This window comes from Tenrec ecaudatus, chromosome 15 (assembly GCF_050624435.1).
Source record: "Tenrec ecaudatus isolate mTenEca1 chromosome 15, mTenEca1.hap1, whole genome shotgun sequence".
Classification (NCBI taxonomy): Eukaryota; Metazoa; Chordata; class Mammalia; order Afrosoricida; family Tenrecidae; genus Tenrec; species Tenrec ecaudatus.
This window is the reverse complement of record NC_134544.1, coordinates 45,155,174-45,227,262: the sequence shown is the minus strand read 5'-3', so window position 1 is coordinate 45,227,262 and position 72,089 is coordinate 45,155,174. Positions and strand designations below refer to the sequence as shown.

Below are 72,089 nucleotides of genomic sequence, written 5' to 3'. Positions count from 1 at the left end.
AAACTGTACAACTCCCTTTTTTTGTGAGCAAACCCGGTGACTAGATCTAGTGTCCTCCTCTCTTGATCAACCAAATTAAGCGTTTCCTGTCTACTTTCATCCAGTCTGTCTTTGTTTGAAAACTTTGCGAAGCAAGAATTAAATTGGTGATGTAGAATGGTATTGCAATCATTGTCAAAAAAGACATTTCAACATCTATCTCAAGTACCATGCTGTCTGGGATAGGATGATCACCAATTACCTTCAAGGAAATCCAAGCAATACAACCTTTATTCAAGTTTATGAACCAACCACAAAAGCCAGTGAGCAAAAAATTGAGGAATTCTACCAAAATTGTAAAAAAAAAAAAAAAATTACGTAACAGTGAGTACAAGGATTGTGGTAAGGATTGACATGATTCAACTATAAGGATTGTATAAAATGTAGATGAAGTGCTAATAAAGCTTTTTTAAAAAATAAGAATTCTACCAACATCTTCAGTCAGACATTGCTCAAACATGCAATCAAGAGGCATTGGCAATTATTGTTGATTGGAATGTAAACGTTGGGAAAAAGGAAAGAACAGTGGTTGAAAAAAAATGGACTTGGTAATAGAATTGAAACCGGAGATCAGATGACAGAATTTTGGAAGACAAATGACTTGTTCATAGCAAATACACTTTTCAACTTCTCCAGGTGGGACAAACATAAATCCAATTGACTATATCTGTGGGATGAGACAATGGAGAGGCTCAATATTAGCAACTAAAACCAGGCCATAAGCTGACTGTGGAATAGACTATCAATTACTCACATGTAAGTTCAAGTTGAAGCTGAAGAAAATTAAAACAATTCTAGGAGAGTCAAAATACAACCTTTAATCTATCCCACCTGAATTCTGAGAGCATCTTAACAACAGATTTGGTGCATTGAACTCTGTTTACAGAAAATCCGAAGAGCAGTGGGATGACATCAAGAAAATCATTGATGAACAAGCAAAAGGTCATTAAAAAGATAGGTAGTATGGCAGGGGTTTATCCAGGGATACATATGGCAGCCAACTAAAAAGGAAGGGGGGAAATACATGAGTTTCGGGGGAATAGGGCACTAACCCACCCAAGAGGAGGGTGTTTTTATATCTCCAGAGGGAAAGAGAGATCAGACTTCAACCCAGTTCTCCAAGCCATGAATGCAACATACTGGCATGAAGCAGGGAACCAATAGAGAGGTCTGAGAGGCCAGCCCCAATCCCAACTATGTGGACATCCCCTTCTCCCCGACAGAAGAATTCACTTCAGAGGGCAACACTGAAGCTACAGCTCAGAGAGAGGGACATGTCTGATCAGAGCACACAGGAACAAATGAAGGTGGAAGGAAGAGAGAGTGGAGTACATCCTGGCCCACCAAGCCCTGAGGACAATATTCCTGCTCAGAGGAGCCAATGCATAGAGAGGACCATAGGGAGAGCCCCACCAGGAGACACGGCATCCCTCACTGACCCATAGCACTGTGGAGGATAACACTGGAGACACAGTGTGGGGATTGTGCACGATCTGAACACACCAGACCAAGACGAAACACTAAGGGAGTGAAATAGAAAAGCAAGGGGAATAGAGCAACAAAGTCCCCAGGGAATACCAAGAACAGACTTTGGGCCCAAGGTGTGGCACCCATCAGACTCGACCTGAAACACTCCTAAAGGTCAACAGACTTTGAACTTTTTATAGGCTTTTCTTTTTTGTAGTTGTTTTTTGTTTCATTTTTTTAAATTTTGTTGCTTTGTTTTGCTCTGCCTTGTTTTTGTGCATATTATTATCTCTGCATCTCTATCTAGATATATAGGTGGGATAAACAATCTGGAGGAGAAAACAACAGACTAAAGTTTCAGGGGACATGAGAGAAGGAGAGGCGGGGGAAAGGAAGTGGGTGCTAACAAACCCAGGGACAAGCGAACAAGTGATCTAAAATCAATGGCAAGGAGAGTGTAGAAGGCCAGGTTTGCCTTGATCAGGGCTATGTAACCAAGAGGAATTACTGAAACCTGAATGGAGGCTGAGCATGATAGTGGAACAAGAGGAAAGTCAAAGAAACTAGAAGAAAGGACTAGGAGGCAAAGGGCATTTATAGAGGTCTAAATACCGGCATGTACATATATAAATAGATTTATATATGACAATGGGGAAATATATCTATGTACATGTATGTATAGGTTTAGTATTAAGGTAGCAGATGGACATTGGGTCTCCACTCAAGTATACTGCCTCAATGCAATAACACTTTGCTCTATTACACTGGCATTCTATGATGCTCACCTTCCCAACATGATCACTGAAGACAAAATGAGTGCATAAGCAAATGTGGTGAAGAAAGCTGATGGCGCCAAGCTAGCAAAAGATATAGCATCTGGGGTCTTAAAGGCTTGAAGATAAACAAGCAGCCACCTTTCAGAGAAGCAACAAAGCCCACATGGAAGTAGCACACCAGCCTGTGTGATCATGAGGTGTCAATGGGATTAGGTATCAGACATCAAAGAACAAAAAATCATATCATTGTGAATGAGGGGGGGGGTGTAGAGTAGAGACACAAAGCCCATCTGTAGGCAACAGGACATCCCCTTACAGAAGGGCTGCGGGGAGAAGACAAACTAGTCAGGGTTCAGTATAGCACCAACTTTCCTCTGGTTCTTTAATGTTAGCGTCCCCCCCCCACTATCATGACTCTAATTCTAATTTACAAGTCTGGCTAGACCAGAGCATGTACATGGGTACAGATAAGAACTGGAAACACAGGGAATCTAGAACAGATAAACCCCTCAGGACCAATAATGAGAGTAGTCATACTAGAAGGGGAAGGGGAAGGTGGGGGCAGATAGGGGGAACCAATCATAATGATCTACCCCCTCCTTGGGAATGGACAACAGAAAAGTGGATGAAGGGAGACACCAGCCAGTGTAAGACATGAAAAAATAATAATGTATAAATTATCAAGAGTTCCTGAGGGAGGGAGGAGGAAAAATGAGGAGCTGATGCCAAGGGCTCAAGTAGAAAGCAAATGTTTTGAGAATGATGATGGTAGCAATTGTACAAATGTGCTTGACACAATGGATGGGTGTACGGATTGTGACAAGAGTTGTATGAGCCCCCAATAAAATGACTCTTAAAAAAAGACAGGAAAGAAAGACAAGATTAAAGTGGATGTCAGACGAGACTCTGAAACTTGCTCTTAGTGATCGAGTAGCAAAGGGAAATGGAAGCAATGATGTAGTCAAAGAGCTGGACAGCTTCAGAGGGCAGCTCGAGAAGAGGAAGTAAGCTATTATAATGGCCCGTGCGAACACTCAGAATGGACACTCGGAGCACTGAGAAAACAGTGCTTGCACATTTCATTACAACAGTTTCCTTTCCCTTTTCTTGAAATCGATTGTTCCACAGTCAACCGATGGGCCTGCAAATTTCCTGGCCAAAGATGAGTGAGAGTTTCCAGTGCTTCATCCACTAACTGAAACGTTTCAGTGGGCATGCCATCAATTCCTGAAGCCTTGTTTTTTGGCGAATGTTTCAGTGTAACTTAAACTTTGTCCTTCAGTATCATTGATTCTTGCTCACCTGTCACCTCTCGAAAGGACTGCAGGTTGACAAGTGCTTGTTGCCACAGTGACTCTGTGTGTCCTTACCATCTTCTATGGATGCTTCCGGCCCCGTGCAGGATTTTGTCCACAGGATTTTTAAATAATGCGGCTTAAGGCTTGACTTTTTTTCTTGAGCTCTTTCAGATTGAGATCTGCTGAGCAAATTCTTAACTCTTGTTCCTCCCTCTAGATGAGGTTTTCACATTTCATTATAATATTTTACTTTCTCTTTTCTTGAAATTGATGGTCTCTTCCACAGTTCATCTATGGGCATGATTTTAGTTGCTACTATTGAGCGTCTCCATTGTCTATCCCACAGATATAGTCAACTGGGTGTGTGTTTATCCCCCTGGAGAAGTCCATGTGTATAGCTGTCTTTCGTGTTGTTGAAAAACAGGTATTTGCTGTGAACAAGTTCTTGGTCATGCAAAATTCTATTATGTGTGTGCAGCTTCGTTTCTATCAACTAGTCCATTATTTTTCAATTAGTGCTCCTTTCTCCCTCCTCGTTGTTTCCAACATTTGCCTTCTCATTTCTAATAATTATGAATGCATCTTGGTTACATGCTTGATCAATGTGAGACTGAAGACATTCACAAAGTGCTTCCATTTCTTCATCACTAGCTTCAGTGGTTGGTGCATAAGTTTGAGAAGTAGTATTGTTATCAACTGGATGTCCTTGTAGCTGATGAATATTATCTTATCGTGGACATGTTGTACTCCAAAACAGATCTAGAAAGGTCCTTTTGACAGTGAAGGTGATGCCGTTCCTCCAGGAATCTGCCATTCCTGGCATAGTCAGTAGGAGAATTTTCTGTTTCCAAATGGACAATACCAATCCACTTCAGTTCACGAATGCCTTGAATGTCCATCTTTATGTGCTCTGTGTAATTTTTACAACTACCAATTGTCCTAGGTTCCTAGTTCCTTTATCCAAGTTCCAATTATTAATTGATATTTACAGCTGTTCTCCTATTGAGTCAAACCCCATCAGCAAATGAAGTTCCCCAAGGCTTTACTCCTACAGGCTTCCTGCACCCACATCATTCTGGTCGCCTGGACTTGAGAAGGCAGCTCTTCTGCAGTCGTGTTTTGAGTGCCTCCTGACCTATGGGCTCATCTTCTGGCAGGGATTCTGACAACATTCTGCTGTTGTTTATGGCCTTCTCCGTATCTGACAATGATGTAAAGTTATCCGTCAGGTTTTCCATATATGGGAGGGTGGCAGAAAAAAGCCCTCAATGAGACAGATAGACCCCGTGGCTGCCCCAATGGGCTCAGGCACAGCAACCATTGTGAGGAGGGCATAGGACCGGGCAGTGTTTCGATCTGTTGTGCACAGGGTCACTGAGGGTCGGAGCTGACTCGATGGCACCTAGCACCAATGACACCATGCAGCTTTTATGTACTGATTCCTCAGGAGAGGACAGCTTATTCCTTCGTTGTAATCTGTTCTTAGACTGGAAGGTTTGCTCAAACCTGGTCACCTTGCGTGGCCCTGCGGGTATTTAGAATACCTGGGATACAGTACTCAACAGCACAGCAACACACAAGCCACCCAGAACGACAAACTGACAGACAAGTGTTTTGTTGTGGTTGTTGTTGTTTTAAATGTTATGTTCCTAACTGATGTAAATTACTCAGTTTCTTTACAGTATTGTGCTGTGTGTGTGTGTGTGTGTGTGTGTGTGTGTGTGTTAGTCTGAGTAAACTAGGGAAACAAATCCACAGAAACTTATACATGTATAAGAGAGAGTTTTATATAAAGGGTAGGTGTACATTCAGAAAGCATCCCAGCCCTGTCCAGTCAAGCTGATAAGTTCAACATTAGCCCATATGTCTGCCACTGATCTACAAAGTCATCTTCAAACTCACAAAACACACGCTATGATGCCGAATGCAGGAGGATCACAGCCCAGTGGGTAGAAAGTCTTTGGATCCAGTGGCGGTGTAAGCATCTCAGCGCTGGCAGGGGTCTCCCCACGGCTGCTCCAGCACCCAGGGCTGCATGAGGATAAGTCCATGTGGCTTCTCCTCAGGGAGGTCTCACAGGAAGTGAGCCTTGCTGGCTAAGGCAGCCGCATAGTCGTCTGACCATCAGAGAGCAAGAGACCAGTGAACCAGGAAGGTGAGACTCACCGAGCCATTTATCTCTCTGTCCTTCAATTAATCCCATATGTGTTTATCGGCCAGGTTGGCACAATACAACTTAACTATCTCAGTGTGTGTGTAAAAATTATACTTCCTACAACTATAGCTTTGGCCTAACAGTGAGTTATCAGAAATGTCAATACATATTGCCATCTAGTGGCCATTTCTTAAATCACAATTTACACTCAAATGGAGTGGCCATCTCCTGAAAAGTGTTAACAAGCAAGTACTAGCATGTAGAAAATAAAATTGCAGATGATAGCATTTCTAAAATCAGATTAATAATTTATTAAAATCCTACCACAGAAGGAATTCCAATGTAATGAGCCCCATCCTACGCCCTCAAGAAAAATCTATTTGATTTTTACTTTCACTTAGCCATTTCTTTAAATGTGCAAAGTACAACTAAATGCAAATTAACCGAAACCATGCCCAAGCCTATTGCTATGGGGTTTAGTCTAACTTAGACCAATTCTACAGAACAGATGACTCTTAGGTCACCACAAAGGGCTCCCAAGGCTGTGGGTCTTTGCAGAAGTCTAAGGCTACATCCTTCTTCCAAGGAGGTTTTGTGACAGGCAAACATTTTACCCACTCTGCCTCCAGAGACCTACTAAACCATAATTTCCATAGAGTTGAATGTCAAACAATTTTCATTTTCTACTCACTTAACTGCAATTGGCATAGTGGGCTATGTTTTGGTCTGCTAATCACAAGGTCGACAGTTTGTGACCAGCAGTTGCTCTGTGGGAAAAAGATAGCGCTTTCTAACTCCCATATGCTTTATACAATTGATGTATGTATATGTATGGATTGTGATAAGAGTTGTATGAGCCCCTAATAAAACGTATTAAAAAAAGTTAATTTTGAACACCTCCAGGGGCAGTTCTCTTCTGTCTGATAGTGTTACAGTGAGTGGTATTAGACTTAATGACTTAATTTTAGAATATACGGTTCACTTGAAAATGTTCTGATTGGGTCAGTAAGAGTTATATTGTTTTTTAAAAAGAAACAATACTTATATATACCAGCCAATGACAACTAAGTACAATTTAGCCTGTGACCAGTTTCTATAGTATTGGACAGTGGCCATTTAAGCCCTAGAATTAGTTACTATATCATTTATTTAACAAATACGTGCACTCCTTCCTCTCCCCTCCCCCACATTCACGTTGGGTATGATTTTGTCCTGGGTCTTAGATGCCTGATACCTGATCCCATTGACACCTCATGGTCACACAGGCTGATGTGCTCCTTTCATGTGGGCTTTGTTGCTTCTCAGTTAGATGGCTGTTTGTTTATCTTCAAGCCTTTAAGACCCCAGACACTGTATCTTTTGATAGCCCGGCACCATCAGCTTTCTTCACCACATTTGCTTATGCACCCATTTTGTCTTCCGCAATCATGTCAGGAAGGTGTGCATCACAGAATGCCGGATTATTAGAACATAGTGTTCTCGTGTTGAGGGAGTACTTGAATAAAGGCCCAATTTCCATCTGAAACCTAAAGTCTTAACATATAGATATGAGCATATAGTTGTATTGCCCCTTGTTATATATATTTACATATGTACATGCTTGTATTTAGATCTCTATAAATGTCCTTTGCCTCCTGGTTCTTTCCTCTATTTCATTTTATTTTCCTCTTTTTCCACCATCATGTTTGACCTCATTCGGGTTTAGTAATTCCTCGCTGCTACACTGCCCTTGATAAGCTCCACAAGACATCCTATGCCCTTCTATCCATTGATTTTAGTTCACTTGTTGTTCCCTTGTCCCTAGGTTGGTCCCCTCACCTTCCTTTCTCCCACCTCCCCTTCTCCCATATCCTCCCCAGAACCATTGGTCCCATTCTTTTCATCTCCAAGTTATTTATTCCGCCTATCTTATCTAGATAGACATTCAGATACATTAATAAGTGCAAAAAAACAGGCAAACAACAAAGAAAGTCAAGACCTACAAAACAATAAAACAACAACAAATAGAAAGCCACTGACAAAACTGGAAAATTCTATGAATAGTTCAAGGTCTGCTTGCTGTCCTTTAAGAGGGGGTGCCACACTCTGTCTCCTAAGCCTATTTGTGGTATTCCCCATGGATTTCATCACTTCGCTCCCCTTGCTGCTCTGTTGCAAGCCCTTAGTGTTTTGCCCCAGTGTGATGGGGACGGCTTGTGCACAATTCCCACACTGTGTCTCTAGTGTTGTCCCCGCAGTGCTATGGTTTAGTGAGGGACCTGTCTCATGGTGGGGCCAACCCTATGGCCCTCTTTGTGCATTGTCTGCTCTGAGCAGGATATCATCGTTGGGGCTTGGTGGGTCAGAATGTCCTCCTTTCCCCATCATTCCCTTTTTGTTTCTCCCATATGCTCTAATCAGATGCACCCTTCTCCCTAAGCTGTAGCCCCAGTGCTGTCCTCTGACGTGCATTCTTCTAAGGGAGGGGAGGGGTCCACATAGTTGGGATTGCAGATGGCCCTGCAGACCTCTCTGTTGGCTCCCTGGTACATGCCAGTATGTTGTGTTCATGTCTTGGCACATCAAGTTGAAACCTGATCTCTCTCCCTCTCCTGTAGAGATATAAACAATACTCTCCCCTTGGGTGGGTTAGTGCCATGCTACCCCTTTACAAATTTTTTTTCTCTCTTTCTTTCCCTTTCTTATGTAGTTGGCTGTCATATGTTTCCCTAGATTGGGTTTGGCCCCTGTCATAGTTGCTGGACCTCACCCCAGGGATGTGTGTATATAGTAACTTTTCCCCTATGCCCTGTTTTTTGTTTTTGTTTTTAAGCTTACCTCAGTGGACTCGTGTTGTACTTGTCCTTTTGTGCTTACCTCAGTGGACTCATGATGTGCTTCTCCTTTTGTGCTTGACTTACTTTGCTTAGCATGATTTCCTCCAGTTCTTCCCATGCAATAATGGATTTTTATGTGTTCATAACTGCGTTTTAGAGATGCATAGTACTCCATTGTATGTATGTACCAACGTTTTTTATCCATTCATCTGTTTATGGAAATTTGGGTTGTTTCCAACTCCTTGCAATTGTGAACTGTGCTGTGATGAACATTGGAGCTGTCTGGCCCTGGTTCCTTTCTTGCCTCTTCTGGATATATGCCCAGTAGAAGAATTGCTGGGTCGTATGGTAGCTCAATTTCCATCTGCTTTATATATCATCAAATTAATTTACCTAATGGCTGTACATACCTACAGGTCCACCAGCAGTGGACGAGAGTTCCTATCTCACCACAGCCCCCCCCCCAACACTTGTTACTTTCTGATTTTTTGAATTGGGCTATCTTTGGGGGTGTTAGGTGGTATCTCATAGTTGTTTTAATTTGCATTTCTCTTATGGCTAATGATCGGGAGCATTTTCTCATATGTTTATTGACCTTTCAGACTTCTGCCCCTGTGAAACTTCTGTTCAAGTCCTTTGTCCATCTCCTTAGTGGGCAGTTAGTTTTTTCCTAGTGTAAGCTTGCAAAGTATTGTAGATTTTAGTAATAGGGCCTTTGTCTGGTGTGCCATTGCTAAAGATGTTTTCCCAATCTGTGGGCTCTCTTATTACTCTCTTGGTGAATTCTTTGGATGTGCACAGGTGATTTATCTTCAGTATATCCCATTTGTCAGCTTGTGACTCCTCTGTATTTGTATCCTTCCCTATTTCTGATAGTCTATGTATCTTGGCACAGTGGTGCCAAGGTTCTCAGGTTTGTCCCCATTCCCTCATTAATGGCCCTAATAGTTTGGGGTTTTACCTCAAGGTCTGTGATCCACCTTGAGTTTATTCTTGTGCATGGAGTAAGGTAAGGGTCTTGCTCTTGACCCCTTCTTTCTTTTCCTTTCTTGCTGGGTCACCAGAGCCTATATAGCAAATATTAAGAAGTAAGAGTATAAAATGGAATTGCTGTCTCAGGAAGCTGAGCTGTATCTCTGCTTATATTCACAGTATAACTTCCGGAACTACTTTCCTTTCTACTAAGAGTTTTTAAAATATTTTAAAAGACTTTGCTTTGGGTTACTTTTGCTTCCAGAAAGCTTACAAAATGAAAAGCAAAACCCAAATGACCTGGAGTCGAAGTAATTGGTCAAGTGTAAAGAGTCGGAGCTTGCTTTTTAGCAGCTGAGAGAAGCATTGAACGTGAATTCACAGTCATCTAGTGTTATAAATTAGGCTGTAGTACCCTGAGTTATCAACTAGATTATATTTTTTCCAGTACTACTCAAGGTTTTAAAAGTGAACTTTATTGATTATTTTTAAATGAATGGATATATTGTTTCATAAAGAATGGGGTTGATTTAAAATTTGTCCAGACAAAATATTATTAATTCCATCAGAGAGAAGAATAACTTCAGAATTGAGAAGCCTAATGGAGAAAATTGCAATCATTTGCTCTTTCTTTTATTTTCCTTTTTTAGAAACAGTTTTATTAAGATATAAGTCACTTATCATACAATTCAATAGTTCAATCATGTCAAGAAGAGTTGTATACTCATCATCATAATCAATTTTAGAATTTTTTTCTTTCTTGTATTCATTGTTATTAACTCCCCATTTCCCCCAACCTCCCCTGTCGGGCCCCCAAGAATCCATGAATCCAGTTTCTGTCTCTATAGGTTCACTTCTCCTGGATTTCATATTCAGAAAAACAGACAAAACAAAAAGCACAGAAATAACAACAAAAGCTAACAACAGTAACAAAATAGAGAAAAACCTCAGCTGAAAAGAAAGCCAAAAATATTTTTTAAACCAACAAAATAACATTAAAAATTAGCAAGGATAAAGATTTCGTCCCCATACCAACATAAGTGTAGGAACAAGAATTACAGTTTCTATATTGATAAGCCACATTACAAGGTGGCACATTCATGTGGACACAGGAGTGCCTGAGTGGTGAAAAGAGTTAGCACACTTCGATACTCCTCAAACGGATGAAGATTCTCATCTGCCTACAAGGCCTTCTGAGCAAGGGACTGAGCCATTGAAAGCCCGATGGTGCACAATTCTTCTCTGACACACGCAGGACTACCGTTGGTCTGAATTGACAATGCCAACTGGTGATGTGTACACACCTATATACTCTATACAGTAGTGGTTTTCTACTCAAACCCAGTTCAATGCAACCAGTCAAGTTAAATGAACTGTGTGTATTCGAAATCAAACCTTAAAAAGCAGCAACAAAATGTTTTACAACTTCTGAACCACACCTGAGCTCTGGTGGCAATTATTTGGGCTGCTAATCGCAAGGTCATCAGTTCAAACTTACCAGCAGCTCCTCAGGAGCAGTTCACTCTGCCTCTGGAATTGCTGTGAGTCAGGAGGTACCTGATTACATTGGGCTTGATTTGGTTTTGGAGTTGAATCCCACCCATCTCAAAGAGTGAGCACAGAGGAAAGTGTGATTGTAAAAGTTACTGAGCATGCCCACTAATCGTCTGCAGTTCTGAGATAAGCTGACTGACTCAATGAGTAAGCAGACCTAGAAATGCCAAAGAAAAAATGCTGACAACAGAAAATTACCAAGAATGAAAAATGTCTCTGATTCACCTAAGACATCATTTATAGAAGTCTAAATACAGGCATGTACATATGTAAATATATTTATATATGATGATAGGAAAATAGATCCATGTACATATATTTACATGTTAAGTATTAAGGTAGCAGACAGACATTGGACCTCTACTCAAGTATTCCTTCAACGCAAGAACACTTTGTTCTGATAACCTGGCATTCCGTGATGCTTACCTTCCTGACAGGATCACTGAACACAAAATGGGTGCATAAGCAAATGTAGTGAAAAAAGCTGATGGTGCTGGTCTATCAAAAGATATAGCGCCTGTGGTCTTAAAGGCACCATCTTAGCTGAAAAGCAACAAGGTCCATATGGAAGAAGCAAACCAGGCTGTGTGATCATGAGGTGTCAATGGGATCAGGTATTAGGGATCAAAGATTCAGAACAAAAAAATCATATCAATGTGAATGGGAGGGAGTGTGGAGTGGAGACCCAATGCCCATCTGTAGATAATTTGACATCCCCTTACAGAAGGATTGTGGGGAGGAGATGAGCCAGTCAGGATACAGTATAGAAATGATGAAACATACAACGTTCCTCTAGTTCTTTAATGCTTACTCCCCACCCCCATTCCCACTATAAAGACCCCCAATTCTACCTTACAAATCTGGCTAGACCAGAGCATGGACACTGGTACAGATAAGAGCTGGAAACACAGGGAATCCAGGATAGATAAACACCTCAGGACCAATAATGAAAGTAGAGATACCAGGAAGTTAGGGAGAAGGTGGAGGGCGAAAGGGGGGACTGGTCACAATGATCTACATATAACCCCTACCCAGGGGGATGGACAACAGAAAAGTGGGTGAAGGGAGACAGCGGTCAACATAAAACATGAAATAATGCTAATTTATATATTATCAAGTGTCCATGAGGAAGGGAGGAGTGGAGAAGGAGGGGGAAAATGAGGAGCTGGTACCAAGACTCAAGTAAAAAGAAAATATTTTGAAAATGTTGATGGTGACAAATGCACAAATGTGCTTGATCCAGTGGATGTATTATGAATTGTGATAAGAGCTGTATGAGCCCCCAATAAAATGATTTTTTAAATACTAAAAATAACTAAATAGATAGATAGATAAGTGACAACAGAAATATTTCAGTTGTGGGTGGAAAAAACCACATCACTTTGGGTGGGAAGCGTGCACAATATTTCATTATTGGATTGAGAGGGAATTGAAACTTTGCTCCCCTAAGAACAGAAACAATCCTGGGATAGTTCAGATTGGTAAATTTTGAGATTTTCCAGAGGAAGTTAAAAAAAAAGGATTGGTATAAATTATAGAGACCTTTATTAAACAAAAATTACCAAAATGTGAGGCTATGTTTCTTGCCACATCCTCCATCTTGATTTATACATTTCTGAGGACAGTGTGTCCAGCTCCCTGACCCTTCCCTGAAGAACCTTGTGCTTCTCTAATTACACCACATCAAAACAGTAGTCTGGGCATCTTTAAAGGACACAGACCATGTTCCTTTGAAATGTCCTTTGATTTGGGGGCACTAAAAGATGTCTGAAGGGACAAGACCAGCGGCAGGATGGATGGGGTAAGGTTTCTCAAGAAAATTGTCCTAGGACAGTCTTTGCTGTCATGGAAGAATAATCAGCCTGGCTGTTGTTAATGGGAATCCATTCCTCAATGTAACTTCCCTGACTTTTTTCCTACAATGCAGTGTTCAATTTTCTGAAAACCAGTTCATAAAGAATGCTTGTGATTATCCTTGTCCTGTGAGATAATTTGTCAAGAGTAAACATCGTCTCCATAATCTCCCAAGCTTCCCTCTCTGCTTTGAATTTAACTGATCTGAAGTCTCCCTTAAGAAAACACTCTTTTGATGTTTTCATGAGACATGGTTTGAAGGCGCCTAATGAGATTTAGAGAAGTGTACAACAAGAATACTACTGAGAGAACTTGTTTGCAGCCATCCACTGCCTTCAGAAACCTTTTAAAAGATGCTTGTTCAAACAATACTTGGGGACATAACCTTGTATATGCACTTATTATGTATGGCTTTTCTTTCAATACTTATATCTTATAATAATGAGCATGCATTTTTTCAAAAGCATTTTATTGGGAGCTAATACAGATATCATATCATCCCAAAGTTCACTCACATCAAGCAGTCTTGTGCAATTGCTACTGCCTTCAGAGCATTCTCTGCCTTCTTTAGCTCACTGCTCTCATCTCCCCTACACCCAGCCACCCCCACTGCACCCCCAACAACCCTAATTCTACTTGCTATCTCTACAGGTTCATCAATCCTGGGCTTCATATATCAAAAAACAGGAAAACATGTAACAGAAATTCAAGAGGGCTACCAAAGCCTTGTTGTTGTTTCTATCATGGTAATATTTAGCTCTAAAACCAGAGGCATTGGGGATATGCGGGGGCAGAAATTTTCACAAATTATACGTGCAAGAATGTTTAAACACTTTTGAAATGAGACCCCTTTTGTCAGTTTTGAAAATGCAATAATCTAAAGGGATGGAAATAAACCAAATGGCAATGGAAGTTCTAGCCACCCGAATGGGTTGTAGTTGAGATGTATTTTCTTGTTTGCATGTTTTCTGTATCTTCCACATCTTCAATATGTATAGAACTATTTTATAATTTTAAAGTTAAAGTTGATCACACATGCCTTCCGGATGAACACCAGACCCCATCTCTATAATTTATTCTCAAACTAGATGCTTTGAAAATTAAATTCCTTTACCACCATAAATTCGAATAGAGACTAGATTAGCAATCTGTCTATCTATAGCACTGAGAAAATGTATCACTAATTAAGTGACCCAGGTAACATGGTGATTTAAAATAGCTCCCAGTTGATTGTATTTATTATGTGATACTGCCCATTACTATGCCCTTGGATGCTATTTCAATTAAGCTGCGAGAGTTTAAGGCAGTTTGGGCTTTGGCACTTTATTGCACTCTAACAAGCAGTCAAACCCATGGCGCTGCTGGTCTCTCATTTTTTTTACCCTTGTTTCATTATTAAAATTATCCTCTAAAAGCACTTGCTTGACATTCTCTCAAAAGGACCTGTTCCCCCACCCCCCGTCCTCAATGTCCTTATTTAGAGGCATTTTTATCTATAAAGCACTTCATAGTTAATTGAAAAGGTAATTGGAAGCAAAAATCAGCATCGAAGGTCATTTGTGGGGATATTTCATAATTGCAATGTTAACTGGGATAATTAAGTCAACACCAATTTGGAAAGCCATTACAAAGACAGGCCTGTGAGTACATGAGACAGTCTTTCAAAGGAAAAAGTGCATCCCTTAGAAAGAAAAATATATGACACAGAAAATAAGTGTTTTTTAACATGAAGGCAATGCCACTGAGTTTCTTTTCCTTGAGTTCCCTTTAAGAGAGAGCAGTAGATATTCCTTCTTCTAAATTGAAACTTATGATTTGAAAGAAAATGTAAATGAGATTTAAAGTGTATATTAGCATTTGAATTAGAAGCATACTTATGAGCTCTTTAGGCAAACCAAGTATAGCATCCTGAGGTTTGTTCACATAAATACTGCCCAAATCGTTTAAAAATAATTCTATGGGGGAATGCTATCATGGAGCCTGAGTCACTAGCATTGAGTAGCTCACATTAGTATAGGCATTAGAACCAATGTGACCTTAGTTTTTGTTTTTGTTTCTTGTCTCCATTCCCATGCATAGTATGTAAAGAAGTGAGGAGAAACAAGGGAAAAGCTATTAAAGTATTTTGTATATTTTTAAACTCTGTAAAATCTGGTTAAAAAAATGTCTCCTCTCCAAATTTGGATAGTGTACTTTATTTCATATCTTATTCTATTTACTATATCACCTTCCAGAAACACATTTCGCAGAACTAAAAAAGAAGACTTGCTTTTAAACTTGCTTTAAAATTAGTAGTTTCCATTGTAAGTATTAAATTATTGCTCATTATCAATGCATATTATATTCATGTTAATGATAAGTCTACCTATTTCTATTTTAAACTGCCTCTTTTTGTAAAGAATCTACTTTGCTCAAATATCTTTTAGCGTTATCAAAATATTGTTTCTTAAGATTTTGGTTAAGAAATTGAAATTTAGAACGGTTTCGTGTTGGGACGTGCTCATTTTAGTTATACAGATAGACTCTGGTTAGTCTCTAAGGATCTTGTGGCACCACACACTAGGGGTTAGGCTGTTAATTGCATAGTCAGTGGTTCAAACTGAACAACCTTTTGCTGGAAGGGAGGGAGGGAGAGGAGGTTATCTGTTCCTATAGAGTCTTGGGGACTGCTATAAATTGGATCCACTCAATGGTAGAGAGATTGATTGGGGTTATTTAATTTTTTAGTATCTCATATAGGAAATTTGATACTGAATGTTAGGAATACCATCTTCTGCTTATTTTCTCTATGAACATTCAAATTTCCTTTGTCTTTAAAAGAGAGAATTTAAGAAATAAGAATAATTTCCATTTTTCTACTTGTTCCAGGTCTACCAGCTGCAATGTCACAAGCTAATTGTCTATCACTAAAATTAAAGAAGACGTAAGAAATGTTTTCATCATTAAATAATTTAGGTACTACTATGTTTGGAACTCTGATGGTGTAGTGGTTACACTTTGGGCTGAGATACTCAAGATTAGCAGTTCGAGACCACCAATCTCTTTGCTTGAGAAAGATCAGCTTTGTGCTCCTGTAAAGAGGGGAAGTCTCAGAAACCCTTAGGGGCAGTTCTACCCTGTCCTATAAGGTCATTATGAGTTGGCATCAACTCAATGGCAGTGGGTTTGGTTTGGGGGGCAAAGTATAAGGTTTCAAACCTCTATAAGTTACTAAATTTCAAACTCTAGTCCACTAAAATTATTTGCTGAAATTATGGATAAAGGATTATATTTATGATTGCATGTGTTTGAATTAGGAGCCTTGGTGGCTAAGTGGCACTTCTGGGCAAGAATTGGACTACTGCGATAGGTTTATTGTGCCAACTAGTCCTCCATGGGAACATGTGGGTGGAGTTAATCAGGCCACAGCTTGATTGGAGAGTGACTGAGATTAATACTTTCTGAAGTGGCCTCCTCACTCTTCCTCCCTGGCAATCGGACCAACCTACTGCTACTTGCATTAGTCATTTGCCTCATCCCTGTGCCGCACTACCCATGGGATGAGTCAACCCATGGATTGTGTTGCTAGAGCTTGAGGCTCCTTTGAGACCTCCCCCAGCACACTTCATCATGGCCTAAGCTCAAGATCTAATCAGGGCCTGCTGGTCTAAGCTCCTGCACTACTGACTCTTGCTGCCCCACCTGCTGTATGCTGCCTGTTGGTGGACTCTGTCTGTCTTGCCTCATGGAAGACTCCCATGTTGCTTCCTTGACCTTGAACTGGCAGCCCATGTGAGTCGAAGGACCTTCAGTATATTAACTCTTTCAAAAAAGTGAGTTGAACTGAGCCCTCTGTACTTCTGTGTGGACCTATTAACTATTATATTGCTTCTTTTTGTATAAACCTGCATATATATAAAATCATAATAAAATGCTCTGGTTTTGTTTCTGTAGAGAACCCTGACTAACACAACTACTAACTGCAAGACTGGTCATTCAAACGCACCAGTTGTTGTGTGAAACTTGAGGTTATCTGCTCTGGCAAAGTCTTAGAAACCCAAAGGGGCAGTAATGCTCTATCTGATAGGTCACAAGGAGTCAAAATAGTTGCTATGACATTTGTCTTCATTGAAATCTGAGACAAAAGAATTAGTAAGATCAACATCCTGACGCTGTCTGAAAGAAATATGCACTCTAAAAGTGTATAATGATCCTAATGGATATCTATAAAATATGTCACCCACCAACATATTTTAAGTACACAAGAACAATTCTAAGGAGAGGTTATAAGCTAAAACATTAAAGAAAATGGTAACTATATAAATTTTAAAAGATTGAAATATATTCTGCAATCATGATAGTGTGAAACTAGAAGGAATAGAGAGAAAATTTAGGAACTCACAAATATGTTGAAATTGAACAATATCCTTAAAAACCAATAAACTAAAAACATCTCTAGGGGTATTATAAAATACTTTGAAGAAAATGAAAACAAAAATGTAGCATACCAAAACTTAAGAGATAGGAAGGAAATTTTCCAGCTATAAATCCTATATCAAAGGTTTAGAAATGCCACAAAATGATAACCTGGGAAAAGAAGAGAAACTAAACCTAAAACATGTGGAGGAAAAGACATAATATGGAGGAGCTTCCAAAAGTTTGTAGACACATTCCAATGTCTTTTAATTATACTTTTCCATGACAATTTTGAAGCTCCGTCAGAACTATCAAAGTAAAAAATAGGGGGGAAACACCCACAAAGATAATAGAAAAATAAACAAAAATGAATGTTGGTTCTGTATAAAGATCAAGAAAATTGGCCTTTAACTAGATTGACCAAGAAAAAAAAGAGTTCTTTAAAAATTAATTGTTTAACTGAGAAAAAGAAAGTCAACTGCTGTTGACATGGTCCATTTATCTACTGGACTAATTGCTATCATACTTCCGGAATTTTCTTCATGTTTCAGCCCCCTGAAGGTTGCTTCATGAGTTTCTAAGATCTCAGTGGCTCATCACCAGCATTCTCTTTTATGATGCCACTGGCTCATTCCTCCCAGGTGTCAAACTTTCATAAGGTTACCTCCTAGACTAAAAGATTTTAGTCTAATACCAAAAATTAACCAAGTCACTGTTAGATATAAATCATAGGGTCACTATGAGTTGGAATCTATTTCAGTGCAGTGAGTATGTGCTGAAGAATGTCTGGGGAGACCTGGGGAAGTAATACATTAACCACAAGCTTCAGCAGTTCAGACCACCAGCCTCTCTGTGAGAGAAAAACAAGGCTTCCTACTCTCTTTATGGTCTCAGACATTTATATTCTGACCTATTGAGTCACTGTGAGTCAGAATTGACTTAAAGGCATTTTTAAATTTCTGTGTGTGGAGAATATAAGATTAATGGGAAAAAAGCATCTTGAATGGTGTTCCAGGTGACTAATCATAAAATAGGCTTTTGCTTGTTTAGGATATGACACCACTACACTCAAGATAAGGTGTCAAAAAAGAATACAATTTGTTCTTAAAAATAGCTTGCTGTTTCATGACCATGAATATATTGTTCAGTCACATACTGTGGAGTCCCTATAGTACTATAAAGTATAGGGAAGCTAGGAATGTATGCATACTCTGACTCTGGAGCTGATAAGACTGAATAACAAAACAAATTCTGACATTTACCGACTGTTCACTCTAACTGTCAAGACAAAAATCTGAACACCTGACATGAGTTGACTTTAATCTTCAGAATAACCCACTAGAGAAAATATTCCTCATGTCTCATTTCTGACTTAAAACCCCCAGTAATCTCAGTAAATTCTCCAGAAAAAATGTTTTTAAATTATGGTGAAATGTGTATATCATCCTCCACCAAAAAAAGTTTGTGTTGCCATGAAACAAGTAAACAACAAATAATTTTGACAAAATACCAATGAGAAATTTCTCAGTCTAGTAGTTATGTCCACTCATTGTTTTATGTTGGTGTTTAAGAACAGAAAGAGCCTTGCCCAATTAGTTTTCTCAAACAAAATGATATATTTGGTACTCCTAATAACTATTCATTATTTGTGCTCTAAGAATCATTATGAAATCAAACTAATGCATACATCACATTTGAAGAACTTCCCCCAAGACCTTCCAAAATGCAGGGATTCCGAAACAGTTCAGACTCAGAGGGGCAGAAAGCCATAATGACAAGTCACCTCACTTCCAGAGATATGAAAGGAAGGTGGGTAACACCTGCAAGCTTGTTGTTAGGTTCTGACTGATAGAGACCTCTATGTGCAATGGAATGAAACACTGCCCACTATGCGACATCCTCATAATAGTTCTTATGTTTAAGTCCCTTCCTACGGCCACGGTGTCAATTCATCTTGTCCAGGGCCTTCTCTGGCCCTCGACTCTGACAAGCATGATGCTGTTCCCCAGGGACTGGACTTTCTTGACTATAGGTCCAAAGTCCGTGAGACCAAGTCTAGCCATCCTTGCTTCTAAGGAGCATTATGACTGTCCCTTTTCCAAGACAAACCTGTTGGTTCTTTTGGCAGTAGCAAGAATTATTTTTGATAGAATATAAATAACATTTAAAAAATAGATTGACCTCTATCGTGAAATTTTAATGTCATCAACTTTAAAAGAGCACACAAAAATAGATAGATAGCCAGACCGATAGATAGATTAAAAAGGTCATAGCTCCAAATAGGGATTTTTTATCTACTTCTGCCAAGATATGGAAAATAAACAAAGTTTCTCCTAGACATTTATTTGATTCATGGTTAGTATAACCATAGCAGGAAAAGGGTACTTAGGGTGTGCTGTATACCATACATAAATTGCACTGAGATATTTTGGCATGTGAAATAAAGCATTTGGTTTTAAATAGAGAAGAAAGGAAAATGAGAACAAAAACAGAATTAACTGTATGTTCAAATTTAATTTAGGTCATTAACAATAACCACTTTATCATACATTGGTCACATTAGATGACCTCCTAAAATTATCTTAAGAATGTTATTTTGACACACAAATTCAGGGGTTTCCATTTCAGATAGACAAACTTTCCTCGGTAATAAAACAATTTGACAAGTGTCTTCCACTTTCTTCAAAAGGAATATCAGGAGACACAATCAAGATGATATTTGATTTATAATACACTTATATAATATATTTTAATATAATATTTGTATTTTAATATATAAAAAATAAAATTTCCACTTATATCCTTGATATCATTGTTTTAATATGATATATCATCAATCAGGTTGCTCTGTTTATTTGCTAAACTCCTTGGATTATAAATATTTTAATCTTTTTTTCCCTTTTCTAATCAGTACAGTGATTTGACAATGTGAAATTGTAGTAATGGTGGTACAGAAATGACTAGAAGACCTACAGGATGGCATGTGGGAAACAAAATTTACTGATTTGCTATTCCATATCGTGCTTATCTTGAGAACTTAAAAATGATAATCATGTGTAGGCTCAGTTTTCAGGGAAATATTTTCCAAGCATAATAGCTTCAAGAGTGATTGACTTGGAACAGAGTAAATTCATCCAAAGGTAATATAAACTGGCTTAAGGACTATCAAATCCAAAATAAGATTAGCTTCATTAGCCTCATGCATATACATTTGTAAATGTAAATAAGGATAGGGGTATCAGTCTATGTACATATATTCATATGTTAAAGTATTAAGGTAGCAGATGAACTTTGGGCCTCTACTTGAGTCTTCTCTCAAAAAAATAACACATTGTTCTAATAACCTGGCCCCCATGATAGTCACCTTCCCGACATGATCACTGAAAACAAAATGGGTGCATAAGCAAATGTGGTGAAGAAAGTAGATGGTGTCCAGCTATTGAAAGATATAGCACCTGGGGTCTTAAAGGCTTGAAGTTAAACAAACAGCCATCTATCAGAGAAGCAAAAAAAACCCACATGAATGAAGCACACCAGGCTGTATGCTCATGAGGTATTGACAGGATCAGGTATCAGAAGATCAAAACAAATAATTATATCGATGTGAAAGAGAGGGGTCAGATTGGAGACCCAAAGTCCATCTGTAGACAATTGGACATCCTCTCGATTGGACCCTCACAGAAGGGTCACAAGGAAGGAATAATTCAGCCATTCAGCCAGAGTGCAGTTTAGCACAGACCAAACACACAAGAATTCCTCTGGTTCTTTCATTCTTCCTCCCCCGCCACTATGAGGGCCCCAGTTCTACCTGCTAGAACAGATATGTACATTGCTACAGATAAGAGCTTTAGACACACAGAAGCCAGTACAGATAAACCCCTCAGAGAAAGTAATGTGAATAGAGATACCATGAGAGTAGTCGGGTTGGTGGGGGATGAACCAACAGCAATGATGGATGTATAACAACAAACACACACACACACACACACGACTAACAAAACATGGGTGAAGGGATACAGCTGATGGTGTAACATATGAAAAAATAATATATAATTTTCAAGGGTTCATGTAAGTGGGAGGATAAGGGAGGGAGAGGGAAAGAGGAGCTGATAAGGGGGGCTCCAGTAGAAAGGTACTGTTTTGTAAAATGAGGATGGTAACATATGTACAAGTTTGCTTGAACATAACTGATTTATAGATTGTTACAACATCTGTAAGAGCCCCAATAAAATAAAAAACAACAACAACATGCTGACAGCAAAGTTCTCAAAAGTGCCTTTGGCTTATGCCCTTTGACGTACTCCCACTGACTCCAAAATCACTGGCATGAGGAAGCGCTCCCTGAAAACCCAGCCATGGCCATCAGATCCAGCTCCTAGCAACCCTGGATGGCAGTGTGGTGCCCTGAAGCGGCCCTTTGTTTCTTAGTCCTTAAAGCTTCAGGAGAGCCTGCAGCCTCACCATTCTCCCTGGAAGCTGCTGGTGAGTGCAGACTACTGATCTTGTGGGTAGCAGCTCAGAGTGGTCCACTGGACCACCTAGCTTCCTGTTTTTCTTCTGCTGAACCCCCGCCAGTGGATCTTGACCTTACTTAAAGTAAAATTCAAAAAAAAAAAAAAGAAGTAAAATCCAAAGCTATAATCATGGCCACAAACACTCCATCATTTGGCTTTTCCCTGTGAACCCAATCCCTTTGCATTGGTTAGGTCTCTCTCCACCGTTTTCTCTCCTCTTCCCTGCCCTCTGGGCTCATGTCCACAGGACTTGCTCCTTGAGTGCCTTTAATTTTCTACTAAAAGGCCACCTTATCCTAAATACCTCTTTGACCACTCTTTCTAAAACAACAAAAACAAACCTCATCATCCTTTACACATTTTCTCTCGCTTTATTTTTCTTCCTATGACTTATTTTAATGATTTCTTACATATATTACCTATTCATTTAAATTCACCGCCATCCTCTTTGTGTAATATAATTGCTATGACAACAAAGACTTTTACTTTTTTATTCACTGGTATGACTTTAGGAACCATAGTGGCTTCGTGGTTACGCATTGGGCTTCGTTGGAAAGGTCAGCAGTTCGAAACCACCAGCTGTTCTGCGGATGAAAGGTGGAGCTTTTGGCTTTCGATTTCTGTAAACACTAACAGTCTCAGAAACTCACAAGGATGGTTCTACCCTGCCCGATAGGGTCATTGTGAGTCCGCAAGGACCCTGCCGCAGTGAGTGTGTTTGGTATGGGTAGTCTTTCCTGTCTAGGACTACACATGAACTCCCCAGCAGTGCGTGTGTTTGGTGTGGGTATGTCTTTCCTGTCTAGGACTATATATGGCTTGTTGTAGTTGTTTAAGAAGTATTTGTCACTGAGTGACTGGATGATTCATTGTTTTAGGCAGTGAAGTACAGAAAAATTAAGAATCTCTCACTGGTTTTTGACAAGTTAGTAAAATACTTTGCATGTGCTGGACTAAAGTTTTTAATTATTTTACTTTGCAGAACTTAAAATGATTCATGTTTCATGCTCATGTGGTAAGTATGTGTTTTGCATTAGTTTTGAAAATCATTATTCTAATATGGCTCGTTCTCATGTATCAAAATAATAATCCTATTTTATTATTACTACATGTTTGGCAAACATGTTAGGATGTTTAATTTTATGTCATTGTTTGATTGAGGTAATAATTTGGTTGGCAATATTGACTAGATCTCATAACTTTTTAAAGGTTATAAAAATTGTTGAAAGCAAAAAGCAAAGGAGAGTCCTCAATTACATGAAGGTACGTACATAAGCTTCCTAAAACTCAGATATAATCCATGAAAAGAGAGTGAGCACAAACATCATTTTAAATTAGACTGATAAGATTGATTTTTAATTTTATTTTGTACAGCAAACTCAGTGCAGGGAAGTAGGTTCAGATAAAGATAAATTATGAAAAAAACAGAAGTATTTTTCCACATTTGAATTTTGGATCAGAGTAACCATATGCAAGTGGTTTCACAAAGTTCATGTAACATTCTTCTATCTTTTAATTATAGTTTTCCATGAATTTTTTGAAGTCCCCTCATATATTTCATAGAATTCCCTCTGAAGGAGAAATGATGTCTCTGGATCAGGAGGGTGCGGTAAGCGTGGAGCCTTTTTGAAAAATGCAGCATTGTGACAATTGGAGAGAGGAAGGCTTTCATGCTTGTCTGCAATGTCACCTTCTTCGTGACTTCCCCAAGTTAGAATCACAGAACAGAAATATGACAAATCCAGCGAAATTCATATCTCTGTTTTCCCTCCCTGCTTATTTTCTTGGCTTCTATGCTTAATCTACTGTCATGCATTTATCCAAGAAATCTTAATAAATGTCTTTCTTAACTTGCCTGTGAGGGTACAGATTAAGGATAAAAACAAAAGTCACTGTAGCATTTCAATGAGGACTTTCTGTGAATCTGTCTTTTAGCTTGGGGCTCACCACATCGTGTCAGAGAAAGGTGCATTGTCTATGAATTATAATTTTCATGTCTTAGCACAACTATATAGCCAGTAAAGCAATTTAACTCCATAGACTCAGAATACATATGTACGTATGTACAATGAAACTACTGAAGTTGAAAATGCATCTGAATTTTGGGAAAATAAAGGAATGCATAAATATTGAATCTATCTTTAATTGTGTTTTCATATATACGGATATATATACATGGATTTCAAAAAATTCATAACTGGAACTAAAAGATACTATAATTTCACCATGAAAATTTTCAAGCTTCTGCATGTATTTATTTGTACATATTTAAACATTTATAGCACACAGCCTAGATTTTCATTAATGACTGTTGGGATAAAAAACAATACAAAACACAATGATCAGGTTCTGTCTGGATTCAAATGCCATCTCTTCACTTGGCCAAGGAAAACACTTTCCTCGCTGTCTAAAGTTCTTTTCCTCTCCCTGTGGTGAGATATTATCCAGTAGGCAGTTCCCAGGCGTTTCTGCCAATTTCCAGCTTCTTTTAAATTGACTTCTGAAGATGCTTCCACATTTGAAAGCATGTGTATAAACAACATGTTTGTGCAACCTCCTGAGTCTAATGCGGTTTTCAGTGAAGCACAGGTGAGGTCTGAGTCACTGAAAGGTGTGCCTCAGCTTTCCTGTAGATACTTGAAAAGAAGCCACTGACTGACCTAGGGAGCCAAAGACAGACAGAAACATCAAGCCTCTCCCATCTCAAAGACCTACATGGAATTAACTTAACCACAACAGTCATGGAAACCAATTCACCAGGAAGGAAAATAGATTTCTTACTTCTCTTAATCAATTGTCAATTATTTGTTTGAATAGTAAGTAAGAATCTCAGTTCACTACTCAAATGTTCCAGAAATACAGCTTCTTTTATGTTTTCTCCCATTCGATCTTTATTATAAATCCTCATTCAGTAAAGGGTAGAAAAAAAATCCCACACGTTTGGGCTTTTATCTCCACCTCCATTTACTGGAGTTGAGGAGAAGGTTCACCTGCCCTTAGGGGCATGGAGATGGGCCAGGAGGTGAGCAACTCTGGAGTTGGGTCATTGACTCACACAGCTAGTCACTGAACCAGTGTCTGCTCGGGTCCACTGTCACTTGAGCACCTGAAGCCCGGAATCAGAATAGGCTATTCTTCGGTACCCACGTAGAATGTATCGTAAACATAGTAGGATATGGATGCTTAAATGGGATGGGGTCTAGAGACTAAGAAGAGCTGAAATGACCATAAAGAAAGAAAGGCATATTACAGAATTTCTTGTGCATTGCTAACACATGGTTCAGGTATTAAAAGCACATCCCTTTTACCGCCACCCACACCTGAATCCTTTGAGTCTTTGTTTCTCTGCTGGCATGATTCTGTGCAGCCAGGAGACATGGGCAAGAGCTCCAGGGGTCTCTTAAAACTCAGTAAGACCCAGATTGGGGCAGTGCCCCGGATCTTGGTTTCTCAGTGGATATGATGCTTCCATTTTGTTATGTAATTTTTGAGCATGAGCTGATAGTTGCGTGGTGTCCCCTCCAGTCATGACTACATAATGCCTAGAATGCGACCGGCTGCATATGTTCATTGCTCTCACACAGAAAGTATTGTGATGTGGCATTGTAGCAGTTGTTTCCAGCAGAGACTACGCTCAAGAGTAGACTCAATTTTACACAGTGTGCTGACGGGCATACAAGTCAGATAGGTCGATATTTGGGAGACCTGATGGCATAGAGGGTTGCCTGTTGGGCTGTGAATCACCAGGTCAGAAGTTCAAAGCCACCATCAGCTCCGTGGGAGAAAGACGATGTTGTCTGCTCCTGTGAACATCAAAAGTCTCAGAAACCCACAGAGCCAGTTCTGCTCTGTCCTGTGGGTCACTGTGAGTTGGAATCAACTTGAAGGTAGTAAGTTAGGGTTTTGGTATCAATAGTGAGTGAGAAAGATAGCTTAATTTAGAGATTCAGAAGGCACAGAGAGACTGAAACAAGTTTTTAATCCATAGGCCAACTCTAAAAGATTTTAATCTATGTTTTTAGTATAAATGCTACAATTAGAATTCTACATTGATACATTTGTGTCCAAAAGATATTTCCTAGTTCAAATATAAAAAAGTGATTCTGTTTTACCAGCACCGTTTATTAAAAAGGGCATCTGCTTCCCATTTGATATTTGAAGATCAGTTGTCTGTTTGGTGCTGGTTTTATTTCTGGATTTTCTGTTCTTATCCACTGGTCTGAATCTCTATCATTATACCAGAACCATTGTGTTTTGACAACAGTGGCTGTATAATATGTTTTAAAGTCAGGTAATGTAAAACTTCTCACTTTATTCTTCTTCTGGAGGAGTTATTTGCCAATTCTGGGCTTCTTCCCTTTCCATATGAAGTTGGTAGTCAATTGGGCCTCTACTTAAATCTTACCTAAGTACGAGAATGGTTTGTTCTAATAATGTGGCACTCTATGATACTCACCTTCCTGAAATTATCACTGAAGACCAAATGGGTGCATAAGCAAAGATGCTGAAGAAAGCGGATGGTGCCCAGATGTTAAAAGATATAGTGTCTGGGATTTTAAGGGCTTGAAGTTTAACTAAGCAGCCATCTAGCAGGTAAGCAACAAAGCCTACATGGAAGAAGCACACCAGCCTGTGTAATCATGAGGTGTCAATGGGAATAAGTATCAGAAATTCAAAAACAAGTAACCAAATTGATATGAAGGAACATGAATGTAGTAGAGACCCAAAGCCTACCTGTAAGCTAATTGGACAGTCCTCTCAGAAGGGCCACATTGAAGGGATGATAAATCCAGGAATGTAGTATGGCACTGATGAGCCCTGATGAAGCCTTGAGTTCATTCATATTTCCTTCACTTACTATGATGGTTTTTATTTGTTTTACCTCATTAATCATGCTAAACTTCATTTGTATGTTCACTTGTATAATTAAAATTGCTCGATACATAAAAACCAAGATAGATGACCCTTCAGAAACAGTAAGAGGAGTAATGGTTCCCTGAGGGGACAGGAAAGGGGAGGAGGGGGAGAGAGAAGGGGAAGCTGATAGTAAGAGGACTGTATAACCCCACTGAAGGGGTGTGAACAACAGAACTGTATGTGAATGGACATATTGGATGGTGTAAGAGATGGCAAAAAATAATTAAGGTTCCTGGGGGGTAGGGTGAGGGAGGGGATAAAGAGAAGTTGATATCAAGGAGTTCAAGAAGAAAGAAAATGTTTTGAAAGAGAGTGTGGTAGCAATTGTACAACACTGCTTGATGTGATTGAATGATGGAATGCAGTGATATCTGTAAGAGCTCCCAATAAAATGACCGGGAGAAAAAAAAAACCAAAAATGGAAGAAAGTGATTCTGACTTCATAAATTTGAATATAGCAAAGTTAAATTCTTCCCAGTTTTTTATGTTTCAATCATTGAAATTATTTTATAAGTATTTTTGTTCAGGTCTTGCAATACAAGATTGATTCATTTGCCTAATTGTTTATGTTAAGTTTTACTCATTATAGCATCTGTATTATAGCATCCTTCTTTAGGATCAATTTTTGTGTCTCTCAATCTTGCCAAGAAAATGTGGTTCTTGTATAAATATGAATAGTAACATGCACTGTTATACTTACCATCAGATCTATTTTTGCTTTATCTTATATTTTAATATATTCATTTTGAATATGATTAAAGACTGAAAGTGGTATTTGTTTTTTTATAAGCTTCTGAACAAGTCTTTTCAGATCCTCTATATTTTCTTTTCAAAATAAAATGGAAATTTTTACAAAAGTTTTACATTTTGATGAAAGGAACCATGTACCCAAAGGCACATATTATTCTATTTATATGGAATTTCCATATAAATATTTCCATATGAAATTTCCCCATGAAACAGGCAAATTCCTAGAGACAGAAGATGCACTTGCCCAAGACTAGGGACAAAGAGCCCTGGTGATGCTTAAGGTTAGGCATATGGCTGCTAACCTCAAGGTCAGAGGTTCAGAATCACCAGCTCATGGTTCAGACTCACCACCCAGGTTGTGAGATAAAAAATGAGGCTTTCTAGTCCTGTAAAGATTTTTGCTCAGTAATCCAAATAGGATCACTCTGAGTTGGAATCATGTGGCAGTGGGTTCAGGAGAAAATGGAAAACGACTGGGAGGTTCACTTGTGGATGAACCAACTGTTCTAGAGCTCAACACTAGTGATGGTTCAATAGCATTGGGAATGCACGACATGTCACGGAGCTACACCTTAAAAAGAATTAAAGTGGTGACATGTATGTAACATAAGGTTTTATTAAAAATATTTTTAAAGCCTGAAAACATGCTCTGGACCCTATTTGTTGCTGAAGCAATTCACATGTGAATTTTTTTCTCCTGTATCTACAAAAACTCACTACCACTGGCTGGATTCTGACTCAGAGCCATGGCTAGGACAAAGAACTGCCCCTCTGTGTTGTTGAGGCTGTAAATCTTGACTCCCGTGGAGCTGCTGGGGGTTCCAACCTTCATTCAAAGAGCCCCAAAGAAGCTGTCTAGGAGCCTTGGTGGCTTAGCGGGTACAAGTTGGGGCTGCTCACTTCAAGGTCAGTGGTTCTAAACCACCAGCCTCTCCAAAAGAAAAAGACTGGGTTTTGTGCTCTTGTGCTCCCACGAACAGTATATACCAGAGACTCACAGGAACAATCCTCCCTGTCTGATGGGCTCTCAGAGTCGGCATTGACCCAGTGACAGTCAGAGTTGGAGAGTTGGGTTTTAGCAGTGGTTCTCAACCTGTGGGTCACGACCCCTTTGGGAGTCGAACAACCCTTTTACAGGGGTCTCCGGATTCATAACAGTAGCAAAATTACAGTTATAAAGTAGCAATGAAAATCATTTTAAGGTCAAGGGGGTCAACACAACATGAGGAACTATATTAAAGGGTCATGGCATTAGGAAGTTTGAGAACCACTGGTTTAGTGTGTTTCTGAAATAAAAAATGTCATTGGTGCTCAAGCATAGAAAACACAATCAACCATAATTTCATTGTCTTTCCCCCACCAAACAAAGAAAAACATTTATTTCCTTAAAAAATATATTGGATAGTGTATTGTAGTGCATGTGTGTACCTGACTTGAATGTTTATTCAACTGTGACTTAGAAGGCTTTCACTACATGAGAGTGGTGTTCTATATGGTCTCCATTCAATCACTACAAGAAGCTCATTAGGTCGCCATTATTATCCCTTTTAAAAGAATCTCCTCAAGGTCACACAACTAGGAAGGGGCTGATTCAAACCCAGTGGTCTGTCTACCTCTAGAGTTCATGTGCACTCACCAACTTTGACCCAGTGCTGAACCTAGTCAACCCTCTATAATTTGACTTTTATCCAGTGTGATGCTGTTACATTTGAAATGTCCCTGAGCAACCTTGAAGCTAAAGATTTACACAGGAGAATTATGGTCATATGAAAGTTCCAAGAATTGTGGTTCCAATTATGTCAAAATGTTAGACTTTTGATAGAACTCATACAATTCTGAAACAGCCGGCTGTACTTTGGTAGGTAGGCCCTCAGACGCCCAAGAAAAACATCAGCTTAGCAACACACTACAATTTCCACAATTGAATCCTCTCAGGATTAAATCTTGAAGGTCAGATATTTATGAGTGGGTGGTAGGCCAAGATTGAAATAGCACTTTTTTCTTTCTTTTTTTTAAATCCATAATGTCTCCCTGACTGCAGTGCCCCATACAATAAGAAGTGTGTGTCAATTTATTTCTGAAACACTCTGAAATGACAACTACCACATAGTTGTATCTATATAGATCCGTCTATATAGCTATTATCTATCTAGCTAGTCCCTCTTATACCTATCTGGTTTTTTTTTAAAATTGTAGCCATAAATAATTATTTTCCCCTAAATATCATTATGTTTGTGATAATTTGATGGCCCATTCCATAAAATAGTCATGCAGGCACGATGTCTTTGAAGATCTCTGTTTGTGTGGCAGAAGTAAGCTCATTTTGCAATATGATTGTCTTGGAATCATTTAATCTATAAGTATATAAAAGGCAAGTAACCAGGTTAAAAATGTTTTATTGAATTCAACATCTGAAAACATTGCTTTCCACATCCCATTTTTGCTTATTTTAACCAGGGAAGATCCTTTAAAAGCAAGTAACTCATTTTAATAGAAAAAGTCTGTTAAAAATATTACAAAGCAAACCCGACTACATTTTAGATAAAAAGTTAGCTGTTTTCTTTATAAAAATAAGGGGAGAGAAATAAAACAATATATACATAAGAAATTCAAGATCATTCACTGCCAGAAAAAGTGATCTTTGGAAAGCTATTTAATTGCATGCTACAACAGCACAATGTTCACCTCCACATGTAAGTACAGAAGAACACTTTATCTTAAAAGATTACACTAAAAATAAAAAGCCTTTTAAAAGAAAAGCATGCTTACAACAACCCATATCTAAAATCTCTTCTATTCCAGGGATGAATTAGAAAAAGGGGAGATGTGAAATCCAGTAAGAATGTGAGCTACACGGCCGTTGAAGACCTTGGAGCGTGCCCAGGAGGTTACAGAAGGAATACAGGATGCCTCGTGACGGTCTTCTTGGTTGTTCGCACAACCAGTTCAGGCCCATCCTGGAAATGCCTTCTGCCTGATGCTCTCAGCTCTCCTCCTCCAGGTTCCCCATTCCAAACAAGGTGAGGCGTGAAGGGTTCACGAATCACCCACAAAAATGAAAAGGCCTAAGAAACGAAGGCAAGGGCAGGGTCGGCCCTAGAAAAACCATGAAGGGGCCAGTACTGCCTTTACTTCCGACTTCTCCGTCTCCTGGCTGGCATCTCTTCTCACCTCCTGAAGGCCAGGGTTTCGTGTCTCTCTCGGAGCCCCCCTTTCCTGCCACGTGGGTTTAGGCCTCTCCAGCATGCCCTTGGTGCCAAAATTGCCTCCCCCCAATTTTATTTCATGTAATCACAATTTATCCTTTCTCTATGATTTTTAAAATCCTCTTTAGATGGCAGTTGGATGTTATTATTGAGTTCACATGGAAAAGTGACTGACAACTTGGACCTGGGGTGCTGCTGGAAGATCCTGGACAAGGTGGGAGAAAAGTCAAAAGGTATCTCATGGGAGTGCTGACTCTCTCCGAATGATAACAATGGCGCTTTTAAAAAGAGCAGTGAGTCACGAAATAAAACATCTGTAAACCCGCGGCTCTCACTAGAACCCAGTGCAAATTGTGCTGTGTTTGGGGGTTGGAGACGTAGGATAGCCAATCCTCACTGTCTCCCTTCAGCAAGATTTACAGTCCAAAAACTGAATGAGAGGATATGATTATGTGGCTCTAAATAAAAAGCAAGGTTGGTAAATAATAGGAAAGTGAAATAAACTGGTACTGTAGGGTTTGTTTTCACCAGAGACCAGTCAAACGTTTTGAGCATGCACTCCCAAGAAAAATACCTCATCTCGGGCATCTTGCCACCAGAAAACAGGGAGCAGTAGTTGTGACAAGCCCCACCTTGCTTTAGGCAGACTGCAAAGCAAATGTACTGCCCCACCTGGTTCCCGCTTTATGTTTCAATGAAACCAAGAAAGTTTCACTTAAAAATAACAACAACCCTCCACTGCCATGAAGTGGCTTCTAACTCACAGCACATCACCCTACAGGATGGACCCCATAGAGTCTGCAGGGCTGTAATCTTTAAGGGAGCAAATGACCACATGTTTCTCCCACAGAGTAGCAGGTGGAACTGCTAATCTTTCAGTTGGCAGCTTTTCTTTGTTCTTGAGGGTGGTGGTGCTTAGACGTCTATTCCGTCTGAGCGGCTCGAGTTCAAAATTCAGAATCCCAGCTCAGGTGAAAGGCTGTCATTGTAACTGACCTTTAGCCCCTGCTCCAGCCGAGCTCCCGCAGCTTCTCTTAGCTGTACACAACCTGAGACAAACTGTACTGATGCGCATCGACTCTTTCCTGCTAAGTGGCTATCCTATAGCAACTAGGAATCACGGGCCCTCTCGGTTTGAAACCCAGATTTCTATTGGAAGACAAACCAAATGGTAGCCTCATTTTGACCTGCCTTTTATTTCTCCTGTTTTCATTTTAGTTTAAATACTACTTTAATTGATATTTTATAGTAGTTAAGCTGTTCCTATAGAAAAATGATCATTTTGTAGGCTTTCAAAAACAAGAGAAAGGGAGAGTTGGTCCCAATTCTTCAGAGCAGGAAATGTATTGCTTTAGTTTAACCTTCATTGCTTCGCTCCTCAAATTTCCATCAAAGGTGACATTTATGGTTTATTTTTGAACTGTCCTTAAAAATCAGTATACAATAATGTCACGTATAAACAATTCATGAAACAGCACATTCATTATTTTAACATTAAATATCTCTGCTCAGGAGGACCCCCCCGCAAAGGGCTTTCAGAATGAACACATCAGAAAATCACTACATTTAAGTAACATTTATGGATTTATGAACTTGTACTTAGCCATTCATTTTCTCTGGATTCTTTTGAGTCTTTATAAAATTTCATAATCTTTTCCTACTTCTACAGTGCTAATATATTCTATTTAAAAATTATAGCAAAGGGAAATGCATGTGCATCATTCATTGCCACCCATGACTCTGAATGGGTTATGATTGTACTCACAATTCTCTGTAGACTGTGTTCATCATCACAGGTCATCCACAGATAGTCTGTTCTGACTACGACTAGTATTGAGAGAAGGTAGAGAGAAATGTGCTGAACTTGCAGATGAAAATATGAAATTGTAACACTCAAAAGGAGACCAGCATTTTCCCCACAAAATTTATCTTCATAACCAGCAAGTTATCAAGAGTAGTTCTGAATCTCAGCACACAAAAAAAGTGAAAACTTGCAATTCCAAGGTCAATAGAAAAACTGATATCCTTTTGTCATTAAGGTCCTGGTGATAACATTGTGCATCATGAATATAGATCTGTTTCTTAAGCTTAGGAAATGGACTTGCCTTCCTTATGGTGATTCTTTTGTAAACTAAACTGCACATGAACAACACAACTTGTATCGGCATTTTCCTGATGTTGTTTGAATCTGTGGCTCTGTATTTTTTTTAAGTTTAACAAAATTCTAGGAATTTTAATCTAGAGTTACAGACTAGACACTACTGATTTTCAGAGCATTACTGAAGAAAATATCCAGCATGATTTACCACAGTGTTGAGATACTTCTATTCCACTGACACCTAAATCTGAAACAAGACCAAAAATTTGAGCCCTGATACAGATATCAGCTGTATTAAAATTTTGTATTAAATTATTGTTGGACTTAACCCAGAATATTCTTTTTAGAAAAATATCTGTTAAAAAGAGCAGATCCTTCATAGACCTCAATTCCAACATTACAAATGATGGGATTTGCTCATTGTCTATGTAGGCAGCAGTAAAGAAGCCGAAATATACTTTAATATTTTGTGCATCTTGAAAAATATAAGCAACAAATTGCTTTAAAGATACAAATTGATAAACAGCATCATTCAAAAATTTTTTAAATGCATACGCTATGTAAAATGAATGTGTGTGTGTGTACAAAATGCATTTTAAAACACCTCCATATGAAAAGCCTCTAAAATTTCTAAGGAATACATGTGTAATCGCAGCGTGGTCACATTATCTTTTCATGCACGCTTCTGCTAGAGCAGTAAATTTGGGTTCCAAATTATTTAAAAAGTCAAGTCCCTCCTCTTCCTGCTTTTCACTGCAGCAACCGACAGATCCTGCTGGAGACCCCCTCCCTTCGTAGTTGTAAGGAAGCACATAATCTGCAGACCGAATGTTGTCTTCATTCTGATTATATAGATGTAATTTCTGTGAAATAAAAAATGGATTGTATTATTGTTTTAACTACACATAAATGTATGAACATAAAATTTATTTTTATTTACCTTTTAGGTTTAATTTTTAATCAGTGTGTCCTCTAATGGATTCCTACACACAAAAAATGCACAGAATTGGTCTATGTCACAACCATACCATAAAGTCAGTGTATTTTATGCCTTTAGTAATACATACAAATAAAAATTATATACATAAAGTTTATTTTTCAGTATCTTTTAGTGGTCACTAAATGCTTATGCCTAAATTCTATATCTAGGGAGTAGGTTAGTCAGCAAAATGGATACAATGTATACATCTGCTGAATATGAATTAGGGGTGGGATGTCAGTCAGGGTGTTGGGTCATAGCTTTGGCTCTACCAATTATACATCTTTGGGAAAGTTATTAAATGTTTTTCAGTTTTGTTTTCCTCACCTATAAAATGGAAATACAAAGAATAACCAATTTACAGGGTTAATCTGGAAATTAAATGTTGTAATGACAATGGACGAAAATATTCTTCTTATGCCTTCACTCACTGCCATCAAGTCAATTCTAACTCACAGCTGTTACACAGGGTCAATAGGAGGCTCAATACGTCAAACACATAGTAAATGTACAATGAATGGAAATCAATATTATTATCATGTTTTGTTTTTTCTACTGGTAGTAGAATGCAGTTATAAAGTGGGGAGGAATTACTAAATTGGTTTTAGAATTAAGTTTCTAAGATAATCAAAACATTAGAAAGTATGGAGACACACACACACACACACACACACAGAAATCAGTGACATTAAAACCCCTCCAAAAAAAAAACCCCTGAGCCGCATTGTAAACTTTGGGATTTATAATGGAGAAACCAAACATTCAGCTCCATATCCCTTCATTGGTTGTCAACCCTGGGCCTCGTTGTAACCTGGCCAATCCTTGTGCCTCCTCGCTTCCCTCACACCCGTGCTCACTCTTCATTGGCTTGGCTTACATGATCAGATCTATTTCTCCAGGATTTCTTATACCTCATATCTCAATACTTGATGTGAATTAAAAGCACTCATGTGAATGTTTCTTTAGCTTCTCTCCTTCACAACCTGATGAAAATTGACTGTCTAGAACCAAGAAAAGGTAACCATATAAATTTGACAAAAATGTGCATTAGGGACATTGGATACACTACAGCGGTATCAGAGAATATTGCCCATCTATAGTCCTATCAATTCCTGAGTAGCACCAACAGGCAACAGACTCACCGCTAATGGAAAGATTAAAAGTTCAAATCCAGGTAGAGAGAAGTTGAATGAGGATCTGCAGATCCATGTCTACACCTTCAGCCGTCGTAAACCCTCCCCAAGGGGCAGCATTCTCTGCTGACACACATGGGAGCACCATCAGTCAGAAGTGACTGGACAGCTGGTGGTGAGCCAGTGTTCCACGAGAAGACTCAGAACTTCTGGTCCAGTGTTTGTGCTCCCAGGTCATTGGTATCCTCTGATAAAAGAGGTGGAAAGTGGCGACACAGGGAGGGAAGGGGTGTAGAAAGGGAGAACCGATCTTGGGGATCTATGTGTAATCTCCTCTCTGGGTGATGGGCAATGGGAAGGTGGGTGAGGGGAGACGCAGGGCAGTGTAAAATAATATAAAACAATTATTTATAAACTATTAAGGGTGCAGCGGGTAGGGGGCAACAGGGAGGGAGGGGGAGGGAAAAAAAGGAAACCGAGCTGATTCCAGGAACCCAAGTGGAAGGCGAATTTTGACTATGATGAGGGCAATGAATGTATAAGGGTGCTTTACTCAATTGATGTATGTATGGATTGTGATAAGAGTTGCATGAGCCCCAATAAAAAGATTTATTAATTTAAAAAAAAGAGGTGGAAAGTTTACGCCCACAAGGTATTTCATCCAGCTGTTGTCTATCTTAATGACACACTGAAATGACTTGACAAGGTGTTAATTGGCTAATAGAATCCGAATTTATCCAGGATGTGACAAAGGCACGTTTTCCTTTAAAAGTGTCCCAAGGAATTTTAACATGTTCCCAGGATGGACAGTTCATCACGGAATTCCTCCTTCATTCACATTCTCGCTCTCCTGGGAATCAAAACACTTTGTATTTGCATGGTGCTTTAGCCATTAAGATAAATCATAGGGACCATATTACTTCATCTGCACCCTACATTGTTTATCAATGCTTGTGTTCTCCCATAGAAATGCAGATTTGGTCTGGGAAATGTTATGATTGTGAGAAATGAAAAAAGTCTTCCTGTTTTTTCTTCTATCTGCAGAATTACAAGGTAAGCACACACCTGGAAAAAAAATTGTGGCTTTAATGAGGGATATTAGAAGCAGCTGATTTTGTGGGATTTTCGAAATTAAGTGAAATAGCACAGCTGGTATAAAATCTTGTTTAAATTAAAGCAGGTAACAAAGTACACTGCGGGGGTTGGGCGGGGTGGGGTGGGGGTGGGGGGCAGGCACACGGAGAGAAAGGTAAAGACCCAGCATGAGAGAGCACTTTGAAGGCGAGCGAGCAAGGGGGTGTCTGAAAACCTCCGCACGCTTCCATTTCCTACGGTTCTCACTTCAACATCGACATCTGGGACCCAGGACACTTAGGGACACTCACGTCACCGAGCCGGGGCTGTGTGAAGTTATGCCAGTCCGAGTAAACGTATCTGCAGTTGTCCACCTCCAAGTGGCCGCCCCTGCAGGAACCCAGCGTGTGGTGGTGTCCTCCCCCGCGGCAGGAGTCCAGCGTCTGGTGTCCTCCTTTGGTCATCTCAAAGGTTTCCTGCCCGCCAGGTTTGACTCCCGATCCCAGGGTGCCACAAAAGCCCTGGCTAGAGTTGTTCACACTCTGGGTCATAAATCCGTTGGCAGAACACTGGAAGAATACAAGACCGCATGGGATGGGAGAACGCAGATTGCAGGTAAAGTCACAAGAAGGTAAGAGAGAGAGTGTTGCCTTTTTTTGTGCTCATTTGCTCACTCAGCAGGCATTTATCAGTTGCCAGTTAGGTGCCTAGTCTAGGGGTGCAAGAATATGTTAGCTTGTGGCCTCTCCGTGGTGGCTTCAAGAAGCTCCTGGTACAATATGGCAGAAAAAGAAATAATCATTTTTAAAAAGTATAATTCTCTGCTATAGCTATCAACCCCCTGACATCAAGTTGACTCTAACTCATAGTGGCTCCATAGGGCAGGACAGAATTGCCCTGGTGGGTTTCTGAGACTGGATCTGTATAAAAGTAGAAAGTCTTCTTTCTTATGCCAAGCAGCCGTGGTCTCAAACTGCCGAACCTGTGATTTGCAGTCCAATATGTCACCCACTAGACCACCAGGACTACTCCTCTGATACACAAGTATGCCTAAATATGTTAGAGACGCTCAGAGGAAGAGAGTATTACAATTAAAACCCAGAGAGATCAAGTGGAGCGGACAAGGACATCTCTGAATTGAGGGATGAAAGCCCCCGAGCCAGAGGAGAAATGACACCGCCCATGTACGGATCTGGAGACCACACTAATGAGACACATACAGTTCACCAAATCCAAATGCCTTTTGAGGATCGCTAGGGCATAGTATTCCAAGAGACAGAGGGACAGAGAGCACATCCAACGCTGGACAGCCTATAGGAGGCCAGGGGATGCAGAGGGCATGCTGCAAAACCTAGACTTCAGCTTAGAGCTCATGCAGGCTCCCTGGAGGATTTTAACAGAGGCAAATACATTTACAAAACAGGGTTCTCAGCAATGAGGTGGAAGACAGATAAGGCGGAGACACGTTTAGAGCCATGGAGGTCAGAAGGGTGGAGATTAAGTTATTCTAGGTGAGAAACAACAAAGACCTAGATGAAGGTGGAAACGGGCAAATGAAAGGAGGAGCCGGACTGGATGCCTCGGTTCCCAGAGTCTGGGTGGATGAGACAGCAGAGATAGGGATCAGGAATCATTCCTATGTATTCCGCTTGGGCGATTCAGGTAGGTGATACCCACTGCCATCTAGTTGAATAAATCATAGTGACCCTACATAGGACAAAGTGAATCTAATCCTTAAGAGTTTCAAGACTCTAAGTCTTTATAGAAGCAAACACTCTCATTTGTCAGTTAATGGTTGGTGAGTCTCAACCACCGGTCTTGAGGCTAGCAGCCCAGGTAGATGATACTCACTCACTGAGAACTGCCCCTTTGGCTTTCGAGACGTTAGATCTTTCAGGGAGTCTCATTTTTCTCCCCTGGAACAATTGGTGATTTCAAACCACTGAGCTTGCGCTTAGCAGCTTAATGTGTAGCCAACTACACACCAACAGACGCTGCGCTTCCTTAAACAAGGGAAGGGAAGACAGACTTGTTTGTGGATGAACAATTCAATTTTGCAAACAGTGAACTTGAAAAAGGTTTGGAGTAACTAAGATGTCGAGTGACTAAATGTGTGACTAAATATACAAATATGAGAATCTCATGAGGGATCTGAATTGGAGAGAGAATGCTAGAATCACAAGGACACAGGTATAGTGGCAGCTCAGGTCACCCAGGAAAATCTATAGCCTAAGTCACACCAAAAGCTGAAAATAAAGCTGCAAGAAATATCATGTAGGTAACAGAAACAGAATTATGAAAGATCATGTCGTTAATAGAGCAGAAGAGACACAGAGCTACTAGAACAAAGGAAACAGAGCTCAGAAATCATGCAGAGAGCCAACAACAGCAAAACCAACAGCCTTCGAACCATTCTGCTGCTGAAATCAGATGCATGCGTACTTTAGTCGAGTAAAACGGTGACCACTGATTGATTCTGAGAAGTTCAAGGAGGGCTGAGTGACAGGGAATAAAGTCCAAAAAAATTCAAATTGCCTCAAGGAAGAAAAATGGAGAGAACCAGAGGAGGGCTAAGACCAAAAGGAATTTTTTAATGAATAATAGTTAGTTAAATATTGACTTAGTTCTGTGACTTCACCCCAACCATAGATCAGATGCTTAGTTATATTGGTAACTTCATTATCGCAATTCTAATTATAAAACTCAACTTTTGTTACAAGAACCTCCATTAAAATCAAATTTAATGTATCATTTTGTAAACATTTAGACATTTTTCTATTACTGTGCAGTGTCTCTAGTCTGGAAGATATTTTGAGTCCAGATGGCTTCTTCATCGTGAAATATTGCTACAAAAATCATGCATATCATCTTATTGCCATAGAAAAAGATATCAAAAAAGAAAAATGAAAAGTAGCCATTTGGTGGCAGTGCTACCCTACATGATTTTGTTTAGGTTGCTGCTACAGTAAACTCCATGGAAATGTATCTATATCTAATATAGATGGTGTATGATATATAAGTACATAATCATATATTTATATCCATTTATTTATATATTATATATAACATTAAATTGTGTTTAAATATATATAATACATATAGTATAAAGTTTTACTATTTATATTTTTTCCAACTTTCATTATTAATGAATAAAACATCAAAAGATCCTAATCCGTCATCCTCCTCACTCGGAATGTCTTCCTATTCTGATTGCTCACTCTACCAACTCGGTTACACACTGCTCAAACCCCCCTCCCAGAAGAAAAGTCTCCACTTTCCCTCCTTGTTCAAGTGGATAAATCCAAAATCCTTAGGCACATAGGAAGGCTATGTTCCCTCCCACCCCTCTTCTAGGCCCTGTCCCTCTAGGTCTACCTTTTGTGTCGAGCCCCTATGCCAGAATGTGGTTTCTTCCATTCTGAGTCCACGTACTTGCCCTGAGCACTGTCATCTCCTTTCCGTGTTTAGGCTGCTTTCCTCTCCTTTACTCATTCCCACCATTTCTTCTCTTCTGAAGCCTCCTTCTTCTTTACATTATAGACCAGGCTCTTCCTCTTTCAGTAGCTCTGCCTGCTTGAGCCAGGCAGCAGGAGTAGCCTTACAGTCTGACAGCACTCTATCATTTTGGGGCTCAAGGTTTACTGTTATTTTCCTATTTCATCTTTTCCATAAGTGACGAGAGATTCTATCCCCAGGAAAGGATCCATTTCCCAGACATAAACTGAACTCTCTCTGAGGCAAACAGCATGGCTTGTATTTATGTTCGTATGTATTTCCTACAACCAGTATAGTGCCAAGCCCCTAAAGAGCTGGTTCAGAACTCTATCAGGAGAAAGAGTGGCAACAATCTGATGTATTCCAACTCCTTCTGTTCTACCACCTATTGCTTGGAGCTTTCAGCAAGGTTGTTCTTTCTGTTACACATGGTGAAAGAGTTACATAAGCCAATGAGATCTAGAAAGAATCACTGCAGGTCTCAGTCCAGATTAAAAATAGATTATTATAGAAATTGATAATGTTCAAAGATGAGTATGAAGTCATAACAATAAAGTGGAAAAATACACCTAAAAGAATAAGCACATTTTAAGAAATTTAACAAAAGCCACCATATAAATATTTTCATGTTGGCAGGCAGGAGCACTTGTGCCTACAAAATCTGGCCCAATTGAAAACATGAATTTGCCCCTTGAGTGCCAAGCAACTTCTTGAAAGGGAAAAATTAAAGACGTTAGGAGACTTCTAACTAATAGCCATTTAATATAACCAATAAGCACTTTAAAATACACTACTTACCACCCTATCATCTCCAGGGGCTTCCGTGTTTGATATAATTAAGTTCTGCTGTGCTAAATCTTCAGGAAAACGTTTATCTTTTCTGGTACCAACAACTCCACATACCAAAGTTAGCAATACACCTAGATTTAATTAAAAAATAGAAGTTTACTGCACACAGAATAAAATAACCGTCTTCTATTTCTTATTCATTAAAGTTTAGAAGAAAACTAATATATGTCTTCCCATGAACTACCTTGGCCTTTCAAATGAGGAGATCATAATTTGGCCTAGATGTTCACATTTGGAATGGGTTTAGACTACATCTCTAGGGATCTTGCCCATTATGCTAAAATATTTCAAATTGTGAATTAAATTGTATGTGAAAACCAAAGACAAAAAACAATAAAATATTTTTAATAAAAGCAGACATTAAGAAAAAGACTTTCACACAATTTGCTGTGGTGTGCAAAACTCTACATCAGAGATGAGCAAACTGTGACTGCAGACCAACCCATCACTTCCCTCTGTATGCCCTATGAATTGAATATTTTGCATTTGTAAGTAGCTAAAATGAAACAAAAGAATATTGGGTGGCATATTCTTCTGAAAGTTATATGAGATTCAAATTTCAGTGTCCATAAATAGAATTTTACTGGAACACAGCCACACCTGCTAGTTACATAATTTCTAGGACTATTTATACCTCAGAGAATTGATTAGTTACAGCAGAGACTGACTACGCTTACAATGCTATCTTATCATTTACAGAAAAATGTGTGCCAACATCTGCCTACTTTCTGTGGCCCCTTCTTATCTTTCTTGTTTGGCTTCCCGGTCTTCTCCCGAACATCTACTCTCCTCTGCTCACAATGGCCTTCCAGCCATTCCTTAGTTTCTCCAGACACATTCCCAACTTAGGGTCTTTGCACTGACTGCCCCCTGGTGAGTAATAATGAACACGTATTTAGTACTCCAATATTGAATAATGAATACTCCAACTGGTGAGTAATAATGAACACTTATTGGAAACTCATCATAAACTATTATAAGCTCTTCACATACTCTAACCCATTTCATCTTTAGTGCTATACCATAAAGTATATTACTATGAAAAAAGCAAACTCACTGCCATCAAGTCCCCTCCCCTCTAACTAAGAAGGACCCTATCAGAGAGGGTAGAACTGCCCCTGTGGGATCCCGAGATTACAACTTTCTACCAGGGTAGAAAAGTTCATCTTCTCTTGGGGAGAAGCTGGTGGTTTTGAACTACTGACCTGGAGGTTAGCAGTCTAAGGTGTAATCACATTGCCACTAGGTATCTCTGTTTCTACAGATGAACTCACTGAAGCACAAGTGATGGGATTAAGGCAGGGACCCAAAAGCTCTGACTCTGGAGTCTAAACTCTTAAATATCACTCTTAATAGAAAGTAAATGAAAAACAATGAAATGCACTTGAAGGTGTGAATAGAAATGAATGTGGCTTAAATCTGAGGGGAAAGTATGAAATAAAAGTGTGTTTTTTTTTTCAAGAACTTTCTTATGAAAGACATCTTAGACTGTTCTACTTGGCCATAGAAAAAGTAGCAGTAGGACCAAAAAAAAGGACAGCTGTCCAATGGCTGATGTGGTCCATACTAAGACATTTTCAATGGTTCTTTCCAAAAATTAAATATTTATCTCAAGAATGATCTATTTCCCTCTGAGAAAATATTCATTCAGAACTCAGGTAATAATACAAAAAAAAGATTGTAAAGGGGATTCGAAACTTGACAGATGGTTGGGCAAGATTACTTTTAAGGACATTTTTTAAAAAACTCTTGGTTCTTTTATCTACATTTCCACTTCAAGTAGGTAAAGGACTTACAACATAACAATGCTACACCCAGTAATATTGCCAGGATTGCCCACGGGCCAAGTCGCACTCCTCCACTCCTTGAAGCTGCGCGGCATTGAGTTGGATGAACACAATCACATAGATTAATCCTCACGGTTCTTGTTGCAGATTGGCCTGCTCTATCTTTTACTATAATCGGAACATCATATTCTTGAAAGTAAGCATTACTCCGATATGAAAGACGGGCAGCTGTATCTGAAAAAAGGAAAGGCAATAGTTTTACTGATCAGTGATTCCGCCCTTGGGACTTGCTTTCCACCCTTCTTCAAAGCCTGCAACATTGGAGTGAATATAAATGGAGGATTGCCTTCATTCTTTTCAAACACTGAAACTATCTTATATGAATGAAATTCATTATAAGCTGTTAGAAGAAAGAGAAGGATTTACTTGACTTTGGAGTGACCTAGTAGTATTTCAGCAATATTCCCGTAGCTTTACAAACAAATGATGCTAGGCTGGCTCTTAACACTACAAGCCCTTGGCTGCAGTAACTCTTTGTGTTACGCATAAAGACTTAACACTGAAAGCACACACAAAGGATGTCCCAACTACACATGCCCATCCTTCTCCTTTCTAGGGTCTTCCCATTATCCTTACAGATCATGTCCTTTTTCAAGACACAACAGCCCTTTCATGACTAATGCCTTCCCTCTGGAAGCAATTGTAAAACTTACTAATGCCTGCTAAGCTAAGTAATAAGGCTTACACAACAACAGATATGTCTGTCTCATTAACAATACCTTTTGTCAACCGCTGTTTTGTTTTGTTTTTTTTCCCAATAGGCTGGATAGCATATTTTATTGGTCTTAACCATCGAGGGACCAAAAGCTTCACAGACTCTCAGTGGCAAAGACATCAATCTGAAACTTTCTCAATGGATTAAGTGAAATGAAAAATAGCATAATGTATATCCCAGAAGTCGTCTATAATTCCTAACAAGCCTTGCACAAATGGACAGGAATAGCTATAATCAATAATAAAAGGCATGTAATCACGTCAAAGACTCCAGCTGTACTGGGTCCCTCAGAGTAGAGAGATCCGCACGGGAATGTGAACTACCACTGAGACCTACGTGGGACCCATGAGGATCAGAAATGTCTAGAATAAGCAGTGTCAGTAGCTGTCACATCAGTCCCAACTCATTGCAATGCCGTGTGTCAGGGCAGAATTGTGTTCTACAGAGTTGTTAATGGTTGATTTCTCAGAGGTATATTGCCAGACCTTTCTTCCAAAACATTTCGGAGTAAAGTCAAATCACCAATGACCTTTTCACCAGAGACTGAGCACATTTCCCATCACCCTCCAAGCCCTTCTTCTCTTTCAAAACCATAAGCTGAGGGCAGGACATAGTTATGCCTCATTCGTTCATAGATGTGCCGCAGACTTATGTCTCCCCTGGCACTCAACTCTCTCCTCTTCTAACTGCCGATGCTTCTTATATTAGATGTAAAGTTAGTTATGTTTCTGCCTTACTTGCACACACCCCCAACTACAAAGCTCACTCTCCCTCTAAGATGTAAGGCCTCCACCATCAGATGCTATCCACCCTTGCCCCACCCCAATTCCTGGCATCCCTAGGAAAATCTTCTAAGCTCTAGCACCACTGGATTATTGCCGTTGTGATGGGCTTTCTGTCATGCACATGTATTAATCCCTTACTGATGAAACAAACCTTTATCAAGCCATTTATATCTGCTAAGCACTGAGTTAGGTGCTGGTATCAAAAACACCAAGATAAATGGCAAATGTTCTAAACAAAAAAAACAACCTTCATGTGTTGGAAAAAAAAGGTAAACAGATGACAGTAATACAATGTCAAAGATAACATAATAAAATTATGGGAAGGTCATTTTGTGGAAATGCTTCACAAATTTGAGCATAAGAACTGGACTCAGATCTGTCATGTGTGTGTGTGTGTGCATGTGTTTAACAAGACAAAATTTTAAGAATGAAAATTGTTTAGTGCACATGTAATAATTCACAAAGTTAAATAATTTACATAGGACTATACTTTTTTAAAATAAATAAAGCACATGCTGAAGTAAATGTGACAAGGTATGATCATCTGACAGACTCACCTTCTTTCCTAAGCAAATTCATAAGCATATTTCTCTGCTTCTCATGTCTTTTGGGACAATCTTATGCCTGCTTTCAGTTATTTCACCAACTCAGCTGAGCTCTAGTCCAAAAGCTTTATCCTTAACTTGATCACAGAAGATATGAAGTATTTTTTACAACTTCTTTAACATTACAGTAAGTAACTTCTTTCATCTGAAGTTTTTTAATTTCTGTCTTGACAGCTTGCCTGGTACTGGCCAGAGCACAGCTCCAATGAACAAATGAACCCCTAATGGTTTAACCATGTAGAGGGGTGCACCATCAACCACCTGGTAAGACCCTCACTGAACAGTGTAGTCAAAAGATTTAACAGCTCTCTAGAGTGTAATACAGGGCTCATCGGACTGCAAGGTCCTTTCGTGGAATGCTACAGCCACAGTGACATCTAAAGGTGGGCGCTTCTTCCCTTGCTTTGTCTGCTGAGCAATGAGCATCTGCCAACAAGCCAGTTGCTGCCACAGACACACAGACCTCCTTCCTTAGGAGTTGGTGGGCGGTGTCAATTGTTCTCGAACCTACATGTTAATTGAAAGATGGAAGTTTGAGTCAGCCCAGAGGTGCCTAGAAAGAAAGGTCTGGCAAACTAATTTTTTAAAAAATCAATTGCTGAAAATCCTATAAAGTATCAGTCGGTTCTAACAGACATGAGTCCCTGATGAGTTGTAGTCGGCTCAATGGCAACTGGTTCTGCATAGCCTCAGAATGCAGCCAGGGCCTAGTAGAGAACAGACGCTCACAGAGATGATAGGGTCCCGTCAGGCGACACAATGGGAAAGGCGGTACTCTAGGCAGAAGGGATAGCATACACAGAAGTTCAGTTCCCTAAAGAGCCTGACATACTAACATTTAAACTGAGTGGTTTATGGCATAAATATAAAATACTCTAACGCATCCCGCCAGCACACATTGTCAGAGGAGGCTGGCACGGGAGGCTCCAGCTTCCTAAAGGGGCTCGTGAGTTGAACTGACTGCCTTACAATGGATTTGATTTGGTTCTTTGGTTTGGGTCCATCTCCCATGTTCCCTTACAAGGTATCAGAGTGTGTGACTGACAACCAAATTCCTCATTTCTACTACTTCCTATGATACAATTTAAACTGCCCACCTGTTTCATATTTGCTTCACTGAAGTTACTTTTAAAAAATACCATGCAAACTTTTGCATCGATGATTACCTGTCAACTTTTTACAAAGCTTTTTTGTGGTTGCTCTAAATATATATCTTGCCTTCATAAAAAATCATGATTTCTCTCTTATATTAAAAATAAATTAATTTGGACTCGGGATGACCCCATTGAAGCCAGAATAGAATTGGACTCCAACAGGTTGACAGTGACTGATTTTTTTAGAAGTTGGTCTCCAGGCCTTTTATTTAAGGCACCTACCATCTTTCAATTAACAGTTGAATGTTTAATCATGTGCACCACCAGTGGACATTTTTTATAAAACTTATGTAATTTCACACCAACCCACAATGAGATTCACTGATGTCAAGGCAATCCCGACTCCGAGCGATTCTACGGGACAGCGTAGAACTGCTCCGCAGAATCTCTAAGGCCGTAAACATTCAGGGGCAAACTGTCCCACCTTTCTCCCTTTCTCCTATGGAGTAGCTGGTAGGTTTGAACTGCCAAGGTTTAGTTCAAAGCCCTACATTTGGCCCATTTTATATCTGTAAAATATAAAGATTTAGGTAGCTTTGCCAGTATGCTCATGGGAATCAATTGTACTTCATGCTTTAGGTAAGTTAAATAAAAACACAATATAAATCTGCTCTAGAGTGATTGTTAGGTATTGCAGCCTATAGAAATCACTGTTTTGAACTAAATACCGTTAACATGGCTGAGGGTCCATATTTTATTGATGTCTGGAGAAGTATTTGCCAAGGAGAAAGAAAATGGAGGACCATTGACAGCTTCATCTGAATCAACAGCGGAAATATCAGTATAGGCCATCTTTGGCTTGCAAACTGTTATATAATTTTGAACCATCTCTGGCGCATTATCATTCACATCTTCAATATTCACGGCAAGTGTCCCAGTACATGATTTGCCATCTAGAAGAGAGATGAATAAGACTCACTGTACTTTTTAAATTCTTTCAGAATTGGTTTCTGAATCAAAAAAGCAGTTCCCTTCTGTAGAAATAGGTCATCTCTTCAAAAAAGAGAAAGAAACTGATGTTTTGAGTGAGGAAAGGGTAAATAAGAAGATAGATGAATGTATCTGAAAACAATAAAAAATATTGCTGCTATTGACAAGTCTAGAGCAAATAATGAGTAAATGTCTGAACCCCAACCTCTTTCTTTTTTTCTTAGACCCTTTCTGATGTATATGAGGGGTACACTCCCCCAAACAGATTTTTTCAAAGCTATATATTTTAATTTTTTTTTTTACAAAACAACCTTATCACCTTCAAAGTACCCTCCATTACAGTTAATACATTTGTCAAATCTGCAATTGCATTTTTGGAAATATTTTTCAAAATCATCTGTTGAATGGCTGACAGCACCTCCCTTGTTTGTTTTTTCACCTCTTCTATATCATGAAGTTGCCATCCTCTCATGTCCCTCTGCATTCACAGAAACACAAAGAAGTCTCCTAGAACAAGGTCAGGGAGTAAGGTGCATGGGACATAGAGGCATGCTGTTTCTTGCCAAAAACTATTCGTTTTAGGGGATTGAGGGAGCTTGGTCTTTCATCACCATTTAAAAACTAAATGGGAAAGAAAAAGAAAAAAAACTAAATAGGAATTGGCTAGAGAATACTAAAGGACTCTATTGACTTTGGTATTCTCTCTTCCAGATTGTAATGTGGATTGTGAAAACACTTAAAATGAAAGATAAACACTAAACAATTCTTCAAATTAAATATTTGCTTCTATTAATCTAAAAATTGGCAAAATACTTGATCTCACTATTCAAACAGGGTAAAGAATCCAAATACTGATAATCTTAGACAAGAAACTATAAACTTTAACAACTACACACATCCACAATACTTAATAAATGTAAAAATGAAGATCGTCTTTGGAAGGAAAACAGCTTTATTACAAATAGAGTCAAATATTTAAGAAGAAAAATGATGAGAAGTTCAGTCACAGATGTGTTTTGCAATGAAAGGATTTAAAAGGTAAAGAGGGTTTCTTATGTTGTCACTTTCATTGCAGGCATTTTCATGAACAGCTATCATGAAGAAAATTCTGGAAATAATCTTAGCCCTTCCTTTTCTAGTTTTGTTTTCTTGAGATGAGAATAATAGTTTGCAAGGTTATGGTGAAATTCTATAGCCAAACAATGTGTAAAGATATGTGATAATAAAATACAAACACAGGATATTATTACTGACAAACAATCACATTTCACAAAGACTTGGAATCAAAATATGATTGTTTCTCATTACGAAAAAATGTTGGCAGTTACAGAGGAAAGAATAACTTATGCTATTCTTTCCCCACCACACTAAGAATTACTAATAATCAAAATCTTATATTGATATTCCTAATAAATATCTATTGTATCTTATGATATATTTTGAATAAATCATCACAATGGCAATTTGCAGTTTATTCTCCAACCCCTTTATAAAATAACAGATGAAAATGTTGTTACCTCGGTCTATTGCCATGACTGTAATGTTGTATACCACATTTTTGGGACTCATGGCCTCCCTGTCCAGGATTTTGGAAGTCACAATTGACCCTGACCTTTCATCAATATTGATCCACCCTTTAGGATCATGCAATTTTTTATATCTGTCAATCAAAATGAAAAGAAAATGTATTAAATGCTCTAATAGTCACAATTACTACACATTCATAAGCATGTGGCTATAGATTTATTTGTACCTCAGGCCACTGCCGCTCTTGGTTTCTGGATCATATGCCTGATAGCCATTGATCTTCAACCCGACCTCCGAGTTCTCTCTGATCCGCACATACTGGGTGGGGGGGTGGCACTCAGGCCCCTCATCCTGATCCTGCACGCGAACCGTCACCACTGCTCTGCTCGTGGCAGATCTGCTTACGGTCTCTCTAGTAAGTGGAGCTTCGTTGCTTACTCCAATCTCCAGGATCAGTCTCTGGTTTTCTTCATAATTCAGTGGCTTTAAAGTAAAATACATGTACATCGGCATCAGGGGAAATTCCACTGGGATCTCTTATTAGCAAATTAACTTTTGTCAATAAGAACAGGGCAGCATAAATCCTGTGTTCACAATTTGCGGCGCGCGGGGGGGGGGGGGGGGGGGGGCGGGGATAGCCCTTGCCACTGAGTTGGTTTCCTCTCGAGTGACCCTATAGGACAGGGTGGAACTGTTCTACGGGCTAGAATTGTCCCCTAGGGCTTTCAAAGCTGTAGTATGTATGCAAGCTGACCACCACATCTTTCTTCTGAGTCACAGCTGGCGGATTCTATTTGGTTAGCAGAGCGTGTAAGCCCTGGGTCACCAGACCGCCATCCAATGTGCTGATATGGACTTGCCTCCCTAAGGAGAAATGTTGAATGTGTGCTAACCCTTTAGAAAATTCGGTTCAGCGATTCCCGACATGCTTTTACAGTGTCGTGGAAGAGAAACTTCTGCTAGATTTTTAGAGTTGACCTTTGATAAGGTAAAATTTTATCAAATAATAAAAAGTTTACAAATCAATGGAATTCCCATTATCTTCAAAGAAAGACAAAATTATTATAAGTCATAACAATAATAACAATAAAGTTTCTTTAAACATATTATGAGTAACAGTCTTAAGCACTGGCCTGGCAAGGTGGCTGTGAGCTGCTCCTAGAAGCCTTGGCAGTGAAGGCTGGTTATGCATTGGGTTACTCACTCCAAGGTCAGCAGTTCAAACCCACTAGCCTGGGGAGGAAATGAGGCTGCCCGCTGCCATGGTAATTTACATCCTTGGAAACAAAGTTCATGAAAATATTAACTAAAACTTACTATATTTCCAATTATTCATTCTTATCATACCTTTATTACATAGAGTACACCTTCATTGGTTGCTTTGTCTGTACTGATTTTGAAATGACCTTTTTCATTTCCCTTTAAAATGGTAAAATTGGCTCTCCAATTCTCAGTATTAATTAAATCCTTATCTTCTATAGGTAATCGTAAAATTTCCACATTGAATGTATTTTCCTCTACTGAGACTTCATACTGAAAGAGAAAGAATTCATTAAAAGATTACTTAATACATAGAACTTTTGAAAAGAATACAAAATGTTATTTTTCCAATCCAAACATACTTTTTCTCATAGATATTTTTGAGGATAATTGTAAAACTGCATCACAAAGAGTACTGTTTCAAAAGTATTAATTTTTAAAGAAAATAATTCTCATTATAAATGATGACACTACTGTCTCTGAACTTTACTGAGAAGGAAAGAAAATTCTAGTATGAATGAAAGAGGGTTCCATGTCATCTATTAGAACTTTAATTATATTTATTCAATAAACATGCAGTTCACAGTGTTGTGAATATTTTATTCAGCTGGATTAAATAACAAATGACAATAAACAAAGTAGATTTTGGTCATCTCTACTCACAGTATTTTGTCTGAAAGTAGGTACATTGTCATTTGCATCTTTTACTGTTATCAGACAAGTTGATGTATTCATCAGTCCAAAATTCTGACCATCCATGTCTTGTACTTTCATTATCAATGTGTATTTGTCGACCACCTGGAACCAAAGAACGTATTTCATTATCATCGAAACTTTTGTTTGGATTTAAAACTGAATCCTTTTTTTAAAAAGACCCATACAAAGAATCTAAGCTGACTGCTTTTAGTGACGACAATAAAGGTTTTATGGGGGTCAAAGGAAAACACAGAAGGAGAATATTTGAGATTTCGAAAGCATATTTAAGAAAAGTTAAGCATAGTCTGTAGTGATATGAATTGGAATCAAGGAAACCAGTCATGGGGGGGGGATTCTGTTTTTGAGGGCAATAGTCTTAATTTATTTATTTTTAATGCCAGTGTATGTCTATAGCTAAGGCTACAGCAATAAAGAACAAATGCTTGATGGAGAAGTTACTTCAAGTTTTGAATGAAATAGTCCATTCTCTGTCAGAGAGTCAATACAGACTCACTGTGACCCTATACGACATGGTAGAACTGCCCCTGCATGTTACTGGGGCTGTGCATATTTAAGGGGTAGACAACCTCATCTTTCTACCATGGAACACCCGATGAGTTGGAACTGCTGGCCTTGTGGCTAGCAGCCCAACATGTAACCCACTCCACCACCGGGGGTCCTTTAGAATGAAATAGGACTTAGTAGCTCAATACACATGTTAAGAGACTGTTAGGGGGCAGACGATGGGGTTCTAGAATCCTAATTATCTAGGTAACCAAATAGAGGTAGGTAATGCAGGAGACGCAGGTTCTCAGAAGAGGAAAGACAAGAGTTGTTGGTTTTTTTTCCCTTTACAAATGTTGAAATGTTATGTGCCTGTGGGAAATCTAAGGGAAGCGATTCAGAAGTACATGCAGCACTCTAGATAAGGAGGGAATTTCCATATATACTGGAAAGTGGTGATTGAAATTAATCAAGTCAGATTATCCAGAGTAAGTCACAGGATGACAAGAATGTAAGATACATTTCTAAAGAACAACAGCATTTCAGACAATGCAGAAATAAAGTTCAGCTAAGAACACTAACAAGGGAACATCAGAGAGGCAGAAGAACAGAAATTTTGAATCAGAAGAAGAATTTTTTGTATCAGTGCCAACAGTAGACAGGGCCCTAAGAGCAGCCACTGAGTGGGGCATTGGGAAGTCACGAAGGGCTCCGGCAAGCAGAGTTTGTGAGCTGTGCCGATGGTGAGATGGAGTCATGAGGCTTCCCCAGCTATCTTTTTTATATCAGCTGCTACTTTCATTCACCCCTTCCTATTTACCAACACTATCAAAACCCATTATTTTTCTTCCCCTCACTTCACTGCTTACCTCCCTTGTATATTTCTTTACTTACTGTGTTAGATCCCAGAGCACATTCAGTACTACTTAGTGCTCCACAAAATGCCTATAGATTTTTTGTTTTCCCCCACTTGGCAGGCAGACCTTGGTTTGACCGCATATCTTTATCTTACAAGCTGTTTAACCTTATTCCGCTTATGCCAAGTTTCTCTCTCAGACTTAAGACCCTTTGAACTATGAAAGCAATGCCTTGCAGTGATTTAAATGCCGTATCATCTTTGCAAAGTCCACAGATGTAAAACCACATTCATGTGCCTCCATTTGAACTTATTTATTCTGCCACTATGTGTTTAATCACATGGAACATCCACAATAATGAAAACGCCTGCACTTCTTTTTGATTTCGTTATACAGGATCCAACCACCTCTCTCTTACTCTATGGAACCAAATCCCATTGATTTGTCTTAAAGTAATTCCCCCAGACATATCGACCCCTCTATTTGTGTTATTCTAGCTGCAGGGGGAATCACTGAAGTGTTTGGAACTAAAAAAAACTCCTTTGTGCTTATGAAGTTGATTCATCTACCTCAGGCAATCATACTTGACCGAGCTAAATACAGGCTGACAAAATGCAGAGAACAGTAACAGAAGATTCTGTCTATTTTCTGGTCACATTTATCCTCTATAGATTGAATTTAACATCCATCTAGTCAAACAAAGGTATATGAATACTAAATATAATTATGCATAAAAATTTGAATATAAGTGACATGCATACACATGACAATATACTGCTACTACTACTAACACCACACAGAGGGACTGCAGGGTTTTAATTATTCACAAACTTTATATTTCCTATCAATTTACTCTTAATAAAAACTCAAATGCCTATAAATACTGTATAGGGATCAGAGTATGACACTCTTGGAGCAAGCAAAACTAATTGATCCACATGAAAATTAAAGCTATACTTATCTGGACTCAACTAGCCACCGACAAGAAATTAAATAATAATTTTTTTGAAATAATATTTTACAATAATCTTCATTTGAAAAATCTTATTTGCTACCTTACTCCTTTTAAACACCAACTGGTCTATATTTCTATTCCTTGATGTATCTTCGTATATTGATTGATATACAGAAAATTATACAAAAATGGATAAAATTCCCAGGATTCTTCTTCATTGTCATTTGCCCAAACAAAATCAGACATACTTAATCTGCACGACAGCAAATTATATTGGTGGGGGTTTCTTACGACCGCCAGTAAAATGATGTTTTAGACAGTATGGAAGGTACCTCTCTGTCCAGAGAGTGTGAAGCTAAGGTGATGACACCTTTCCTGGGGTGCACAGAGAAGAACCCGGGTGATCTCGGTGTCTGCTCCAAAATGCTGTATTTCAGGAGCGTGTGCAGCGTATCTGGCTCATCCCTATCCATGGCACAAACCACTCCCACTGTCGAACCTGCATAGGAGGAAAGGAGCCATCATTTTCAAGAATTTCAAAATGGGTTTATAAGTTTTCACTGCGCTTACGTTTTTTCAATTTAAAAATAATGGTGACCATCTGATTTACAACGCCTTTCCTCTCAAAGAGGTTCCCTATTTAAATCGCTCAGATGAAAAGGACTTCACATTGAGGCTACCAAATACTTCAATGTTGGGAAGCAAGATAATCATATACTTTGATTTTGCTCAGTTTTCAATTTTAAACTTTTTTCAATGATTATAATAATAACCTAGCTAGAGGGGCAACCCATGTCTCTTTTTAAGTAATTGTGAGTTTTTAAGATTAAGACTACCTAAAAGTCACTCAATAGTAGCTACATCATTGGTATCTAATTGAACATGGATGACCACGCCTATGTTCAGTATCACCAGTCTCTCCTTTCTATCTTCTTGCTTTCTTTTGACACGTTAATTCAAAGCAGTAGGGCCTCACTGACTACACCATATTTATTAATCTAGAAATCAAAGTAATTTTCCTGTGAGACTTATCTGTTACAGATGAGTGGATTCTTTAACAAAGATTTTAAAACTAACCACTTTTCTTTGAAAAGAGGAAAATATAACAGAATTGTAAAATTCTGAGGCTGAAAATATTATAGGTCATGGACTGTAATTAACTCCTTTTATAGCCAAGGGACTTGCAGAATTAATAACAGACCCAAGATCAAAAAGCAGGTTTCCTAAACTCCAACCAAACAGTTTTCATTTGTTTAATTGGACTATATGAATAATAAAGAAGTTAACACCCTGAAATCAAATATTCAAAGGGAAATATAAAAGTAAAATAGTAGCTGTAGTAATATAGTGGAGATCTAAGTAACTATGAGAAACTTAATTAGGCAAGTTAGCAAAGTCAACCCCTATGATCGAGTCTACAGTTCTTTCAACTAAATTGTGAGTGAGAAGTCTCCTTATTACAAGTCTCAGCTAGTGTCGTGAATGCCATGTTTAAGGACCTACTAGGTTGAAGCAGTTTTGGTTTTTTACATGTTAAAGTAAAAGGTTTGGGATGAAATACATGTAAATTAAGTTTCTTGAAGTTTATTGGTCGTGCTCATTCTAAATATAAGAGGTAATGAATTATAGGAACCCTAGTGGCAGAGTGGGTTACGAGTTGGGCTGCTAACTCAAGGTCACCAGTTCAAAACCACCATGAGCTCTGTGGGAGAAAGATAAGATGTTCTAGTCCTATAAAACAGCACAGTTTCAGAAACCCCCAAGGGCAGTTCTTGCCTCTCCAGAGGGTCATTAAGAGTAGGATTCCTCTTGAGGGCAGTGAGTTTGGTTTTATTCAAATGAGAAGAAATAGGAAACATTTTAAATGAAAAATTATATAAACAAAAGCTAAAATATAAAAATATTTAGCTTCAAAAATGTCCTTGAAGCTTCTCCCAATTATGGAAATAAGAATACCACACTGCCCCTAGTTTTGTTATTTATTCTACCCTGCATGTCCTCTTTTGAAGGTGAGAAGATAAGTTCACATCATAAGCCAAATAGAGAAATAAGATTGAGTGTTAGCTGCCTTATCATCATACTTCATTGATATTATATTAACAAAATCTCATACTCCTGTAATGGCTGATAAATTACATGCTGGTTGGATTTGATGAGATTAAACAAATTCTTTTTAATAGATCTGAATGGCTATGTCAATTAAAAGAACACAAAGTTTCAAAAATATATATGAATATTTAATATGACACATTTTATTCTTAAAGGCAGTCTTACCAAGTCTACTGCTTTCCAGAATTTCAAAGTTATATGTGCTTTCTGTAAAGAAGGGGTGATTGTCATTTTCATCTTCCACTCGGATTGGCAGTGGTAGAGATGAATCTGCAGAATACCCATCTACCGTCGATGCAGAGGCAACCAGCTGTAATGAAGTAGAAGGCACGTCAAATAGGTCCTTAAGGTAAGAGTCTAGCAAGAGGAAACAAGATGCTCTAGCTCGTCCCCAGTAGGTAAGCCTTTCCAGTTGCAAATCATTTTCAAAGATGCTTCTTCAATATGCATGTACTTATTGAATTAAAATGAAGCATTGCCTTGGGCATTCGGAATGTTAGAGAGATGGCTACACTACAAGTAAAACCTAAGTCCTATACAAGGGAGTAAGGGGGGACTGTCCACCAGACCGAGGAACTCAGTGAATATGGAGATCGGTCAGAAAGTCCTTATTCTGCCAATAATCAGAGACATAGAAGGGAAGTCAAACTCACTGCAGTGGACAAAGTCCCTGGTAGCACATCTAAATAAAACATCGATTCCCCATCCTACTCAATATTGTGATGACCACTTTGAGTTGAAAAATCCCTACCTTAAAATCAAAGAAATATCATGTGGGGAGCAGCTGTCATGTTTGCTTCCCTGCAACTTCTTTCTCTTCTAGGAAGAGAATCCCTCTTTCCTGTGGAGAATTGCTCTGCTTTGAGCACAGAGCTGTCCTCATGATCTCATGTGAGGAACCATGGAGTCAGCCACCAAACCAACCATCACCTCGATTTTCAACTCAAAGAAACTCTACCCGCACCCGCCCTCCTAGCGTTCGAGGCTGTCGATTTTTGAGGAGGACGTTGCCAGATCTTTCCTTCTTGGAGCCACTGGATGGGTCTCGGCCATCGTCCTTTTGTTAGCACTTGACCGCTTAGCCACTTTGTCACCAGGGCTCCTCATGACTCAGTTCATATTAAACTGAAAGTTATCTGAGTCATTCTTCATTGACTGGGACCTCATCCATATCAGAAATTCACCCCTGTTTACAACGGTTCTTCCCAGTATGCTTCACTCTCTCATCCTCGGGAGTCTGCTGGAGCTGCGAGGAGGCACTCAGCTGCCAACCAACACCTGCGTGGAACCCAGGTGTGGCGACTCACTTCTGGAAAGTCGACAGCCTTGGAAACCCAGTGGGACCTTCTACTCTGTCCCTTTAGTGTCAGGGGTCAAAACTACTTTGATGGAAAAGGTTTTTGTTTGATTTTATCTAGTTTTCAGGCAGTTATTGTTAGAGAATCACATAAGGGAAAGAGAAATAAAAACAATTAGATGAGAGGGGAAAAAGAGGAACCTTCTAATCAACCATGGACGTGGCCTGGAGAGAGGAAAATGTACCAGACAGCAGAGAGAATATCTCACGAGAAAAACCACCTTACTGAAATATACATTCAAATATAATGAAACCTTTTTTCATCATTTCATGTCTAGCTATAAAATGTTGAGCAAAGGCGTGGGGTGGGGTGGGGGAGCAGATCAAGGGTCCCATTCCAGGGTGTCACTATTTTCCTCCTTGCCTTTCATGTTAAGATGCCCTGCATTCAAAGAAGAGAGGGCCAAGGAGACAAGAAAGGAGACTCCAATAGTGGCGTGAAGAGCAGAAGAAACAGCTTCATCACTGAAAGGGTTTATATCTATATCTATATCTGTATCTATATCTGTATCTATATCTATATCTATATCTGTATCTGTATCTGTATCTATATCTATATCTATATCTATCTCTATCTCTATCTCTATCGCTCTCTCTCTCTATCTCTATCTCTATCTCTATCTCTATATCTATATCTATATCATCTATCTACATCTACATCTACATCTATATCTATAGCTATAGCTATAGCTATATCTATATATCTATATAATTTAGATCAACAACTCTTACATCAAAAACTTCATATTGCTCACGATCCACAGGCTTAGTACAATACAGATTCCCAGTGTGTTTGTCTATGAAAAACAAATCTAAAGGCTCTTGGTCAACTCCACGCCCACGTATTGAGTAGAAGATTGTATAGTTCTGAGCTGCATCAGATTGGACCTAAAGGAAAAACAAAAAAACATAGGTCATGAAGTTATAACTAAATTCAGTGAAAATTGCTATTTTAGAAAAAAAGTGAATGATCCATTTGTATGTTAATTTTAGAGCACAATTTCAATAAGTCATCACATTTGTCAATTCACTGACACACAAATATAAAAATGGGTAATAAGTAGTAACACGCATTTGGCAAAGGACATTTAAATACTTCTTAGTCTTTGCTAAGACTGACCTGGGTAGCTCAGTAAAAAACAATCTATATAAGTAGTCATTATATTTTAAAGTTCACATAAAACCATAAGGCATCATTTCCCATCTATTGATGACACAGATGGGTTTGTCTGAGAACTTTAGAGAAACAAATCCACAGAAAATCATGTAAAAGAGAGAGTTTTATATAAAGGTCAAGTGGGCATCAAGAAAACATCCCAACCCAGTGCTGCCCAAGCCCACAAGTCCAACATTAACCCATTAACCCATATGTCCAACGCCAGTCCCACAAAGTCCTCCTCCATCTCACAAAACAGATTCAATGATGCCAACTGCAGTAGGAAAGCCAAGTCAGTGAATGTGTAAGCATCTCAGCGCTGGCAAGGGTCTCCACACAGCTGCTCCAGCACCCAGGCTGTATCAAGATAGGTCCATGTGGCTTCTCCTTGGGGATGTCTTGCAGGAAGTGAGCCTTGCCAGCTGAAGCAGGAACTGGCTAAGGCAGCTGCATCCTGGTCTGACCATCACAAAGCAAGAGACCCGAGAACTAGAAAGGCCAGACTTACTGAGCCAATTATCCTTCCTCCCTTCAATTAACCCCACCTGTGTTTATCGGCCAGCTTGGCACAATAAACTAACTGCCTCAACAGGTAAGAAAGAACAGTCATATTCATTGTTGGCCAGGGTGAGGCAAACAGGAAGTTTCATATACAAGTGAAGGGAATGCAATTAGAATGTACCTTACAGAAGGGAACTGACAAAAATAATAAGACTCAGCTATGAGGATAAATAAGGGAAGACTGTTCCTGGCAGAGGGACACGGAAATACTTCAAAGTGAGCGTGGTATTTGGAGCGTTCAAGAAGCAGGCGGTGGTGGTTGGAGCAGACTGGGCAAGGAGGAAAGAAACAAGAGATGAAGGGGCATTGAAGGAACGGGGGCCATATCCTGGAGGTGACTGAGAGCCATTGGCTTTCATTTGGAATCAGATGGGGAGTAATCAGTCTGCTTTGCTAAGACTAACCTGGGTAGCTCAGTAAGGGAGGGAGCAGGGAGGCCATTGTGATAGGTTTTATGTCAACTTCAGTGGGTCAGGATTCTCCCATGATAGGATCTAATGTTGCGTGGTAACCCCATGGTAGAATCCTTGTGAAACAGCCAAGCAGTTTTGGAGAAATAGACCTCCTTAATCGGGCCATTGTCTTGATATGACTGGGAAAGTTTCATTCAGGGTGTGACCTGCTCTTAGTTTAAATGGCCATTCTGTGACAGCTAGCTGACTACTGCTGGATTCAGATCCTACATCTGGTCCTTTGACCTCCCGTTATATCATTTGCCAATCCCAGAAACCATCAGCTTGGATTCATTCAGCTGATCATAGGTTCATTCAGCTCAGCATCCACTAGCTTACGATCTCACTGCTTCATCTTGAGCACTGTTCATCAGTACCTGCAGCTACGGAGACAGAGATGCCTTCAGCTTCCATCTGCCACAGGGACTGGAACCGGACTGGATGTACCTGCTTCTACAACGATGTGAGCCATTTCTTGACATAAATCCCTTTCTATAAACACACACATGCAAGCATCATGGATTTAGTTTCTCTAGCGAATCCAGCCTAAGAAAACCATTTAGAAAATTACTGCCAAAAGCCAAGGGACAGTGACAGTTTGTTAGACTGGTATGATAGGAGAAGAGTTGGTGAGAAATGGTTAGATGCTGAATATCATTTGAAAATACAGCCAAAAGGGTTGCCAATTGGTCGAATAGGTGGTATAAAAAAAGACGCCACGTTCTACAGATTTGGGGCGATCGCCATGAATGCGGCTATCATAGCCTATGTTGAAAGGTCAGCTGTGGCAGGAATGGCGATGGTAGGCGCAGGCTCAACATCTATTTCAGCCACGTTCCACGGTGCCTTCTCGTCATGCGGATGTCAGAAAGGTGAGGACACAACAAACTCCAAACATGGCCAATCTTTCACAAGATTCGGAGACAGAATGTGGTGGAGTTCCCATTCCCGTGGCCCCTGCAATTTTTGTGTGTTTTCCTGATATCACATCGAATGACTGATTTCTGTTCTGTAGCAGGCTTTGGAAATGTTTCAGTCGTTGGCCCTAGGGTAATGCATTTTGAGAAACAGGCTGTAGGTCAAACGTGCTGGCTGACACGGATTAGAGCCCCGGAAGACCTGGTCCTGCAGCGGCCTTGGTAGGAGCAGCTCCCTGACAGGGGTGGTATCCTGGCAGCTGCAAGATGTGTTAATTCCGGAACTAATTCCTTTTCCAGCATGAAAGAAAAGCAACGCCCCTTGGTGCTGATTCTTGGTGTCGCTTGGTAATTCATTCCTGAAAATTCAACCTAAAATGTGCTTCTTCGGCTCACCTGATCATTTTGTCAGCTGTTTGAAACCTTAAAATAAGCCTTACCATTCAAACTTCGGTGAAGCCTGTAAGAACCAGAATTCAATGGGACAGCCTTGTTTTTCTGAGCCACACGAATTTCCTGTAATTGACATGGGGCAGTTCTAGCCATTTAAATACAAAATATTTGAGTTTTCCTTCTCTGACAGATTTGTCTCGCCCAAATTCTAGCTGTCACTGATTTTACTGGACTTAGAAGTACTCTTTTTACAACCAAGCCTTAGCTAAATAGACTACAGGCCCAAACAACTAAAAGGACGGAGTTGTCATTAGCTGGGGTGGGAAGGATGATATGGGGATGGAAGGAAACAAGTGGAAAACCAAGTGAGCAGTGTCCTTTAATGAAGTGAAGAAGTAGCCAAAGAGGAGGGAGAAATTAGCTATGTCAAAGGCACATATGTTAACATCACGGATAGTGGATTGGTAAGGCAAAAAGTAAGAATATCTGTATATTGGTACATTGCTACTAGATTTCCAGTTTATACATGCACTGGTTTATTCCAAACAAAATGTGTTTACATGTCTCCAAAATCAGTGGCTGACTGCAGATAAATTCTCCAAGTGATCCCCTTGCCTTAGTCTAACTAAGGAGCCTTAAAAATGGTGCATTCCAAATGGTGGCACCAGAGAGAATCTGCTGGCCCAGATAAATTCAGAGCAAGAGGTTATGGGGACTGTCTTTTGAGATTTCAAACGAGCAATCTTGATAGAGATTTAAACATTCTCTGCTTAAAACTCTCCACTGGTTTTTAGGATAAATTTTAACGTCCTAGCATATCATACATAGTCCAGTTCGGTTTGACCCCTAGATGCCTCATCTACCCATTTCCTGCTCTGTTCCCATCAAACTGACAGCAACAACAACAAATTTGCTTTTGAGTCATTTTCAATACATGACATGTCATGTTCACTAGAGCAGTACTAGGTGTCTTAGTACTTAGGGTTTTCATGGCTATAATCTTTCATTACAGATGGCCAGGCTTTTCTCCCACAATGCCTTTGGGTGGGTGGGATTAAACCACCAGCCTTTCAGTTAATAGTCCAAGGCTTACCCATTTGCACCATCCGGAGACTTGTTCTCCCCATCATACCCAGGATGATAGGCTTCCCAGAATTCTGCTAAGGAGGCACGGCCTGTTTTACCTCTGCACTTTTCTCTTTTTCACAATTGTTTATATGCAACCCTTTCCAGAGTTCCAAATTCAGCTCAGATATTCCTTCCCCTAAGCCTTATCTTGTATACTCCCCTTCACCCCAGGACTTGGTATCTGTGTTAGTCAGGTTACTTTAGTTACGTGCACATCAAGAAAACATCCCAACCTAGTGCTGTCCAAGCCCACAAGTCCAACATTAACCTATTAACCCATATGTCCAACACCAATCCACAAAGTCCTCCTCCATCTCATGAAACAGATTCAATGATGCTGACTGCAGGAGGAAAGCCAAGTCAGTGAATGTGTAAGCATCGCATTGGCAGGGGTCTCCACACAGGTACTCCAGCACCCTGGGCTGTATTGGGGTAGGTCCATGTGGCTTCTCCTCAGAGATGTCTTGCAGCAAGTAAGCCTTGCCAGCTAAAGCAGCTGCACCCTGGTCCAACCATCAGAAAGCAAGAGACCTGAGAACTAGAAAGGCGAGGCTCACCAAGCCATTTATCCCTCCACCCTTCAATTAACCCCACATGTGTTTATCGGCCAGGTTGGCACAATAAAATAACTAACTCCGTATCCATACAAGGTGATTCCAGATCATGACATCTGCATCTCTATAATAAGAGCAACTACCACGTTTGACTTTGTAAATTATTTGCTGACTTCTAGTTCAACTACTAGGCTAGTAGATTATATGAGACCAAGAACCATGATGACATTTATTTCTATCTGCCATTTGTAGGGCAGTGCTTTCTCCAGAATATAGTAGGGATTCAATAAATATCAGATGAATGAATGAATTCTAGTTGCCTTTGAGCTCATTCTAGTTGGGGCAACCCCGTGTGCTTTACAGTAGAAATTCTCTGTGCTCCAGAGTTTCCAGTGATTGTAACCATTCAGAAGTAGATCCTTTCTTTGGAGGCAACTCTGGGTGGATTTGAACTACCGACCGTTTGGTTAGCAGCTAAGCACTTGGCCATTTGTTTTTACCACCCAGAACTCCAGAATGAGTAAAGATCAATCAGTGGCTGCAAACTCATTCTCACAGCATTGTGATTTTAGGAAGTAATATTCTTTTCATTCATTTTATAATATTTCATGAATCTCTTTCATGCAATCTGCTTATTGTATATGTTTAAAGCCTGAACCTCTTGAAATTAAAGCACTCCCAATCTGGAGAAATGGAAAACCTACTTGTTGAAGCAATAACGGGAAAGGGCCCAAGGAATTCTCCTGCATTGAACAAGGAATCGGTGCCCATCTCCTTTTGGCACGTCTGAGGACAGGCTCTTTAGTATGCCTTTTCCTTGGAACCTAAGGTTGAAAAAAATACAAATGATATAAATAAACCAAAGTTCCACCGTCTATTTTGTTGTAACAGTAGAAAGCCCATCAATCTACCATCTCCCAGAAGGCCCAGCCTCCAGAGTCCCCTTAATGTGGCTGAAGATCAGATAAGAAGGTCTTTGGGTATTAGAAGGGCAAGAAAGGAGGTACTCGATTTTTAAAGATTTCAGACATTAAAGAATTTTGCTTTTAAAAGTTTCCTCCTGGCTCTGGGTGGGGCGCCATTTCTTAGTGTTGCATGGAGGCTCTCTGAGAGTTGGCCCCACCCAATGCAAAAACACTGGTCATGAGTGCAGGTGAGGAAAGCCATCAGTCACCCTCTTGATTAGTCTTACACTGCTAGAAAATAATAGAAATATATCCTCTCCAGAGAGATAGAAAACACCTGCCAGTTCTCTCTTATGATGCCTCATATCTCAGGCAGACCAGAAGGAAACCAGACATGTGGTCTCTCTTGTCTAAATGCTCCCTCTGCATGATCCAAAAGAGTAACCATTAGTCTTACAGAGTTATTGTTAACTAAATGTTTCAAACAAGGTTATTCAATAGCGGCACTAGCCACAGGCCCTTCAGATGACAGAACCCAGCACTGCTGTAGAAAGTTACACGGAACTTTCTGCTAAGTCTAAACCTTTTCTCAGTGTTGTGACAATTTCATATTGGCATTCTCCACGACAAGGCATTAAGAACTGCAGTCAGGAATCTCTGGTTGGTAGTGAGTTCAATGCCATCTCTGTCTTAAGTCGTATATTTCCCAGTGGTTGCATCCTCTATTGACATCCGAACCATTTTAGCATTTGTAAATGACTTCTTATCCCCCGGGACCACTGCTCTTCTCATTAATCAACACACAGCCACTCACAGGTGAGGTTTCAGTCATAATACAGAGGCAACAGGCACAAATGATATGAAGTTAAGCTACCATGTAACTATAGTGAAACTGTTTGCATCAATTTAAAAAACTAAATATTATAACAGAGGGGTGATCAAACTGTCACTAAGACACCAACTCATGAATTCGGCTTGGAGAGGTAGCTTTAAAAAATAAAGGGTTTAATAAATTTAACAAACCGAAGTCCAAAACCAGTGTCTAGGCAGTTTAAATACGAAAAGGCAGAGAAATAAATAAATAAATATAGCAGGTAGGCAGAAGGGAGAAAGAAAATGGGGAAAAGAGATTCTTATGAAACCTCTGATCCTCCTTACAATTCTTTTATTTTAAAAATTTTAGTTTTTTTACACAGTGCCTGAAAATATCAAAATATCAATGGGATATTTAAATACCTTCTTCTGATGTTTTAGGAGCACAGTAATGTCCTTCTGCATCTGTCTCTTCGTGTCAGAAAGCAATATGGTAAATGATCTTTTCTCATCAGTGAGCACAACCTCTCTGGTGGTAAACACCGACCCATCATCCAGAACTCTGAAATCAGGGTCACTCAACCTAGTGACGTCTGCAGACTGGAGGCATTCTTTCAAATTAACTGCAAGTGAAAAACTCCAAGTTGTAAAGTAGGAACACACACAATGTAATAAAAATAATTTATACAATCTTCTTTTAAACCATGACGTGCAATGAAACAAGCTTACATGGTATTTGCCAAATATCTTACCATTTTTTACATGTGTAAAAAAAATAAATCCTTTAGTTTAAAAACTAAGAATTCTTGATTATATTCTTCTGTTCAATGGGGTGTTCTAAAACAATAGATGCATCTAAGGGGCTTATGAAAAATATTTTCCTATTTCCTATGGTGTGTATATTACTATTGTGACAAAGGAAAGCTTATCCCACACCCAGCCTGAAAAACCAATTTTAAAAATTCCTTAATAACACAATCTGCTTCTTTTGTAATATACCTACCATTCAGCTGGAATCTTTTAAGAAATGCACATAACCTAGAGAAGAAGGGGGGTGGGAGCTATGCAGGAAGCTCAAGTAAGGAAAGTCTATCTTTGAAGATCCACTGACTTTTTTTCTGTATACTTTTTGCTCAAGGTCTACAATTCTTTCTGGGGTCCCAGATTTCCGGGCTGTACTCCTGGTCTTACAGCCTTAAGAATTGTGCCCTCTGGTGAAAGAAAGGTAGTATGACAATTCAAGTTTTCTGTCCAGTTGGCTGAGCCAGCATTCTCAGTGACTTGATTGAGAACTGAAGATTTTTAGGAATGATATTTCTTTTATTTTTGTCTGTTTGGGTAAATGCTAATTTATGATCTGTCCCCACATGAGTGACTTTAAACAGAAATAGAGCAGTGGGTTGAAAAAATTGATTTGGAATTACTGGGGCAAATGGCCACTCAAAAACAATAAACATGCTTGTTGTCCCCAGCATTCCCTAAATTCACAAGGAAAGCTCCTTGGGTCAGCTTTTCCAACTGATGGGAAAAGTCATAGTCCCCGGGCTTCCCACTGGGAAATGTGCATTAAGTTCAGTTTGGATGCCATGACTCGACATCTCTTCCTCAATGTAACTTTAGCACTAATAAAACTACTACCCTGATCCCCACAGCTCCTTAGCTCTATTTGTTTAATTTTTAGAGAATTCTATTATAATGAAATAGTATATATTGCATAAGATATGTTATATCATTTTAAACAGTTAACACAAACACAAACAAATAGCTATGAGGACATGGGTTAGAGAATTTGCCCTAGAATACACTACAGAGCTAGAGAGATCGGTAAAGAACAGAAGTATGCTTTAAAAAAATTAAATATCTTAATTTTCATTTGCTCATAAGCAGAGTCAGCCAACTCCAAAAGGCAAAGATTGGATGCTAGACCTGCTTTCCACCCTAGAAACACTGAGTATCCATTCCTAAAGCAAATTTAAAAAATGTTCTCACCTTTGCCGATCATTTTATCTGCCTCTAAATGGGAGGGTGTTCTAAAGATCACACTTTTGCAGGCTTCACAGGCAAAGCAGAAGACCTAGAGTAAGAAAGAGTACATTGAAGATAGAATCAGCAAGAGAAACCCTGTGATCATCTCAACAAACAGAGAAACATTGACAAAACCGAATGCTCATTTGTGATGAAAAACCATAACAAATAAAGAATAAAAGAAAATGTGTACAACATGATAAAGAGAACATATGATAAACAGAGCATCATACATGCAGGACAAAGCAGAATATTCTCCCCTAAGATCAAGGACAAGATTAGTAACTGCTTTCATCTTTTTAATTCAACATTGCACTTGAACTTCTAGCCAGGACAATGCAACAAAGAAATTAGATATAAAGTAAAACTGCTAAAAATTTGCTAATGGCATGAAAATCTTAAGCAATCAACTAAAAACTGAAACAAATTGTAAATGTGTTCAATAAAGTTTCAAGATAAACCATCATTATATAAAACTTTATTGGATACTTCTATAAGAAGCCCTGGTGACATAATGGTTAGTATGAGCTGCTAAGCCTAAGGCCTGCAGTAGGAAAACTCCAGCCACTGTGCAGGGGAAAGACCAGTCTTTCTACTCCTTTAAATAGTTAGAGTGTCCGAAGTCAAAATGGACAAACTGATACTTATACAAAAGCAACTGACCCAAATAATTGTGAAAAAGAGCAAAGTTAGAGAACTTACACTCCCTGATTTCAAAACAAACACAGAATAATGCGAAATTGCAGTTGCCAAGACAGGGTGGTGCTGTTCTAAGAATAAACATGTAGACAAAGGGAACAAAACGAAGAGCCCTGACATTAACTCTTGAATTAAAAATGAACTGATTTTTTTAAATGGTGCCCAGGAAATTCATGGGAAAGACATAGCCTTTTCAATAAATGGGGTTAGACAAATGAATATCCTCTTGCAAAAAAATTTAATTTTGAACCCATATCTCACACCATATACAAAAGGTATATGTCTGTCTATCACACTGCAGCTTGATGGCCTTATATAGAGGAGCTAAGGAGATAAATAGTAGGTCACAGGTGGACTCCCTCAAGGCATTGCCCTGAGCTGGAGGAGCCATGTGGAGAGCCATCCCAGTGCTGAGATGCTTAAATGGATCCACAAGACCTCCCACCCACTGTCTGTGATCTTCCTGCATTCAGCATCATTGCATGTGTTTGGTGAGTCTGAAGAGGACTTTATAGATTGGTATCAGACACATGGACTAAGGTTGGACTTATAGACTTGATCTGGCCTGGGCTGGGATGCTTTCTTAATATACAATTACTCTTTATATAAAGCTCTTTCTCATACACATATGAGTCTCCTTGGATTTGTTTCTCTAGTCTACCCAGGCTAGCAAACCATCACACTCGCCCTTCTTCTGCTTCTTAGTAATTCCTCTTAGTTAGATTGCTATTGCTCCAACAACCCCAGGATCTTTACCTCTTCCTCATTGTAGATTTTAATTCCCTAGTTGTTCCCCTTTAGTTATATGTTTTTTGGTTAAATTAAGCATGAAATATTTCAATTAAATATCACGTAAAAATTCATATGTACTGATTCAGACCTTTGTGTTCATATTTTGTGATTTCAAACTCATTTTTTTAAACAAAAAGTTACAGATTTCTAGATTCCTATCCTCAATTCCATTCCCCACTACTCTTTTTCAGGGATCGTTTCTTTAAAAACTCTTCATACTTCCTGTGTAGGTTTTTATTATACACACATATGTACATGAAAATATACCATCTAATATTGTATGTAGTATTTTCTATATTTATCCTTTTGCCCATTTCTTTTATTACTCACCCATTTTTAAGATTTAGCCAATAATATGAAAGTTCATTTTGATCACTCCCCTCTTTATGGGCACTTAGATTGTTTTCTCCCCACCCCAACCCCAGACTGTCAGCCTAGTACATGCTCCATAATAGAATATGTACGTGCAAGAGAAATAGCTGTATCATAAGACATAAGCAGGAACATCTTCATGTTCCTTCTAACACTATTAGTTAATGGTAAGTCAATTCCAACTTATGATTATTCCACTGTGTCAGAGTAGAATTGTGCTCTGCAGACTCTTTTAATTGTCATTTGGTAACTAAATTGCCAGCCCTTTCTTCCGAGGAACACCTGGGTAAACTCAAAACTGCCAGCCTTTTGGGTAGCCACTGAGAACTTTAACCATTGGCTCCACCTAGTGAGACCAAATGCACAAGGCCAGCTTTCTAAACTGACAGCAGTAAGATGAGGCTCTACGTTCGCAGAGAGTTACAGCCCCAGAAATCCTGCCTGGGCACTTCTACCCGCTCATAGGGTCGCTATCGTTGGCATCAATGACAGTAAATGCAATTTATTGTACTTTTCAGTAGAAAAATGAGGCTGCAGAATGGAACACCATGCAGCAGCTGAAAAATAAAGGGACCTTCCCGACTGAGCACAACACTTACAAATTTGTAAACATTCGCCTGTGGCCATGACCTTCTGCTAAAAGGAAATACTTCCTTTCAAATTCTTAGCACAACAAAGTTAAACATGTAAGAATTGCTTCTCTGTATTCTCCACACATAGATACATTTGCCAAAAAATCTTCTAACCAAACTGTGTTATAACACAGTCTCGTTAAATAAAAAGTATGAACCACCAGTCACTGTAGATTCCATATATAAAATACCAGCCGCCAAGGGATTAAAACAGGATTACAAAAACTCCACAAGCTTACATTTAAGAATTCAGATGGTACTTTGGGCTATAACAATGACCTCAATATGAATATCAACAACTTCTTTATAAAAACGCAGTCAAGATAGTATGCAGATCTAAATACAAACTTGTATTTATACTTCCTTAAGAAAATGGTTCGCGCAGTAACATAAGTAAAAGTTCCCTGAGGGCGAGGAGAAGGGGTTGGGGAACAGGGAGCTGATAGCACCTGATGACCAGATAACACCCCCTCGATGCGATCCAACAACAGAATTGTATGGGAATACATATACCGAATGTGTACAATCTGGTATAAATACATACATACATAAAATAAGAGTTCCTGGGGGTAGGGTGGGGTGGGAAGCTGATATCAAGGAGCTTGAAAGATGAAAGAGAATGTTTTGAAACTGATCATGGTAGCGATTGTACAATGCTGCTTGAGGTGATGGAACTATGGAATGTATGATATCTGTAAGAGCTCCCCACAAAAGGATTACAAAGGAAAAGAAAGAACATGGTTTTCAAATAAACTGGTTCTCATTGCGTGCCTTTATTTGCTTTCGGCACTATTTTTTTTAATGAATGTAAAAGATAGTAAAAATCATTGTACACGCTTTTATTTTAAAAAAGATTAATTAAGAGTAAAAATGGGTTTCTGGTGAGGATGTCATACTTTCTTTATTAACTCGTGATAGGGAGTCCTAGTGGTGTAGTGAGGTATAGTTGGGCCGTCTCTCTCTTCCAGTCATGGTAGATGGTCTTGCCAACCCTATGGAGCTTTCTCTCTCTAGAGAGTCACCATGAGTCAGAACTGACTAGATGGTAGTTGGTTAGTTTATAAAATCTGAAGTGATAGAATGTCCATTTGTCATCAAAGATTCCAGATAGAGTTGATTTCTCCCCAATAGTGGGAGCTCCACCTCCCCCGAGCTCATCCCCACCAAATGTTAAAAAATAAAAAAGGAAAACACTAGTTTAGCTCATTTTGCATATGAGCCCTTTTAGAGAAGTGGCAGGGTTTCAACTACAGATCATTTGTAGTATATACCGCAAAACACGCCAAACCAAACTCACTGCCTTTGAGCCAAGACCCCAAGGAACACTGGGAGGCGGTGGGGGGAGGGGGGGAGTGGGGCGGCAAAAAGAGACGGTAATGCTTGGTGGAAGGCGAAAGCCCTGCCTCACTGCCGCGGGGTTGAGGGTGGATTCCAACAGCGGATCACCAAGCCCAACAGGGAGCCGCGAAGCAGCGGGTGGTTTCAAACCGCTGACGTTGCAGTTAGCAGCCCAATGGGGAACCCACGGCGTCTCCAGGACTCCTGCTTTATAATATAATGCCATTCCGGTGGCAGGCTGGATCATGTTGAACAGTATGAAGCCGCATAGTAAAAAAGGATCTCACCATTTGTAACAGGGCAGAGACGATTGGACTGAAGCAAATGAACGTTCACCAGCCCTAACAGCTTCTGTTAGATGAGCCGAAGAAGGTTAGCGCAAGGACATGCGAGCCTTGTCACTAGTAGATGAGCGTGGGATTTGTCTTCCAGAGCTTCCCTCCTCCCCCCTCCCCTTCCTCCTCCGCTTTTGTGGGGCAGGGAGGCAGCGGTGGCTGCTCTGTTCCGGTGACCCCTCTTGTGAAGAACGGAACTGTCCCACAGGGCTTTCATATCAACCTTTCGCAAGGAGATGGTCAGCACGGCCAGTCTGGAGGCTAAGCGAGTACTGGCTTAGCTATTTGCACCGCCCGCGGGCTCCTGGGAACAGGTTAGGAATCATACTCCAAGAGGAAAAGGGTGGAGTCCTTGGGTTCTGGGTGGAGCAAATTGGTAAGCCATTGCTGGTGCAAGTCCACCCAGAGGCTACACACCCAGAGGCACCTCTGAAAAAAAGGCTTGGCTGCCTCCACCCGAGAAATCAGCCATTGAAAGCTCTGGAACCAAGTGGTACTGTGACACCTATGGGGTTTCCTTGAATGGACCCTTGGCGACTGAGTTGGGGCGAGGCGGTGAAAAGTCCAAACTGGCAAGATTTCTCAACCTCTCAGGAGGGTGCTGTCAAAAGGCGACGCTGTTTCCAGTCTTCAATTTGTGATGAAGCCTTGCTTTGAAGATCTCTCTTCTAAGAACAAGCCACTGCGTTAGAGAGCTCCATTAAACCCTCCATAAAATGAAGGCGTGTCTCTAAAAGGTTCTGTCATTAAGATTGTGCTTCAAAAATGACAGCCACATGAATCAAAAGGAAATGCATGCGTGGAAAAGTTTCAAAAAACAAAAAGACCCATTGCCATTGAGTTGATTCCAGCTCCTCTGAGCAACCCAGGAGCCAGAGTAGAACTGCTCCCCCCCTTTTAAAGGGTTTCAAACACTTTAAATCTTTGAGTAGACAGCCTCATTGTAACCCACAGAGGAGCTGGTTGTTCAAACCATTGACCTTGTGGTTACGAGTTCAGTACAAAGTCGGATATGCCACCAGGACCCCTGAAATGGTCAATGGGGTTATTGAATTTAGCCATATGTACAGAAAGTAAAAATATCTGTATACCAGGGATTGAGGGTGAAATAAATATGTACATTTAAAAATATACTCCTGGGTATCAAGGCTCCTTATATAACATACCATGTAATCTAAACTAGACTTGTATGCCATAAAATAGAGTTGAAGCTGTCTCTGTTGAGGTTTTCATGCCTCTTTTTGCCAGGTCGCACCTCAAGAGTAGCCCCCCTCCCCCACCTTTAAACTAGGGCACACAGTGTCTTCCCAGCCCTGCCCTGAGTGAAAACAGAAAACCTTGGGAATGAAGCACTTTCAGAGTTGCTTCTTCTCATTCTCCTCAGGCCACTTAGCAAGCACAAAAGAGCAAATCCATGCTTTCAAACAGAAAAGCTACAGTGGCTTTTGTAAAAGATGATGGTTTTCTAAAAGCTCCCATTTGTTAAGAATTATTTCAGTAGGGTAAGTGAAAGGTTGGGTGAAGAGGCAAGGAAGGGGGAACCAATGGAAATGATTGACTCATAACCACACCCCACCACACCCCAGGGGGAAGAACAGCAGAAACTGTGGGAGAAGGGAGACAGGTGTCGGTGTATGATATGAAAATAATAATTATTATTTATTAAGGGGTCACGAGGGTGGGAGGGAAGGGAGGGAAAAAGGAGGAGCTGATATCAAGGACTCAAATAGAAAGTAAATATTTAAAAATAATGATGTTAAGATATGTACAAATATGCTTGATACAATTGATGTTATGGATTGTTATAAGAGCTGTTTAAGAGGCCCCAATAAAATGATATTTTAATTAAAAAGGGGGGGGTGGTAGTTCATCTGATCAGATACTTTGTGGGAGAAGTGGCCTGGCAGGTCCATGTATTTCTTTGTACAATTCCTTGTCAGTCCATAGTCCTTAGTTCTTAACTACAAATCCAACATTCAACCAGAATCCTCAGAGTCAAAGTCAACCCTCTTTAAGGCAGGCGTCCTCTGATGTGCTCTAGGTCCTGCGATCTGTGGACTGTGCAGGGAGGGGAGGGCCCCTAGCTCCTTCCCACATATCCTCTCAGGTGTGAAACTCTGGTCGTTTCTGGCTTCCCAGTTTTCTGCTTCACCCATCTCCTGGGTTTGGTTAAGGAAAACTGTCCCTAGCCTCCTCCCTCCTTAGAGGGTCTTTGTCTTTGACAAGAGCTGGACTCTGGGCTCACATAGTGCTCCCCTTCTCACCCTATGCTCAACAACCCCACACTCTGACCCCAAACAAGACCTCAGCCCTCCAGCCTCTGCCCCCACTCCCGCGCTGCATGGCTGGCAACGCGAGTGGTTGGGTCAGCGGATAGTTAACTTTAAGTCTGTTGCCCCACATTGGGACTCAGTGTCCCCTCTGTGCTCCTTCAGCTCACTCAAGTTGCAGAGACTGAAATGGCACCCAGTACTCCCCCTCTTAGGGTTCCTGAAATAACTGAACCAAGCAAATCCTTTGTCTCCCTCTGCACCGAACGCCCCACACCCCGTCCAGGTTGGGGAGGCCCTGGATAAGCATGAACCCCAACACCATGCACCAGCAATGGTGCCCATAGACACCCAACCCAACAGGGGAGCGTTCAGTAATTCACAGATGGAACCCAGTGTTCCGAACCAAAAGCCTTAACCGGGTCAAGCCTCAACAGTTCATTTCCTCTCCTCACTCCTCCAGAAATAAAGCTGGGGTGCCAGCCCCACAGGGTTGAGCGGAGCCATGGATGTCAGTCACCTCTCAGTGGCTTTTGCCTCCCCAACTCCCCTGGTCCCTGCGCAAAGACGAGGGCTGGTCCAGGCCTCCATCTCCACGTGGGCGCCCACTCACCGCGAGGATCAGCAGCAGCAGCAGCAAGTGCCACCGGAGGGCTCCACGCAGGGAGCCCTGCGACCCGCAGGCAGCCATCTGAGCGTCTGCCGCTGGCCAGGAGCAGACTGCGGCTCTGGCGGAGCGGAGAGCCAGCAGCTGCAGGGGCGCAGGGGTGGGTGCTCGCCTCTCTGCTGAGATCCTTTTGATCGCCTTGGCCTCTTTGGGGCTTGCCTGCCCTGACTGGGTTTGCTTCCTCGATGGGATTGGACCCAGAGGACGCCTAGCGGCCCCTCCTAGTTTAGTTCTCAAGTTTTATCACCGCCCGAGTAGCGGAGGGAGCAGTCTGAGCTTGCCCCCTGGGCTTCTGGGGAAAAACATGCCTGGCTCACCCTCTGCCCGCTTGCCCACGCCCCTCATCCGCTCCGCCTTCCCCCCTCCCTGGCTTCCACCCAGATCCTCCTCAGCGTGCGCCCCCTGCCAACCCTGTGTGTTCCTGCTGCGGAACCCCAA

General features: G+C 39.9%; 1 protein-coding gene and 1 pseudogene across 2 annotated transcripts; both read right to left on the bottom strand.

Moving 5' to 3' along the window:
- Positions 1-33,476: 33,476 nt before the first annotated feature.
- On the bottom strand, positions 33,477-71,675 carry DSC3 (desmocollin 3). Of its 2 annotated transcripts, XM_075532633.1 has the most exons (17): positions 71,598-71,675; positions 65,927-65,939; positions 64,511-64,573; positions 62,945-63,144; positions 61,508-61,627; positions 56,375-56,530; positions 54,451-54,595; positions 52,509-52,675; positions 49,828-49,962; positions 49,252-49,437; positions 48,131-48,387; positions 47,895-48,037; positions 46,116-46,340; positions 42,138-42,362; positions 40,291-40,412; positions 36,309-36,566; positions 33,477-33,674 (listed from the first exon to the last, which is right to left on the bottom strand). In XM_075532633.1, the coding sequence occupies exons 1-17, from the start codon at positions 71,673-71,675 to the stop codon at positions 33,477-33,479; spliced, it is 2,691 nt and encodes an 896-aa protein (XP_075388748.1). The 2 variants fall into 2 exon arrangements, with proteins under 2 accessions (XP_075388748.1, XP_075388747.1); XM_075532632.1 differs by lacking the exon at positions 65,927-65,939 and having other exon boundaries at positions 64,511-64,595.
- On the bottom strand, positions 44,264-45,177 carry LOC142428032 (proteasome subunit alpha type-3 pseudogene; annotated as a pseudogene).
- Positions 71,676-72,089: the final 414 nt, after the last annotated feature.

Excerpts from the sequence above, each read along its gene's own strand:
- DSC3 (XM_075532632.1), bottom strand. The coding sequence starts at position 71,675 with ATGGCTGCCTGCGGGTCGCAGGGCTCCCTGCGTGGAGCCCTCCGGTGG. Across the intron at positions 49,438-49,827 it reads CTACTTTCAGACAAAATACT|TATGAAGTCTCAGTAGAGGA; the intron begins GTGAGTAGAGAT and ends TTTCTCTTTCAG. Across the intron at positions 36,567-40,290 it reads CCCCTGGAGATGATAGGGTG|TGTTCTGCCAACGGATTTAT; the intron begins GTAAGTAGTGTA and ends GTATTCTTCCAG.